At 35.2% G+C, this 72,089-nt stretch overlaps 4 protein-coding genes across 4 annotated transcripts; 2 read left to right on the forward strand and 2 right to left on the reverse strand.

The window, feature by feature from the left end:
• Positions 1 to 5,369: 5,369 nt before the first annotated feature.
• LOC112779089 (uncharacterized) lies at positions 5,370 to 8,132 on the forward strand. Its single transcript, XM_025823347.1, has 4 exons — positions 5,370 to 6,666; positions 7,088 to 7,192; positions 7,299 to 7,605; positions 7,982 to 8,132. The coding sequence occupies exons 1-4, from the start codon at positions 5,370 to 5,372 to the stop codon at positions 8,130 to 8,132; spliced, it is 1,860 nt and encodes a 619-aa protein (XP_025679132.1).
• Positions 8,133 to 17,685: 9,553 nt separating this feature from the next.
• Positions 17,686 to 21,187, forward strand: LOC112770895 (uncharacterized). Its single transcript, XM_025815372.2, has 9 exons — positions 17,686 to 18,296; positions 18,383 to 18,631; positions 18,737 to 18,849; positions 19,347 to 19,431; positions 19,542 to 19,715; positions 19,817 to 19,954; positions 20,045 to 20,169; positions 20,561 to 20,636; positions 20,732 to 21,187. The coding sequence occupies exons 1-9, from the start codon at positions 18,132 to 18,134 to the stop codon at positions 20,858 to 20,860; spliced, it is 1,254 nt and encodes a 417-aa protein (XP_025671157.1). The 5' UTR covers positions 17,686 to 18,131; the 3' UTR covers positions 20,861 to 21,187.
• A 967-nt stretch (positions 21,188 to 22,154) lies between these two features.
• Positions 22,155 to 27,297, reverse strand: LOC112790782 (protein FAR1-RELATED SEQUENCE 5-like). Its single transcript, XM_072229982.1, has 4 exons — positions 26,863 to 27,297; positions 25,463 to 25,625; positions 22,786 to 24,998; positions 22,155 to 22,488 (listed from the first exon to the last, which is right to left on the reverse strand). The coding sequence occupies exons 3-4, from the start codon at positions 24,709 to 24,711 to the stop codon at positions 22,408 to 22,410; spliced, it is 2,007 nt and encodes a 668-aa protein (XP_072086083.1). The 5' UTR covers positions 24,712 to 24,998; positions 25,463 to 25,625; positions 26,863 to 27,297; the 3' UTR covers positions 22,155 to 22,407.
• Positions 27,298 to 48,371: 21,074 nt separating this feature from the next.
• On the reverse strand, positions 48,372 to 51,938 carry LOC112790783 (UDP-glucose 4-epimerase GEPI48). The gene is made up of 9 exons (XM_025833339.3): positions 51,564 to 51,938; positions 50,802 to 50,851; positions 50,527 to 50,662; positions 50,259 to 50,360; positions 49,824 to 50,051; positions 49,592 to 49,670; positions 49,331 to 49,413; positions 48,890 to 48,981; positions 48,372 to 48,804 (listed from the first exon to the last, which is right to left on the reverse strand). The coding sequence occupies exons 1-9, from the start codon at positions 51,747 to 51,749 to the stop codon at positions 48,711 to 48,713; spliced, it is 1,050 nt and encodes a 349-aa protein (XP_025689124.1). The 5' UTR covers positions 51,750 to 51,938; the 3' UTR covers positions 48,372 to 48,710.
• Positions 51,939 to 72,089: the final 20,151 nt, after the last annotated feature.

Consider the following 72,089-nt stretch of genomic DNA (forward strand, 5'->3'; position numbering starts at 1 on the left):
TTTAATTGTATTTGAAAATTAGTATTTGAATTTCATTATAAAAACAAAAATTTTCGTAGAATTTATATATTTTAAGAGACTAAGAAACTTTTTAACATTAATTTTAAAAAGACTAAATTAACGAAATTATTAATTTATAATGTATGATTGTATTAGAAATTATAAATTTTATATATAAAAAAGACTCAAATAATCTTATACTAAACTTTTAAAAGATTAAATTAACCTTGTTAGGATTAATCTCAAATGACTAATTAAAATACGCTTTTATAATGAAACTTGTTTAATATATACTAAGAATTATAAATTTAAATTTTTAAAAAGACTAAAATACTCATATGATTAATGTTTAAGAGATAAAACAATCTTTGAAGGTTAATTCGAAAAAAATATTAAAATATCATCATAAGATTAATCTATACTATTTGATTGTATTAGAATTTAAAAATTTAAATATAATTTAAAAAAACTAAAATATTTTTGTAATTTATATTTAGAGTACTAAAATACCCTTTAATATAAAAAAGATTAAATTATTCCTACAGAATTAATTAAAATTGTTTGATTATATTTGAAATGAAAAATAATTAACCGTTAAAAGACTAAAATAATTTTATTAGAATTTATCTTAAATTTAGTTATATTATGTAATTTAATTTTTAAAAAGAATAAAATATCTCTATAATTAATTTGCATACTCATATTTCTTAGTTGAATTATTAAAAAAATATTAGACTATAATAAGAGTTTCTTTAAAAAAATAATAAAAATTGTTGAGACTCAATAGCACATACAAGAAAAAATCATCATTGATTTGAGCACATAAAAGTTTAAGTGCAAAGCTGTAATGTTGTGCACATCACCAAAAGTTTGGGTTCGTATGATAAATTTATAAAAAGCTCAAAAACCTATATTTTTTAGAGAACCCCAACATTATCTCCAATTCTATTATTTACCTTGGTCCTTTAAGCACCCAATATACTTTCACCATCTTAGAAAGCTATCAAAACGTACAATCAAAAGGCATAAATGCATAATGGATACCTTAAAAAGGTATAAGACAAGAGAAAGGAAAATCAAGAGACCAGGTACATTTTTCTTATTACAGCTCTTCTAAGAGTACTACTAACTTTAGTATCGAAGTGCTCTATAGGTCACTCCTAACTTGATGTTGATACGTCCAACTTTAAAACCTCTAAATCTCATATAATATGAATAGACAGAATAATAGAAAATTTTATTTTAAGATAATTTAATAATTTTAGAGTGCAAATAATTTAAATAAATAAATTTTCTGTGTTTTTTTAAATAATAGTTACAAGATAACATAATATAATTAACAAGAAAATATATGATATATTCACATCACAATGTCATTATTAAGTCATTAAGTCCCTAAAAACAATTTTTATATAATATAATATGATTCTTTATTTTAAATATCTCATGTATGGATTTTTTTTTTCTTGTAGCGTCTATTCTAAAGAAAAGTTAGTGTAACTCAATTGTAAATGTCCAATCTCCATCTATATTTTATTTAACTACTGAGCGATGGAAAATCTAAAACGCTCTCCTAGGGTTCCTCCACAAGTGGAGGACCTCATGCAAAGAAGCACTAAAAAAGTCAAAACCCGTAGTGAAGTTGATCTAAATCAACCCGTAAAAAGCATGGATATGAGGGTTGAAAATACTTCTGAGATCTCACCTAATCTTAAGACATCTTACAAGGACTCCTTATTGACCCCAACTGGTCCCATGGTGGAAGACATGGATGAGGCTCTTGATGATGTTGATGAAGATGCATCGGACCCAGAAGACTGGTGGTACAAGTATGAAAAGGAGGTGCCGAAAGGAGATAAGCCCTTTGATCCATGTCTGGTGATCCATGCTTCTAAAGAAGAATTTGATGAATGGTGTAAAATTTGGCACGCGGCGCTGATCGTTAAAGTCATGGAAAAGAGAGTCCATCTTGGATTTTTGGAACAATGTCTCAATAGAGATTGGGTCAGAAAAGGTAAGATCAATGTTATTGATATGGATCGTGATTATTTTCTTGTTCATTTTTCAGAGAAGGAAGACTATTCACATGCACTTACTGGAGGACCATGGATGATCGCGGGCCACTACTTTATTGTCCAAAGATGGAGACCTTTCTTCCTTTCAACCGAAAACGTAGTCAAGAAAATCGCAGCATGGATCCGTATTCCTAACCTACCTATTGAATTATATAATCATCGTTTTCTATCAAGAGTTGGTTTTGCCATATGCACCATGTTAAAGATTGATCGTACAACGTCTATTCACACTCGCGGAAAATTTGTTAGAATATGCGTGAAAATCGATCTATCAAAAAAGCTGGTGCCTAGAATCTCTGTCCTGGGAACTACTCTCAGCATTGAGTATGAAGATTTATACCTCATCTGTTTCTCTTGTGAAAAATATGGTCATAGGGCAGAACATTGCCTTGAATCCCCTGTTAGCAATGACAACAATCACCATGAAAGTAACACCGCAGAAGAGATGAGAGGAATAGGAGTTAACACCATCGCTGAGATGAAAGGTACTGAAACAACTCAGGTTTTCGGTGTCGATCATGAACCAAGCAACAATCAAGGAGTAGTTTCGGAATCAAATCTTTCCAAAAAAATTAATCAAGACCCGTCAAAATTTGGGCCGTGGATGTTGGTAAGAAGGCAAGTAAGGAGAAAACATGAAAATAGTGCGGCGGGAATTAAGGGATCATACTTAAATAAGGAAGCTCACACTATTATGGAAAGGAAGAATACTAATAAAGGCCAACCTATCGAGAATGGCTCCAGATTTGATGCTTTAAATAAGGAAGATTTTGAAGGCACTAATGTAGAGCATAATAACGTGATGCATGAAGAGCCTTCCCATGGTGAAGACATGCTTATTGGGCTAAAAGAAAAAGGTATTCAAAAAGCCCACAAGAATCAAATTATGGTGAACGATATTAAAAAAAAAATCCTTAGGCTAGGAGCAGGAAAAAAATCACAAGCTAACAAAAAAGGGCCTTCTTCAAAAAATGGGCCTAACCCTTCAAATAAGATTGTCAAAAATAAAAATAAGGTAGGAGATCCATCAACTAGTTTGAATGATAAGGCAAAAGAGCTTGCTTTGGTGTCACGCTCTGATTTTAAAAATAACGAAAAAAAGGCCATGGAGAGAGAGATGTTGGAAGATATGAGGAGAATCCAAAAGGAGCAAAGCGAGGCGTTCGAAACTTCAAGGATGGCAAAAAACTTTCTGGAAACCTTTGTGGTTAGAAACAATTTTCTCAATCAAAATCCCTTTTCTCGGCAAGATGAGGAGATGTCAGAGATGGTGGAAGGGGGCCAGAGAAGTAAGATGCTGCTAGATAAGCCACCAGATATCTACATAGGTGAATCCAGCATGCACCATATGGAAGGAGTTCGGGTTAATCCGGAAAGGGCCAATGCTACCGAAAGGGTTAATACCCAAGAGTAAGTTGAGTCTCTATTGACTTCTTTTTTTTCTTATACTTATTTATAATGAATTTAATTGTCTGAAATTGTAGAGGTGTGGGCTGTAAATCCTTTCCTACTCTTATTAGAGATATTAAAAAAGAGTATGAAGCAAATTTTATTGTTCTTTTAGAGACCCATGTTAGTGGTAACAGAGGACATAAATTAGGAAAAAAATTGGGTTTGACGGGTGTTTTGTTGAAGAGGCTAGAGGCTTTTCGGGTGGTATATGGTGCCTATGGAATACTGAAACCTGTAAGGTTGATATTCTACACCACCATATGCAATTTATACACATGAAGATAACTGGGAGAGACATTGCGCCTTGGGCCTTTACTGCTGTGTATGGTAGTCCGAATAAAAATCTTCGCAAGGAGCTCTGGAATTATTTATGCGCTCTAAGTACATGTAATAATATGCCTTGGTGTTTGTTAGGGGACTTCAATGCTATACTCCATGATTTTGAGAGGAAAGGGGGTTCCACTGATAATAATCGAAGAGCATGCCCTGACTTCCAAAACTGCCTTTCTGAATGTGGCCTGATGGATCTCAGGTATTCTGGGTGGCCTTTTACTTGGAAAAGAGGAAGTCTAGTAGAGAGGTTAGATCGGGGTTTGAGTAATCTTGATTGGCAGATTCTGTTTCCAGAGGCCAGAATTAAGCATCTCCCCATGTTTAAATCTGACCACTGTCCCCTCTTCCTCCAGCTTGCTCCTACTACTCCTCCTAATAGAAGGAAGAGGCCATTTAGATTCTTGGCAACGTGGCTAACACATCCTGACTTTGAGAATATGGTGCGTACAAATTGGAAGATTCAAAACTCTTGGGCTGATGGAGTTAATGATTTTCAGGAGACCCTCAAGACTTGGAATCATGATGTTTTCGGAAATATCCAGAGAAGGAAAAGTAAGATTCTTAGGTGGCTTCAAGGCATAACTTCGAACCTCAATTCTAACAGCATCAGTTTTCTTGAAGAACTTCAAGAGAGACTCTGGAAAGAATATCAGAATATTCTCAATCAAGAAGAGATGCTTTGGTACCAAAAAGCAAGATGCAAATGGATTGACATGGGAGATAGAAACACTAAATATTTTCTTGGATCAACTATGGCTCGAAGAAGAAGAAACAAAATTGTATCCTTACAAAATGATGAGGGTGTTTGGATTTCTGATTTATCCATTCTTGAAAATATGGCTACATCTTTCTATTCTTGCCTTTTTTTTATAACTTATCAGATTATCCTTTTATTCTTAAGAATGGTTTTCCTACCTTGTCTAATGATGATATGCAGCGTATTGGTAGCTTTGTGACGCTTCAAGAGATTAAAAATGTTGTCTTTAGCATGAGCGGCCTCAAAGCCCCCGGGAAAGATGGTATTCAAGCAATATTCTACCCAAGTAAATGGGACATAGTGGGACCAGATCTATGCAGGCTAGTTGAAAATATATTCAGGAACCTCAGGACATTGGCGAGCTCAATGAAACTTTGATAACGCTAATCCCCAAGGTTGAGTTGATCACGAACCTCAAGCAGATGAGACCCATCAGTCTATGCAATGTGTCGTATAAAATTATTACCAAAATCCTGACAAATAGGCTACAACAGGTTATAGAAAAATTGGTAAAGGCTACTCAGTCCAGCTTTGTCCCTGGAAGACACACCTCAGACAATATCATCATCACCCAGGAGGTTATCCACTCCATGAGAGGCAAAAAAGGCATGAAATGATGGATGGCTATCAAAATTGATCTGGAAAAAGCATATGACAGAATTAAATGGAGTTTCATCAGGGACACTCTTTCGAACATTGGTCTACCTCCACTCTTTATTAACTTGGTCTACAATTGTATCACAACTGCAAAAATGAGGATTCTATGGAATGGGGAGGTCTTAGAAGAGTTCACCCCCTCTAAAGGGATTCGGGAAGGTGATCCTCTGTCCCCCTATATTTTTGTGCTCTGTATAGAAAGATTATCCCAACTTATTAGCGCAGCCTGTGATCATCAATTTTGGAAACCTATCAAGCTAAACAAAGACGGACCGGCCTTATCTCATCTATGTTTTGCTGATGACTTGATTCTATTCGCGGAGGCCGATGTGCAACAAGCAAAAATTATTAATAAAGTGCTGGAAGAATTTTGTAAAAGCTCTGGTAAAAAAGTTAACAACGAAAAGACACGGATTTTCTTCTCTAATAATGTGGGTCATACTATAAGAGAGGAGATTAGCAACTCTTTAAATTTTTCTAGGACAGATGATTTGGGTAAATATCTTGGGGTTCCTATTTTACATTCCAAAGTTTCCAAGGATACTTACAAGAATGTCATTAACAAGATGAATTCTCGACTCAACAACTGGAAAGCCTCAGCCCTGTCTCTGGCAGGAAGAACAACTTTGGTGAAATCTATTCTTTCTTCTCTTCCTAGTTATACTATACAAACTGCTATTTTACCCACAAATACTTGTAATTTGATTGATCGTAAATGCATAAATTTTCTTTGGGGAGACACAGAGCAGACCAAGAAAGTTCATATCCTTAGTTGGGATAAGATCAACAAACCAAAGGTCTCGGGAGGCCTAGGTTTGAGACATGCTAAGGATGTTAATCACTCCTTTATGATGAAATTAGGATGGGGTCTTATTGCTAATAAAGACTCTCTTTGGGCCAGAGTGCTAAGATCCAAGTACAAGTGCCGTAGTGATATCCTACCAAGAGTCAATAGGAAGAGTAGCATGTCAAATCTGTGGAAAGAGATTGTATCCGCTTGGCATGACATCGAAAGAAACTCTATTTGGCGTATCGGAGATGGATCTCAAATTAAATTTTGGGAGCACAATTGGGTGCCTAATTTGGGGAGCTTGCAACAACACACCACTCAGGTAATTTCTCTTGGTGATTTAGAATCATCTCTAATGAACTTTCTGAATGTTTCAGGGGATTGGGATGAAGATAAGTTAAAGGAATGGCTTCCGGAGTCAACGGTTAAAAGGATCATGGCCATGGCACCTCCATCTCCATGGAAAAAAGCAGATTGCATTGCTTGGGCAAACACTTATGACGGGTGTTTTAGCCTGAAATCGGCATACAAGTCAATCACTGAGGTTCAGTCTCCTCTAGATCGAGTTTTCAAACTTATCTGGAATCGGAAAGGTCCAGAACGTATATGCACCTTTCTTTGGCTGGTTGCTCATCAAGCAATCCTAACAAATGCAGAGAGAGCAAGAAGACATTTAACTAACACAGATGTTTGTCCAAGATGCACCAATGCCAAAGAAACAACCTTACATGTATTAAAAGATTGTCCCTTTGCCAAGGATGTTTGGTATCGGCTTCAAAGACAAAGAGGAATTTATGATTTCTTCAACCTGAATACTAGGGATTGGATTTGCAGCAACATCTCAGAGAAGGATGAGTGGTCTTGCTTGTTTAGAGTAGCCATCTCAGCTCTTTGGTTCTCCCGCAATAAATTATTTTCGAAAGAAAACTTACTCAGCCAGCCGCTGTCTCCCTGTCAATAAAAGTTAGAAGTGAAGAGATCATAAATCTTGAGACTCAATTGTCTCACCACAAGAAACATCAGGTGAGATCAGAGCGTCTAATTCGGTGGAACCCCCTCCGAAACATTACCTCAAACTAAACGTTGATGGGTCTTTGTATGCTCACAATAGCAATGCAGCTTGTGAAGGTGTGTTTAGAGACCACCTAGGGAGATTTGTGATGGATTTCTCTTACAATATTGAAAATTGCTCCATAATTCATGCTGAGCCATGAGTTATGGGCTGTTATTAAAGGACTTCAAATTGCAAATACAAATGGGTTTCAAAAAATTGTAGTGGAGTCAGACTCTTGGTCAGCAATCAACTTCATAAAAGAAGGTTGTTCTTCTGCCCACCCGTGCAACACGCTCATTGATGATATTAGGATTCTTGCCCGACGTCTTCAAAGTGTGATATGGAATCATACTCTTCGTGAAGGAAATATGGTAGCAGATTTACTTGCTAAAAAAGGACAAAAACTTCCTGTTGGTTTACATATATTTGATGTTCCCCTTCCTGATTTGAGTTATGTTTTATTTTTGGATTGTTCTGGTGTTCCAAGGTTGAGATTTAGTTTGTTTTTCTTGTTTTGGGGCTTTGCCCTCCCTTACCACAAAAAAAAAAAATTGTAAATGTCTATCATTTTAAATATTTTTTAGGACTTCTTTTCCTACCATAAACAATTTGAAGTATTTCAACATCTTGTAGGAGTTAGAAATTAATATTCAGTTATTTAATTTTTTCTTCTCATAAACATATTTAATACTACAATAAAGTAATAATTGTAGCACAAACTATAAGGCTGTTAATTTAGACCGTTATACGAAACTAAAAAACCAATATACTATAGGAAGATGTTCAGGTATGGCAGTTTAGGGAGCGGAACGTGATGTTCTTTCAATTTGAACCACTCAGATATATTATAAATGAATGTGAAGGGTTAAGATTGTGGAAAATTGTTTTGAGTATACACTAAAAATTGGACTGCTCAGTGGGTATGCAACGGATGGAACAGTTGAGAAGTGCACAGACACCGATAATGTCACTTGTGTCTCGTTGCAACTAAAAGACTGGGATGTGAAGGTGTAGCTGTTAGCGTAGCCATTTTGTTGGTTAGCCGAGCTGAGTTATAATTGGGCCAAGTGTGTGTGATGCAGGTCAGCTTTCATAGATGGGCCAAAATATGTTTGAGAAATTTGGGCTGCCGAAAATCTGGCAATGATAATAAAAATTAAAATTTATGGTAATATATTATCAAAAAAAATTATGGTAATGAGTTCATTGCAGATAATAGTGTTGCATTTAAAATTTCATGATAAATAAATTGAAAAAAAATATTGAAGAAGTTAAAAAAATAATAATAAAATTTTATAAAAAAAATAGTAAATTATTTTTTACTGTAAAAGAAAGTTAGGAGGGGCAAACACAAATTTGATATTAACGTGGATTTGAAATTACCTGATAAAAAATTTGTTTTATCATTTATGTACTGTTTGTTGCAAAAAAAAAATAGAAGTTAAAAAAAACATACATACATATGCATTAATGTATGTATAAATCTATCTAGCTATGTAGATTGTTTAGACTATGTCACAAGACACGTGAATTTATTTATCTATTTATCTTTTGTCCTGGCTGGAAGTTTTCATAAATTTGTAAAAAATATGAGTGAATTGTCGAAATTTCTGGTGGTATTATAGATTAGTTATTTCAATTTAATGAACGAATAAATTTTTTTTTATGTATTTTATATCAAGTTAACAGTTACCTTTAAGTATAATATTAGCAGTGATGGGAACTAAAAACATGCGCATGTGATACATATAAATTTCCGTATTAAAAATGAACATTATTAGAGTATAAATAAGTAATAATTTATTTAATATTTTAAAATTTATATTACTTATTAAAGTTATGATGTAATGGATGTACTCTGTATCTTACTAAAAAAAATGACGATGAATATATTTTTTTGTTTAAAAAATTTGACCTAATAACACTAAAATTTACTCTCATTAAATAAAAAAAATAATGTTAAAATTATTTTTTAATTTTTATCATGAATCAAGAAATTAAAGTTTGTACATATTAAATAATAAAAAAGTACTCACAATAAAAAGATATAAATTTAGTCTTTTATTACGTTTACAAGAGTGTAAATAATTTCAATTAAGAATGGTGACAATTTTTTCCATTTATTTATAAGGTAGTATTCATCATTTTTTAGTATAACAATTAAAAGACATAAAAAAATTTAGCAATTAATGTTACGTAAGAAAAAGAGTTGTTTGTATTAAGATTTTTATATTTGCTTCATTTGAGAAAATAAATAAATTAACAAGTAGTTATAAATTTTTATTTTAACTGTTACATATAATAAAAACGTAATAATTTTAGTATTGTACTTACATTAATAAAAAAAATTTATTGTGTACATTAAAAAAATTAAATAACTTATTCTTTATTGTTTTTTAATTTTTTATTTAATAATAATTTATTCTTTATTATTTTTTATATTTTATGTCAAATTCAAAAGTTAAAAGAGCATAAAAATTACTTTCGTAAAATATTAGAAAAAATTAACAACAAATAATTGCTATTCTATTTTGAAATTAAATGGACCTTTAAAAAAACTTTAAATATTTTATTATTTGGGGACATAAAAATTGAAATATGAGATATCAATAAAAGTTTAGAATTAGTATAAATAGTGTTGAGAGTAGAGGAGGTGCTCAACAATATAAATTTTTTTATGGGTCAATTGTAGTTGTTAAAAGTTGCTAAAATAGTAGTGTTCATATAATATTTTTATTTTTTTAATCAATTTGGGTTGGTCGAGTGGTCAACTCACTCGTCCGTTCGGACTCTTAAATGGAGGTCAGATCCGCAAAAGATTAGTCCTTAACCTGTCGGGTTGGGGGATACCGTTTGGATAAACCAAAAAAATATATAATATTTTTTTTGTGACATATAATGTTATTCTTTTAAAAACATATAATATATTTGATATTATTTTTTTTATGATCATTGACAAATTTTGATAATTTGATTAACAAAAAATTTGAATAATTTATATCTTATTTTTTTTCTTAAATCAATAAAATGACTTAACAAGCAAGTGTGAAAAATAACAAGTATTTATATCATAATTATATATATAAATTTCTAAATCAAACAAAAAAGGATTCTTTTAGTAAATCTTCAGGAGGCCTGCTACACATACAAGCCTTTTTGGTTTACAAACTATACAAGTTGGCCGAAGTTTAAGAAAAAAACACGCGTACCGCTTCTTTAAAATCGAGCGTCCAACACACGCGCTGTAATGACCCTTCCACAACACGTTCTGCCGCACTCTTCCTCTTCTTCCTCAATAAGAACACAACCGTCAAGATTCAAGCGACATTCGAAACAAACTACGATTCTGAAGAAACGTTCCAACTCCTCGCAAAGAGTAGAAGAAATTAAGAAGAAAAGATACAAATCTCCATAAAAAATCACCAGAAAAAATGAAAAAACATTATTCAAGGTACTGTTTTACTGTTCATTTAGGTTTTTTTTCTAGATTGTCTCTGCCATGTGCCTCATCATTAACGAGCAAAATATTAAAAGATTTCAAGAAGAAATATACTGTCTCTCCCTGTTTTGGTTGTATTTCTTAAATTCTTTGGGTGTATTTTTGTAATCCTTTGGGTGTAATTCTGTAACCGTTTGGGTGTATTTCTGTAATTCTTTCTGTAACCATTTGGGTATATTTTTGTAACCGTTTGGGTCTATTTATGTAACCGTTTGGGTGTATTTCTATAATTATTTGGATGTATTTTTGTAATCGAAAAAAAGAAGCAAGAATATATAGAGAGAGAAACGCACGTAAATGACGAAAAAGAAACCAATGATAAATGCAGGTAAAACAACGAATGAAAAGGCAAATAGAGAACGCACGTAGGAGACCGAACAAATTTGGCAAAAAACTCGAAAAAGGAAACAAAATCATTTGAAAAATGGAAGTTATATATTCGCAAGTTAATTGATTTGGATTGATTTAAAAGTATGTTAAAGAGGCACGTAACATAAGCAGCGCGTTTATGGGTTTCGTTCTTTTAGGCTTGTAAAGCTTGTACGCGCAAAATACTAGTATGTAGAGATTAATCCAATCTTCAATAACTAAAAAATTAACACAATGGATAGTTATGGATGAAAGTGATAAACAAAATGAGAGTTGTGATAATGGTATGGAGGTAATTAATTGCGATTGGGATAAACTAGGTCGTGCATCATGAAAACCTTGAGACAAATGAGGAAGATAGATCGTGTCAGGAGAAAATCATTTCAGTTATTGTGATCTGTAAATAAGAGAAGTTTAGAAGAAGTAAAAGATTTCATTCTAAACACTTCACTAGCACATAGATACTATGGAAATTCCTAATTATACTGATGTAACAAAAATCAGTGGAGTGCAAGTGCATGTGATTATACAGAGTCCAATTTGTCGCAAGAGTTTTCAACACAGTTCAATGCGACACAAACGCTCAATAATTTCCGTGTCGATCCAACTCTTTTTCATAGGAGTCGTATGTGCTTCTCGAACTGAGATCTTGATAGAAGATTGATTCCATACCCTGTCAAGATGACTAAAAATCAAGTGAGAGATTTATATTTGAAATTTTAGTTACACATAAAGTTCATTTAAAGACAAACTACTAATGCAATTGATCTAAACTCTGTAAAAAAAATTTGAAAAAGGATGCACTTGAAAGTATTAAAAAAAGTATATATATATATAAAAGATAAAATTTGACTTTTAGAATGCTTTTTCATTTTATCATGGACGTTGATAAAAATTTTTCATTCTCAAAATATATATTTAATGTTAGGTATTTATGTCTGTGTTTAAAAAATTTTGACGTCAATTTTGTCAGTATTAAGACTGGGAGATATTTTTCTTAAAGAGGAGATTTAATTACTAATTATTTGTTTCATATTCTGTACTAGTTTTTTTTTTGTGTTATAAATTGATACCCTTATGTTATATTGTGAATAGGTTTAACCTAAAAAAAATTAATTTTTTTGTTGAATTGCACGAACTTGAAAGGGATGTGTCGCAATGAATAGCAATGAATAGTGAGGTTGCTGTGATGTATGTGTTTTGTGTATGAGAAATGCTTAGTTGCTGCAATAAAGAATACAGGTATGCTCCACATACAAGCATTTTTTGCTTACAAGTTTTATAAGTTGACACAAGTTCAACAAAATACACGCGCATAACACTTTTACATTTAACAGTAAATACACATACACGCACATTACTCAACCACTTTCTGTCTTTCATAGATTTTTTATTTTTTATTTTTTTGTGTCCTTGATAATGTATTTCATTAAATTAAAATATCAACTAATTAGAAATTAAGACATTACATAAGATAAATTATATGCTATTTTAAAAAAAATTACAAATAATTTACCATATTTATTCTTTTAGTTTTAGAAAGACATAAAGTTAGACCTAACTAGACATATGTGTAATCTATTTATTTTAAGTTATTATGTTACTTTAAAATCATAAAAAAGCTTAACTTTCTTCTATTTAGAATATATTAAAAACAATTGATAATTTCAATACATTTGCATAACTAATAAAATTATATGAATAATAATTAGAGCAATTAATTAGTTACTTTGTTCTTTTTAAGTTTGATATTTATTTTCGAAAATATTTTCATTAAGAGATTTGAACTAATAAAATAAATTTTGTTTGAACTAATATAACAAAGCCAAGCAAATGAAATTGATACTATTATTTTATCAATTTATAAAATGATGAGAAAATTGGCTATTTTGACTTATCTTTGATATTTGCTTTTGTATGATAAGTTAATTTGATTAACTATATACTTATGACAAATGATATTCAATACGAAGCAAAAAATGATAAATAATACTAGCGTAGTAGTGTTGGAGCATATTAGATTGATACTGCTCTCTAAATTTTAACTTTTTGTTAAATTTTCACACTGTGACGTTCGAACTGAAAATGAAGTAATTATTTCTCATTTTTTTACGAGTTCAACACACAACCTTAAACGAAATCAACACCCTATATTGAGTCCGACAGTAAGTGCAATTAATACTTAACCAAAGACGGACCAAAATGGTGGAATGACGGAGCACATTGTCACGGCATTGGACACATTCCAACGCTACCGTATCGGCATTCGGACTTATTCAACCTCTTGAACTAAGACCAAGTCAGCCTAACCCTCAATACTTAGCAAGAAAGTTAAGAACACAAGAGAACACAAGAGAAAGAAAATTTTGGTGGAAAGAACACTTTATTACTCAAGTGTTGGTTACAAATGATTCACACACCTTACACTAACTCTCTCCTCCTATTTATAGCCATCCATCTCCTCAATGGATAGTTAAGATTAAATCTAATCAACGGTCCAGATTAATCATTCAGAACATTCTTTATAATATCTATCCTACCACTACTTTCTAAATACTTCTAGATTGTTCCATACAACTTTTCATACTTTTATATCAATTCACACTTTTCTAAAATATTATATGATCTTCTAGAGTCTTCTAGAATCTTCTAGGGTATTTCAGGAACTTCTAGGACATTCTAGAACATTCTAGAACCATATAGAGTATTCTCAAATACTTCAAAAAATTATACAAACACTGTTAAATCTAACCTTATAAAATTTTTCGTGACAACATGCCCTGCAAATATTTTAAAAAATAATTAGCAAATATAGAGATGTATATAATTAAACATTTGTCTTGTTGTTAGAATATGTTTTTATTTTTTATAAATAAATAAATTAATCAACAACTAATTATAATTAACTTCACTAGACTAGCAAATTAGTTAATAATAATGTTGAAACTTAATTTCATAATTAAATGTAATTTTAATTATTAGTAATAGTTTTTAAATATTATTTAAGACTAAGAACATTTTATTTATATATTAATATTCTTTATTAAAAAATCTTTTCTATAGTAATTATTTTGGTTAAAAATTTTATATTACTGTAAATATTATCAGAAATAACCGTGACAATTAAGTAATAGATAATAATAAATAATTATTTAATAATATACATGTATAAATAATATTTAGTCTTCTTAAAAATAAAGAGAAAATAATTATAAATTATTCTTTTATTATAGTTTAAATTAATATATTTTTTACGAACTAATTAATTTACCTACGTAGTATGTATATATGTATGTATTGATGTATATTTCTTATTTTTTAATATATATAGTTTTAATTTCAAACTGTAAATTTATTTCTACCTCAATTTTATGTTTATATATTTTTGTTTTTACCATTAAATTTTTTTGTATTGATCGCTTTGCTTAACCCGTTTTTTTTCAGTTGAATGCATAAAGCCAGATTTTAAACCGAAGAATGAGAGAGGGTTGTTCTCTCCACTACTGTTACGTTTCAATCAAATCTGGTCTCATTTTTGTGGGGACCTGCATCCTGCAAGAAGCACAGTTTAAGATGCCTCGATTTACTGCACCGTTGTCATATTTAGAGGGGACAAGTTTGAAGTGATGGTGAATGTGATAGTTGTCAGAGAGAATAAGAGTGTATTATCACAATATAAACACCAGCAGGGGAAGAAAGTTTCCCGCGACAAGTGAAGAAGCAACCCGCCACAATAAGGAATCATTGCTTGAAAAGCCCATTTAAAAATTCATTTCAAGTTAATGGGCCTTATTAGTAGAGGTTCCAGATAAAATTGTAGAGTAAAAATTTTTGTTCAGCAACCAAGTTGGGTTGGTCTAGTGGTTAGCTCACTAGTCCGCTTAAGCAAGTGTCGGGGGTTGAAGAACCATACTTTTTTCAGATTTTTAAATAGGGTGAATTTTATGGTGTCTATAACTTAATGTCTAAGTTTTGCCTAATTTACTTTTTATAGCAACTTTTGAATATTTAATAATTATTTAATTTTATACTTTTAAAATTAAATATTAATTTTTAACCCTTTTTAATAAGTTAGGCAAACACTTTTAGACACTATAGCAATCACCTTTAAATAGAATCAAACATACAGCTATAATTTAAATGTATTCACCTATAATTTTTAAATCTTTATCGATCTGTCTAATTCTTAATTTTAAAATTATGAACTATTATAAAGTTGTTAGTCTATACAATCCATGATTTAAAATTAAGAGATACATAATCAAGAACAGTTGCATGTGTTAAGTTGTGGCTCCTACTAATAATTTGAAAAAATATAAAATATATTTGTATAAATATATATATATATATATATATGTGTTTCTACTAAAAAATTGTATTTTCTCTGACATTTAAAAAATACATATTAATTTTCTGTCAAAATATTTTTTTTACGTATATTTTTAAAGTTTTGGAATTAAATTTTAATTTACTGTTATTATTATTATTATTTTATTATTTGAAATTAATTTAAGGTATTTTTTTATTAAGCAGTCCACAACATATATAATGGGATATGAGAAATTTGGTGCATAAATTTTTTTTATAATGTCATTTATCGTACATAATTTATAAAAAAATATGTTTTACTTATATTATTGATTAGAAGATAATTTATTTATTTTTTGATTAGTTGTATTTATTATTATTATTATTATATATTTAATTTATAAAAAATTAATTAATAACTATATTATTACTTATCAATATGTTTATCTTCACTGGTTAAAATTTTTAAATCTATCACTGTATATTTATAATAAGAGATATCAAGAATAATAATGAGATCCCTTAAATTGTATTTTTTATATTTATACTTTTTAAACAAGTATTTCTTTGATATTATTGTTAGTCGTATTCATTAAGTTTTGATTTTTTTTTTATTTATTTTTTATTTATTTTCCTTGTTCATAGTATACATATTTTTATTTAGTGTTATTTTTTATCTTCAGCAATTTATATTGGCATTTTTTAAATAGAATTTGTAGTACCAATTGTTCATATTAACCTTTTAATCATTTTTTATACGTTGGTTTTTTAAATGGAATTTGTAGTAATATATATATGGGCTTTTTTTAATCAGTTTTTATAGAATATTATTTTTTATTTCAGTTTGTAAAATTTTTAGTATGCATTCTTAATTTAGTTTGTATTTTATTTATTGTTATTAATTTTTATGACAATAATTATTTATTTGATTTAAAAGAGCTAATTAAATACAAAAAGAGTACTCACGAAAAATTCTGAAAAATTGTTATGACCGAGAGAGTACTAAATTTTAACATCTAAATTTAAATTTTTTCTAAAAGAAATTGTAGGTAAATAGTACTATTATAACATGATTTTAAATGACATAAATTTTATGTCTTTATTTATTCATTTTTATCTAAATATAAATTTAAATAATATAATCTAAACATTATTTATTTTATTGTAATTTATTTTGATACATGATTATTAAATTAAATCACACTGGGAACAATTTTTTTTTTAAATTTGTAAAATCAATTTGGTCGGAACTCATATTTGTAAACTTTAATCTCAATACACACCAAAATTCCTCTAAACGATGTTTAGGTTGCATTATGAAACAGAGAGACCAAGCACCAAATTAGGACATCTGATGGATTGTTCAGAGTCTATTTTAGAAGTAACGATGCCACGTGTTACTATCATCTTTGCTCACCGTACAATTGGTATGAACAGTATATCGTCGTACAAGACTACAGACGAAAATACTCTCTTAGTGAAAACCAAAAGTCGATTGGTAGCAGGAGATAGGCATACTAAACCTCATTCCATCATAGAGCAGCCACAGCATTTCATTTTTCCTTTTTGTATTGCATTACTTGTGTACAACAAACTCCGAATCCCTAACACTGCATGTGCCCCTGCCCCCACAGTCCGTAGCTGGATTGTGTGGGTTGTCATGGAAGGCTTTGATCCTTTCTTTAATGAATCTCAAGACATTCCAAGCATTTACGGGTAAGGACAGTCTTTGAAATTTTATTTTCAAGGGTTCTTTACTACACTGAAACCCATGACTCTGGTCTATTTACATGTTCCGTTACGGGTTTATTTCACAGGTTGGATGATGTCTTCAAACTACCTAGCCTTCAGGAGGTTTCTGTTGAAGAAGGCAACAATGCCATCCCACCGGAGCCGAGGATAAAGTCGGTTGATCCTGAGGTACCAAATATATTGCAGTTCCTCCAAATTGGTTATCCTATTGAACTCCCGATATATATTTTCAAATTAACTTGTGGAATCGCTTATAATGCTCGGTTCTAAAACTGTTTTTTAATATCAGATAATAGCAGCACAAGAATCAGACACGACAATGATGACCACGAAGGAGGCCGAAGATAGAAGAAAGGTCGCTGCTCTCATGAATGCCATTCTGAACTTGTCTCAGGTACCCTTGTACTCATTAGTGTTTGATAGTGGTTCATTGTAGTTGGAAAAAAGGTTGATGGAACACCACATACCGCCATACAATCTAACCCCATGAAGTGTGGCTTGCGTTAACATTGGGTCACACAGACATGTAAAAGGGTTTTGTGTTGAGTTTATTTCATGTTAAATACTTGGTTCTAGGCCCTTCTAGATTTTATTAACAAAAAGTTTTTAAGACCTGGTTTCGGCCACATCTCCCTGCTCGAGGTAAAAATTGCTATATTTTTCGAAAGGTCATACTAACATACTGATCACTTTTGTTACTATGCAGAGCATCGATCTGAAGCTGGATGGGCTAGATGGTCGCATTGCAATGGTGGAGTCAAAAGCGACAAACTCAGAGGGCGTGCTTCTCAACATATTGGATATGGTCCAACGACAGCACCAGAAAAACGATACGATAGTGATGGTCCCTAATACAGAAGTTGTTACGAACTCTTCCATCATCCCCAACCCAATGGGGGTGAAGGCCCACAGAATGTACACCACCATGTTGAGTGCAGATTGGTCAGCGGATGGTGCCATGTTAGAGCAATTGATGTCTCCTGCTGTGACATCAGCGTTGAGAAAGGGCAAGGCCAAGGCCACCCAGCTACAACCTGTGCAGGATTATAGCCTGCTAGATATTGTTGCTCCAGATTCTCCAGGGGATGAAGGAGACATTGCTCGAATCGAACAACATGGATGCACTCCAACACAGCCAAACATTGACTGCAACAAACACTTATTCCCATTGGTCAATGGGTTCAGGAAAGACGTTATCGGGAGGACAAGTGGGACAAAAAAGGGTTGCAGATTTCTCTGGAGACTTCCAGGTATGGGTAATAATAAAATACCAAGCTTAGTTATGTTACTCACTCATCAACGGTTCCTAAAATGCCATTGTGAAAATATTGAATAGGGGTTAACCACGCAGATTGCTGGGCTCCATAACTCAACCACACTTACCACAAACAGCGCGAAGTTGCCCAAGCTTGATGGTGTGGAGATAACACCCATGGAAAGGCAGCCGATGTTGAACTTGACACGTATGTTGCCAAATTGTCCAAAGCCGTCGGCACCTAGACGCCCTGTCGTCCGGCAGATAGCGGGAGGACGCAACCGTCGTTCATCTGGCATCGTCGACTCCATACTACCTTCTGTCCCGCAGGTATGCAAATTGTTTGCAAAAGCTCCTTAACTGTGGCTAATTTGGCATGTATAACTGATGTAGTTTGTTTTGTATGCACTGACGCAACTAGTTCACAATTTACAGAGCTTCAAGATGTACTTCAGGCCAACTTTGGGCATGGGGTTGTCAACGGAAGAGACCAAACTTGCTGCATACATCTTCTCCCGGAAGGAAGAAGATCCTGCAGTGCACCTTGGGTAAGAAATTTTTTGATTGGCATTGGCCACATCGTGTTCAGAAACCATAAGAATGTTTTAATCCCAACTATCCTAATAGTGTCAACAGAGCATAAGAATATTTCTTTGGTGCTATCAAGCTAACATTAAGACAAACACACCGAATAGTGATAATATCATGTAAAATCTGGTAACAAAGTCAAAAGAATATGTCATTAAATTTTTAAAATAAGTTATTATTTTGACCCCAAAGAAAGCATCAGAAATACTGACTATGCTTATTTTTTGTGATTCAACTTGAAACTTTCTAATTCGTTGGTGTGTGATATGAAGTGCAGAGTTGAATTAAAATTCAAACACACTCTTGACACAAATAACCGTCCCTTTTTACAACATTCATTCCTGTTATAAATTAGTCAAGCATGGTTGTTGTACTCCTTTCCAATTCCAACTGTTTAGCATTGTAGGAAAGAGTACATAAGTCGATCAATTGAGTGTAATAATTTATGCTGCTGCAGGGAGGTGCTATACGAGTTGGCTGGTTTTGAGGTGGTACGTGGGATCTTCATCTCTCTGGCTCCTCCATACACACCACACCCAGACGTGAGTAGCTGTAACATGGCACCATTAGTTGTTACCTTTATTTATTTATATCTGCATACTGGTCATTCAAACCGCAACTAGCATGAAAAGCCTTGATGTTGCTTTCGCAGGTTATTAACACCACTGCTATGATTGCATCTTTAACATCTGCCAAAAGCATGGCTCCTGTGACTTGGTACTTTCCATCCGACTTTGCGCGAGATGTACTTTGTGATGCGCCTATATCGAAACTAAAGAAAAGTTACGAGGGACGGTGGATGCAAGAGACAAATGCACTTGAGCATGTAAAGTTTCCAAAAACTATTGTTATTGTCAACCATGGCTAAATGCTAATTATGTCCTTACAAATTCTTAAGTCACTAGCACCTTCACCCTTGTGGTGCAGGTATTTGTGCCGATCTTGGAGGCAGCGGATTCATGGTACATAATGCTGCTAAACATCAAGGAAGCAAAAAAGTATGTGTTGGATGTGTCTAGGACCCCGGAGAGCATTGTCAGAAGAGAGGCAAATATGAACAAGATAGTGAGTATTCTACATTCTAACTATTGGTTAGCATTTGGCTTTAGTTGAAAACCATGCACAAAAACAATAAAGACTGGTATTTTTTTACAGTGCGTTGTCCTCGGAAAGATGTTCGTCCACAATAGGAACATTATGAATTTCCTGCATGCCTCTCCAGACCCAAGCAATTGGGGTGATTATCTCTACCCAGAAGGACTTCCTAACAACCTGGACAGGTTTCTTTTTAATTTAGCCATTTATGTCGTCATGTTAGGATGTCCGGTATTAAAAAAGAAATAAATGCTGAAGTGGAACTGACCAGTTTTATGATGTGAAATAATTAACTGAATCTAAGCACATATATGAAGAACTAAATTTCAAAGTGCTATTTACCTGTAAACCTGTTGTCATCGCTTTCTGATTTCAATTTAATTGACTATAAGGTTTTTGCATCTGTCTCTATTTTAACTGCAAAATGACTTATCTTTATAATTGAGGGGTTTCTTTTTATGCACCATCCTGTGTTGCCATGCTATAATGTATGGGTCTTTCAAAAATGCCTGTAAGTTAACATAGATCTTTAACCCTTGTCGCATGTTGTTAAGTCATTTTGTATGCTTGTGGCAGTCCGGAATCTGGAATCTGGTGCTTATCCTGGTTGCAGCACAAGGGAGGCTTCTCTCCAAATATCTTCAACCACATGGTAACTAAAACTTAGTGATTATCTTGCTTTTATTGGTGAAACCTTCAATATGATTTAAGTACGTGAGAGACAACTTCTTTTATCTACCTTTTCAGGAAAATTCTGACCATGTGCGCATGAAGACAGCATTGCATATTGTTCAGTCGGAAACTAACCAGCTTTGCGGTTATGTTAGCACCAAGGCTGACATGGTTTGGTGCGGAATCACAAGCACCAATGACTAGCAAGATGACACTATCTATTTCCTATATTAGATATATATGTTTCTTATATGTAGTGGTGTAGTAAACTGAATCATACTATGAAGTATTTTTTGAGGGTGGGTTATCCCTTTTGAGACTTAGGTCTTGATGTCAAATCCACCGTATGTAATTAAAAGTAAGGTGGAGTACTACTAGGTATGCATGTGCTTAAGTTGTATATGGATATATTCCTAGACTTGTGCCGTTAGATGGAAATATTCTTTTTGATTGTAACTAAAATAGGGCCACACATGCCTAGACAGGGTGGCCTAATTTTAGTTGTCAGTATTATTGGGTTCTTGACATTCACATGACGGTGTTAAACTGTGATACCTTTTTTATATTATGAAGGCACACTTTTGTGATATATAATGTTGTATGTCAACTACATATTCTAAATTGCATGTCAATTGCATATGAAGGTACAAATACATGAATTTTTGTTTTTAAACATATTTCATATTAAAATAAATATTCTAAATTTAAGCATAAATATAAATTATTTATTCATAATAAATGAAATTTATATAAAAATATGGAATAACTTGTCATATATCTTTTAAAGTACATGCTGAATAATATAATTAAAAAAGTTTATGTATCCATTGTTGTACTCAATTTTCATTAAAACAAATAAAAAGAAACAAAATCACAAAGTTACCTTCTCTTCTTTGGTTTTTGCCTTGGATACATTCTCCACAAACTCAATAAAAAAGACAATCGTAAATAAAGTAAAAAGTAAAACCACAACCATATTCTACTTTCCTATGTGCCTTTTACCGAATTTCAATTAATTTAAAGTTTTAACTCATTCTTCCCAGAAGAGAAAGAAAAGATAAGAAAAAAGAAAAAAGAAAAAAAAAAGAGTACATGAAGTTTAAGAGTGACTCATGTATTGTTTCCCTACAGATATGGACATAAGGAGAAAATGCAAAGCAGATTGAATTTTTTATAAAAGGAGCCCAGCGGTGCTTGCATAAAAGTGAGTTTTATAATCTGAGTATTTGAGTTTCAATCCTTAATTTTCATTGAGTGTTTCAATCTTTATTTTCACTTTGTGAGGGTTAAAGTCTCTAAAGTTTGGAATTTTCTCAATTTTGGGTGCTTTCGTGCTTAACGAAACATGATTATGACGAAGGACTGTGTATCTGATATCATGGTACATATTTGGCTTCTATAGTTTCAATGGGAATTAGTAGTAGTGCAAGTGTGAAACACAGAAACAGGATAAGACAATCGCACAAACCATGGACAATAAAAGGAAGAACACACTGCATAAAGTAAATGTTCATAGTTTTTAAGTAGAAACTTCGACAAAAGTATGTCACAAACCAGAACATCACACAGAATCATAACAAAATGAAATAAGTCCTACGAAAGCTTCGACATGAACTAAGCTATACATCACCATTTGAATCATCATAACACCACCACAAATTCCAATCTGGCCAGCATAGACTTGCAAAAAAAAAAATCAGAACGAAATTTTAATACATCCTTAGCAACACACCACATGAGAAAGGAACCATTTAAACTTGGCAGCTACTCATAGTATTTTGACCGTCACGAGTCTTCCTCAACCTCTGACCATTCTTCCTATTCCCAGAACCCTGCAAATCCATTTTTTATTATGTACACAAATAAGACCCCTACATATCCATCTTTCATTATATACACAAATAAAATCCTATGTATATACACCAAAGTTCCTACTAGCTAAATTTGCATTTTGTAAACCACCGATGTAAATATTGTTTCATCGGAGTCAAGACCACTAATAAAAGATGCTCCCGTTTATGAGTAAAAGAAAAATGGCCACTCCATAAAGGAATGCACAATTTCAATCATAGAATATGACAATATTTTAAACATGAATACAAACAACAAACTAAACGAATATGACTCACCGTGGCTGTTGTCTGTGATAACATCTCTTGATTGGTATCCTGTGTAGCAACAGTCTCGGTGGGTAACCCATTCGGACACCTGGTGCGTCGGTGCCCTAACTCGCCACATGTGCTGCATTTCCGTCTCTTTATTCCCCTGGAACCAAGTGGCTCGTGTCCACGACCAGTGCCCTTTGTGCGCACACCAACCGGATCACGCACCACATCTTGCTCCAAATTATCGGTTCCCGCAACAGCCGATCGTCCTACCCCATTCTTCAATTCCAACACAACTGTGTCCCCAACTACCTTCTCCAAATACACTTTAAAATCCTCGTCTCTCATAGATGCAACTGCAGCAAACCTCTTACAATGATGCAGGAACACCCCTACTCGACTCTTATAAAGTGCTATTGCATCACCGCCCTCGTCCACAATGCTTGGCTCCATGACGTGAACCTTGGCGGTCTTCGACCACCGCTGAAGAACAAGACTCTTTGGAAGAGAGGCAACATCTAATCGCACCAACACTGCTAGTATGTGAACACAGGGTAGACCGAATGACTCCATCCTCAAACAAGTACAGTAAAAGGAATCGGTGCGGTGATCGTGTTCCACATTCCACTTCAACTCTGGCCTACGATACTTTTGTGTTACGTAAACAGATTTTTCCTCCATCTGCTTGCACTCCAAAATTGTCGTACGAACGCATCTCTTCAAAGACTCACGGTAACGAAAATATATTTCCCTCGTGTAATTAACTGCACCAGATTTTTCCAACTCTGGGAACTGAGTCTGAAGAACAGGGGTTCCATACAATGATCGAAAATCAAGCTCCTCCTCGTTATCTCTTAGGAAATCCACACAGCGCTGGAAGTTTGTTACAAACTCCAAGATCCCATACCGACTCTCCACAAACCGCCTTAACTTTGCATGCAATGACTCACAACGGGATGTTGTCCTTAGGCCGGCAAAAAAACACCCACGAATGTACGCGGTGGCCCATGATAACTTCTTCGTGTACAAATCCTTAACCCACTCGACTTCTCTGACCCCGCACTCTTCCACCATCGCCTCCCATTGCTTCTCGAACTCTTCAACTTCTATGTCAGCCAACATACAACTTCTCAAAAGCATTGTGAACCGCGGCTTGCACACATTCACGGTTGCATTCCTCAGTAGGTGCCATGCACACAACCGATGATGAGCTTCAGGAAATACTTCTTGAATGGCTAAGCGCATGGATCGATCCCCATCAGTTATTACCGCCTTAGGAGCTTTACCACCCATGCATTCCAAAAACTTTCTCAACACCCAAACATACGACGCTTGAGATTCACACGAGACCATGGCTGTGGCAAACACGCATGTCTGGTTGTGATGGTTGACCCCAGAAAACACAACAACTGGTAGATTGTACTTGTTTCGACCATATGTTGCATCAAAGGCAAGAACATCACCAAAGATCTTGTAATCATCCTGGCTACGCCCGTCGCTCCAAAAAAGGTCACACATATGTTGGTCTGGCCCAACTTCAAACCTCCAGAACATCTTCTCATCCCCCCTTGCACATCTCTCAAAAAACCTTAGAGCCGCATTCACATCACCATTCCTTAAGGCACGTTGCCTCCTAACCTCATTGTACATATCTCTCTTTGTGAAAGGAACAAAGTTAAATCCGCCTGCCTGCGCAGCAATTAACTCATATATTTTTGGAATAGAAATTCCAACTTGCCTCAAGCTGTCCATATGGGCTAGATCAACATCAGAAATCTTCCGGTACGAAGGCAGGTATGGCACAAACTTTGCAGGTAGAAGATCATGGTTATGGTCATCTACGAAGCGTGAAACATACCAAATTCCGCTATCACCTTTCGGCTTTATCCTCATCTCTGCCAAACACCCACATCGCGTGACAACCTTGTGCTCTCGCTTTCGATCCTGCATCTCTAGCCATTTTTTGTCTCTGAAACCTTCTCTGTTGCATAAATATGTGTATCGAACTATTCCCCCTTTTTATTTTTCAGTTTCTTTCCCTGCCTCATGGCAAAACCCTTCGCCCGGCTATATTGTTCATAGAAACGGGACGCCTCATCAGGGTTGTTGAATTCCATTTTCAATATCTCTGCGGCACTGTACATGACTGGTTCAGAGATGCCATTATCTTCTTCATCGCGATCCTCCAACGGTTCTCCCTCCTCTTCCGCTTCCATTCCAATATCTAGCGAGCTTTCCTGCAAAATGCAAGCACACTGTGAAATCCCTTACTCTATTTCAACCACACAATAAACTGAACTAAATACTAATTTAAAATTTTTGCAATAATTCTATCACTCCAATTCGATTATTTCTATCATATACAATGAAGAGAAAAGGATTATTTCCAGTCGCACAAAAAAAATAATTTTTTCCCACACGCTCCTTATTAATTTATTACTAGTTACCAATCCTAATGATTGCATTTACATATATTAATAAAAAAATGTGGTACAATATTTTCAATATTATATATTTATGTTTAACGATTGTTCTTTGAATGTCATCGAATAATTATTCATCTATTGTATTTTAATGGTAATAAAAGAAAAATTCTACACACAAATGGTGGTTCCATTATATGGTGTTTCATAGGCAATTTATAACACAGAGATGGGCTACTAATGAGTACATGCAAATTAACACAAAAAATTATTCATACCAATGTGTCGCAATGCCATTCACCACTTTCACTAAGGCCATCTACTGGCTCAACACCTCCAGTCTCGAATTCCGGCACTGTTCCGCTACATGACCCCATCTTGAATATCACTATCCCACGACCATCCACCAAGTTGTCTCACTAGGAACGGCATTCAACAATACTAAACAAATCAAGTCAAAAGAGTGAAAATCACAAGAAAATTGGAGACTAAACCCAAATTACTAAATTCAAAGAGTAAAAATATTTTTTTTTTACTTAAGTAGGTTCACACTTTTAACTAATATCTTGGAGACTCACTTGCATAGAATAATGCATTTGAATCATGCAGATTTATTTCATTTATACATTAATTTATTTTTATCGTCAATGTTGATCACACAAATAACTAACACTCTTGTAATATATTCCAGCTCATAATTCTGAAATTACAATAGTTTTTTATTTTACACACCAGACACCACCAAACAGTACATATGAATTTAGCTTGCAACAGGAATTTTCATACTTATTCATAATTTATTTTAAATAATGATATTATATGCTAAAAAGTAGAAGACAAGAGGAATAAGATATAAGTTTTCATTCAGCTGTGAACTGATATTGACTTGGTTAACGAACTAAAATCACCAATTTTTTAGAATTCTAAATCATATATCCAAAGAAGAATCTTAAATTATAGTTACAAGAGATAATTTACATGAATTCATGTAAACAAAACTGGACATGAGTGATTATGATATTCCTAAAACATATATCAACTGTAATTTAGTGGCATATGACTATTTCTAATTCCTCGTACAAAATCCATAAAAAGAAAAATGAAAAAAAAATCATTACAGCTTCAAACTAAAGTACTCAACATCTATGTACGCAAACTTATCCACTTAATTGAACAATAGCAATATAGAGTTTTGGAATATTTATTTTCATGAGTATAAACAAACTTGCTATAACTTTCCAAAGAGACAATTTTCCAAAGAGACAATAACGAGGAAATGAGAGAAAGGGAAGTAGGGGCATATATAGAATTGTAATTGGAATGTCACTATACCGCATTCTACAATAATCAACTTGTGCTCTTCTCACTTTTATTTGTTTGTATCTTTTATATACAACTTAAGTATAAAAATATTAGTCTTTTTATTTGCTTCTCTATACAAGCAAATGTATAATAAGGAATGGCCGAATATGACATTCATGCTGGACCACTTATATTGTGATGCTTACTACTAAGTACTCAGTACTCATAAACATATATATATTTATACCAATAGTATTAGTAGCAAAAGCAAGCTTGCTACAGGCTAGGCTATGGAGTCAAAGTCACTCCAATTCATGGGATACAACCTACACTCTAATAACAAACAACGATAATTATTAATACTAAATTTTCTCACCTCTTGTGGAAGCAACAACAACATACTGGCTTATTTCGACACTCACCTGGCACTTCTTTTTCCACCGATGACACACACCTCCGTCGTGTTGCGGCAACCGGCAACTCCACCCCCAACTCTTTCTCAGATGCTTTTTTCACAACACTGACACCACTTTTCTTGCCTACTGCCCTGCTTGATTACAATTCTTTTACCACCAACAATAACTCCGGGCTGACGCACACCTCCGTCGTGTTGAGGCAACGGCCCACGCCACCACTGCCAGGTCCTTCTCAGAGTCTTTCTCACACCACTGACAACAGTTTTCCTGCTTCCTCTTCTGCCTAATACAACCCTTGGACCTCTAACAATAACTCTGGGCCACAACTAAATGGCTCAGGCCCACGCTCTCCATCATTCCTTGCAGAAACGACTTCAACAAAATAGAAATTCACTAATAGTCTAGAGCTGGTTATTCTCGTCAATTGATAAAGAGACATAGGGTTATTTTTGCCATTTCATCCTTTACTACATGACAAAACTCAACAGCCTACCTTTTCGTACACTGAATACCGTGTTCCGATACTTTTGTCCGGAACACCGGATAATTTTCCTATACTATATAGTACAAAATGTGATCTATTGGTAATCTCAAAGGTATATTCTATAATTAAACACACCGTCACGGATGTATATAACTCTTTTGCTGCTCTTTCCTATTTTGATTGAATTAACAGTAAAGTATTATTTTTATTTATTAAAAAACAAAACTAACATCATAAAAAATATATTTTGATTAATAAAATTATTCAAACACTAAAAAAATATTTAAAATTATTAAATTATTTTTTCTAATCTTAATTTCATTCTCGAATTCATTCTATTTATAAGTATAACATGCGCACTTAAGGAAGAGCAAACAGAGAGATATGTAACAATGTGATTATTCTATATAACTTTGACTAGTCACCAAAAAAAGTTATAAGTCACCAAAAATAATTCTATATAATATTAACTACACTACTCATATAGATGCATGCTTATATACACACTAAAGTATCTATGCATCACTGACTAATCTTAAGTAAGTCACCTAGTATAGCTAACCTAACCACCACCACTAATCACTAATATCAACCTAATTTACAGGATCTTGAAACAATAAGTAGTTATTTTTTTCACATTAATCCTTGCCTGATCAATCTCACTTCCAATCCTCACCCCCCGTTGATCCTATTTTATCATCACAAATTCTTCCTCTTTCACCGTTCATCATTTGTTTCACCACTATTGTTACTACGATTGTCAAATAAGTAAATAAATGCATGTTTAAGTCTGGTCCACCTAAATCTACGGATTATGCTAACCTATTTAACCCAAAATTTAAACACGCTTGATTTTAGTGGCAAAAACCTGTCTATTTAATTAGGTACACAAATTGGCCTGACTAGTTTATCCTGTTTTGATTCTCCTAATCGTTACTTTTGGCCTCCGTCAATCTCTTTACCACCACTTTCTCCTTCACCCTCGCTTTCAACACCTGAGCCTCTCCTTCCTTACCTTATTGCTGCCATATACCCTCATTACCATCGATAATGTCACGATCACTCTCACAATAATAGTATAACAATGGAACTTTTTACCTCACCTATAGTTACCACTGCAACAACAAGTCAACAACAACAATAACAAAAAAAGGTGTACAAAAATTATGGGAGATAGAGGAAGCCGCGCGCAGTGTGTGATGATGGTAGAGGATAGTGACGAACCTACAAAATTTATGTTAAAGGGACAAAAATAATATACATTACCATCAAAAGATATATTAATCCAAATTTAATAAAATAAAAGTGTACATTAATTATTCGAATACAAAAAAAAAAAAAAACAAAAATTACATTAGTCGCTAACCTTTTTTTTTTAAATTTTGAAGGTACTTCTCTTCTTGTTTTCATATTTTGAAAATAGTGAATAATTGTTTCATTATCAACTTGATTGAATGTCTCTCTATATATGTAACCAAACAATTATTACTATTTTAAAATATTTTTTATTATTATTTTTAAAAATAAAAAATATATATTCTAAATAAATTCATCAATTGACTTTAGAAATTTATATGCAACATAATTATATATAATAAAATAGAACGAAGGATAAACAAATAAATAATAAGGATCACTAAATTGAAAATAAAATAAAATATATAAATTCATGAACAGAATAAAAAATTAGATTAATACTTAAACTATAATTACTTGAATTAAAATTTTCAAAAAGTATCAAAAAGAGAAACAATGAAATTGATAGAGTTATAGAGACGTATATAAAAAAAATATAAAATTTAAAATTGATCTTTTGATAGAAAGAAGATAACTACTAGACAAAAAATAGAAAAAGAATATTGAAAATATAAAATTGAAAAAAAGTTTAAGAAAATAAAGGAGTGGTGATGACTGAAATTTGAAAATGAAAAAAGATTAAATTTGATTAGGTTAACTAATAGTCAAATAATAGAAAAATAAAATAAATTTAAAATTTTAAATAATTGAACTTAATTTATTTATAGTGAAATTATTTATAATTTAAAATATATATATATATATATATATATATATATATATATATATATATATATATATATATTAAAAAATTAAAATGAGAGTGGGGCAAGTGCCCCCTTTGTCCTGTGTAGGTCCGTTGTTGGTAGAGGAAGTAGCAATATTGACAGAGCACAAACCTAGCAATAGTGATAGGGTAAAGGAAGTAAGAACATAATAACATAGGTAAAGACAGTAGATGAAGTATAAATGACATCTAGTGATGAAAATGAGCCAATCAGAGCTTAGCGTTAACTTAGACGAGCTTAACCAATCTTGTGAATATATATGCCCAAGTCTAGGTCTATTATTTTCTATAGGCTTTTTCTCATATTCAAGTTCGACTTGTTTAAAAGCTCAATATGCCTACAAACTTATTTGAAAATCTTATTTTACAAATTATAACTCAAAACAATAAATTTAAAAAAAATTTAAATTGATATTAGATGAATTTTAAAATTTATAATTCATTTATATATTAATCATTAATCTCATATTATAACTATATTTATAATACATATATACATAAACCTTTATCTCAACAAAAGATTAAAAAAGCCTACAATATTCATTAGTATTAAGTATTCATTTTTATTTTGTTTTGTTTTGGTCTTAATACGAGTAAATAGTTAAAAATTCAAAATAAAAATAATTTATTTTTACAAAAATAATATTTTAATAAATCAACTCAACAAAATTTATAGATTATTTTTAAAATCTATAACCTAACCTTTTTCATTAATGGGTTTTACAAAAAACTCAAACTCAACTTGTTTAATAAAATGAACTAAGGTGCACTGAATCTAAAATGAGTCGAGTCACGAATTTTCATTGGATAACATGAACCACTTTTATTCGCTAATGCCAGCAACGAAGAGGAAAAGAAATGAGACAAAGGGTGCAAGTGAAAAGAAATTGAGTTAGGGTGAAATGGGATGAGATGACAGTGGTTACATGTGGAGTGGAGAGAGGTAAAATTGCAGTGATTGTAGGTGGGGTGTAGTAGGGTGAGTTGGGATGGAGTAAAGGTTGGGAATTTTTTCTTTTGGGAAGCGCTTTGGAATTAGAGATGTGATAGAAAATTTTGAGAATAAGGAGATTGATAAAGTGTGAAATTAATCACTATTAAATTTGTAACTTCTATCATATATAAGTCATATTATCTTAATTTAAGAATAGTTAATTATAGTGAATAAAAATGGACTCAATAGTTTAAATAGAATAATTTTATTAATTAATAAAATTCTATAAATAGATAAAATAGGTCTGTCAAATTTAATTGGAGATCAAATTGGTACTATTAGCAAATATTATGATGATTTTATGATTTATGCTAGCAGTGTTGGTGTGAAGGATCCTAAAATTTTAATTATTTATTTTATTAATGGATTAAAAATTTATATTCATAGTAAACTTTTTTGAAAAAAAATTATAATTCTCTTCTAAATGTTTGGCTAAGTAGAATGATTTGTGAAATCAATTTTAAAGAAGAGGAGCATTTAAATCCAAAATTTCAACCTCATTAAAAAAAAATGTATCCATATATCATTCTAGATTCAACAACAAAATTAAGGCATCCAGAGCAACCAAATCAAGTGAAATTTCATAATATAATCTAACAAAAAATTGTAGATCCAGGCTCAGATTCAAGATTCACAGATCAACAATGGAACTCCAAAGAATCCGATTAAAGATCAATTAGATATCCAGAATCTAAACTAGAAGAGAAAATACAAAAATTGTAACGCATGAATTAAATTCCAGCAATAGGGGAGGATGCAAATCTTAACTAGGCAAGGGCGGCAATCGTGCAAAGGCCACCACCAAAGCAACCGCATCTAAACTCACATACGGTGGTATTGGGCGACGTTGCAACTGAGAAGACCTCGGCAAAAGCAAACACACCAGATGTCAAAGTGGAGATTGCAGTAGCGACAAGCATCGTGACGTCTGCTTCGTCTCCTACTGACTCAATTTGTGAATTTGTTATACAGCAGGACAATGGTAGCGGCAGAACACCTTAGAACAACAATGGCATAAGAAACACGGCCAATAATGGCGCTGAGGACAACGTCGTCGCGAAGGGAAAGGCGGAAGATGGAGCCGAGATGGTGAAAGACAAAGCACTAATGATGGAAGGCAGAGATCTCCAAATTTGTGGGATCCACGGCGTCCTTCCAATCGTGGTTAATCCACCACCACTCATGGTGGCGGTGCTTCTTGGGATCGTGATAGGAGTTCGGCAGCAATGCAAGATCCGACGCATGGGAAGGAACCATCGCCGGCAACATCTCCTTTGCTTTCTCGATGCGGTTGTGAGCTTTCAAATGGTGGCAAGGGTAGTTGAGAGACTGGCAACAAGGATGCAGATCTTTTTGTGAAAGAACATGAATGAGAACATAATTGTCATAACCGAATTAGTGATCGAACCGATCAAACTATTGGATCACTGAATCAATGGTTTAATTAGTAGATTACTGGTTGAACCAGTTGATTTTATGTCACATAAATAAAAATATAAAATACTCAATAAAATCTATGTAAACATGGAAAAACAATAACACTCTAAGTAGACTAAATAATTGCATTCAAATTTCAAACTTAAGAACTATGAATAGATCTTGAACCATATGTATAATATTATGAACAATCAGAAACACACATTTACTTGAATATCCAACTATAGCCACAATCATGAAAAAATAGAATCAAAATGATGAGACAACAAATTGAAACAATTAAAAAATATTGTAATTAGTAATAGCCTGATAACAAACAAATGAACAAATTAAGCTTTCAAACCCTAAAATCATTTATTCTCTAATCTCAAATGATTCTAATTATGATGATTTCTTTCTAACATAATAATCGGAAGTATGCATCAAGCTCCAATTGAATAAAGAAGGGGAACTGACTTGGAAAATAGGGAAAGTCGAAGCCATCTACTTCATGCTCCTCCTTTTTTCTACTTGCTTGGCCTTCTTCTTGTTCCATCCTAAGTCGGTTCTGGATCTGGTTGTAGTGAAGGTGCGGGAGCTGGCGAATGCAATGAAGGCGCAAGGACGACGTGATGTGAACGGAGGTGACAAACATGGAAGTGACAATATTGAAGCTGAAGGCACAGGAGCTGGTGGATGCAGACGGGTCACCAACGAGACGGCGACCATGCAATGAGAGGGAGAATGTTGAGGCACTCTGTTCTCTCCTTTGCTCGTTTCATACTTCAGAGTGAAAAAGTGACAAAGTGAGAGAGTGGGTTGGGGAGGGGATCCTTCAGTTTTGAAGGGTGGTTATAAAAAAATGGAACCAGTCTGGATTTTTTAAACCTGTCGGTTTTTATCAAAATCGGTCGGGTCAAACTGATTTTTAGTAGTTCTTCTCCTTATCTGGTCCTATGCTCTATCCGGACCAGTCTCTTAGCCGGTTTACTAATTTTTTATCCGACCAACCGAGTTAGTCTAGTTTTTACAACTATGAATGAGAAATAGGGTAAGGTGTTGTTTTTTCCTCATGGGTTGGGCCTTTTGGTATGGAATTTACAATCGACAACTTACCTGTAAGTGCACCGGATTGTACCAAGTAATACCTCAGGTGAGTAAGGGTCGATTCCACGAGGATTGATGGACCAAGCAATAATAATTGAATGATTTACCTAGTCAAACAAGCACAAATGAGTGTTTTGGATTCAAATGCATTAAACAGTACTCAGAGAAATTAAAAAAGCAAACAGTAAACGGGTTATGAAGACTATATAAAAAATAGTTAAGGTTTCAGAGATATTTATTCCTCCGGATTAACAATTCTTACCAACTACTTTAATCATGCAAGATTTAATTCATGGCAAGATTTAATTGATTAAACCCTAAGTTCTTAGCAATTTAATCTCCTCTAACCTAATTAACCACCAATTCCTTGGTCACTTAATTTAGATTAAAGGTTTAAGTCCAATTCTATCTTATTAGCCACACAAACCCTAAATACCCGAAGATAAGGTGATTATATGTCACATATCACGTTAAGTCCAATTAATTAAGGAATTATGATGAGTTACTTTCAAGGCACTAGATTCGATGGTCCCAGAATGTTTGGACCATTAAATGATCCCATAACAAAACATGTTTTTTAAGTTTTTTTTAACAACTGCTAAATAGTTCTTTTCTAATTTTAATTACAAATTAACCCCATATATTTTATTTAATTATAAAAACTATTTTCTATTTTATAAATTATTATTTTATCATTCATCTATTATGTTTATTAACAATCAAAATAAAAAATAATAACATAATTAGATCTTTCATTGATCATAATAAACTTTTTGGCCATTCCAATCGATTAAAAGTTTATAATTTGATACGTGACGTTCGTCTAGGACTGTGAAATCGTGTTTATTTGAAAATCAATCGATTGGATTATCAAAATAATCGATTGAATTTCAGGTTTTCCATAACTCAATCGATTGGCTATAGGTTATCACAAAACAATCGATTGAAAATTGTAAGGCAGCATGATTTTCACAAAAATCAATCGATTGGTCATATTATCCAATCGATTGAACGATGACTAAAATGTTGATTTTTTAAAATTCAATCGATTTCTTATACTACCCAATCGATTGAATGCTCCAAAGCAACTTGAGGTCTCACAATTCAATCGATTGGTTGTGTTACCCAATCGATTGAAGTCATCAAAGCAATATGGATTTGCCCCTGTTTTAACTGCTTTTTATGTCTGCTCAAATGTTTTGATGACTTCAATCGATTGGGTAACACAACCAATTGATTGAATTATGAGACCTCAGGTTGTTTTGAAGCATTCAATCGATTGGGTAGTATAAGCAATCGATTGAATTTTAAAAAACCCACATTTTAGTCATCGTTCAATCAATTAGGTAATATTATCAATCGATTGATTTTTGCAAAAACCATGCTGCCTTGCAATTTTCAATCGATTATTTTATGATAACCTGTAGTCTAATTGATTAAGTTATGAGAAACCTGAAAGTCAATCGATTGTTTTGATAATCCAATCCATTGATTTTCAAAGAAACACGATTTCACAGTCCTGGACGAACGTCACGGATCAAATATAAACTTTTAATTGATTTGAATGGCCAAAAAGTTTATTACGATCAATGGAAGATCTAATTCGTTACTATTTTTAATTTTAATTGTTAATAAACATAATAGATGAATGATAAAATAATAATTTATAAAATAAAAAATAGTTTTTATAAATAAATAAAATATACGGGGTTAATTTCTAATTAAAATTAGAAAAGAACTATTTAATAGTTATTAAAAAAATTTAAAAAATATGTTTTGTTATGGAACCATTTAATGGTCCAAATGTTCTGGGACTATCGAATCATCCTTAGCCTACTTTCAAGCTGTTATTTAAGTGAGTTAACTTTTTCAAGATTCAACAAGAATTCAAGTAAAAAAAAAAGAGTTATTTTCCAATATACTCTAATTCCTAGGATGAAGAACGAAAGTAATCCTTGCATTTAAATCAATACATTAATCAAAATAGAATGACAATAGTATTAATCCATCAAAATAAACAGAACTCCTAACCTTAACAGAGGAGGTTTAGTTGCTCATGACTTAGAAAAAAGCTAGGGTTTTAAAAGTGTGTAAAGTGTGAAATGCGGAAGAGAGAGAGGAGAAGAGCCCAAAGGGCTGAATCTTTTCTCCTTTTATATCTAACCTAATTGATTTAAAAATAAAATAATAAAATCTAAACCCTAAAAGTTTGTGTTTTGTTTTAATAATAATGAAAAGAAAAGAAAATAAAATAAATAATAACTAAAACTAAGCTAATGAATCCCTTCCGTGTAATCCAAATATGCGCTACTGGCACTAAACATCAGGCTCGACGTTTAGCGCCATTGAGGCAGAGAAGAATTGTGTGGTTTCTGACTTCCTGGTGCTAAACGTCAGACTCGGTGTTTAGCACCACTAGCGTGTGGTCTTGACATATTTTACGAAGCACCTCGCGCTAAACGCCAACTCAACAGAAGGCTTGCACAACACAAGGTGCCTGTCGCTAAACGCCAGGTAGCGGCGTTTGGCGCTAACTCATTAGAGTCAAATTTTTTCATTTTTCTACTGCACAAACTCTATCAAATTAGTCTGAATTTTTTTTGAAATAAATAAAATCACAATGTGCCTCAAAGTAGCATCCAAATAGACTTCAAACACTAAAATCTCAACAAAACTCAATAAATTTATATCTAAAATAATAAAAAATATAAAAGAGATACTCACGCATCACCTTCACTGTGTATCTCAATCCAATTTCAATCTCGGTATTATGGGTCAACTCTTGGGGCAACCCCTAAAAAAATTATTTTGGACATATGTTAGGTCTATTTTTTTAACAATAGAATTTTGGTAGTATATCTTTTTTTTATTAGTAGAATATAAATAAGATAAAAAAAACAACTTTTAAAATTGGTGTTTTTTTATTAATTGTAATTAGAATCTATAAATTTTTTCACAACATTGAGACAAGATTGTCGTTAAGGAGAAAGTAATGTAATGAGTAAAAGTGGGCCCAATAGCCCAAGTAAGATAGTTTTATTAGTTAATAGAATTTTATAAATAAATAAAATAGAAATGTAATTGGAAGTAAAAAATTAGTGATAATATCTTCTCTTCTTTAAAATTCCTTCAATGAAATTATTTCTCTTTTTTTATTCTTTTCAAATTCTCTTTTATTCTAAAATTTTTGTTACATTAACCTCTTATTTTATCACTTTATTAATATTCTCATTTTAAAAAATTTTAATTTAAGAAGAATAATTTAAAAGTTTTGGATACTTTTTTAATGTCTTAGTAGTTTTTTATTCACCATAATTTATTTTGTACGAATACAATTTTAATTTTGTTGTTTTAGGAGTAAATTTGTAAGTATTTTAAATATTTGTGAATAAAAATCATAGTTAAATGGTGAATTAATATCTTTTTTGATAGATAAGTCCTCTTTAATTTTAGAATTCTACTAAAAAGATTATGAAAAATTTAAACAATATTAACAATGGGCTGTAGATTTAGCCTATATACATATAAAAAATAAAAAATACTCCACAAATTATCTAAATAAAAATTCACTCAATTATTTCAAAAAAATAACCATCTCAAACCCTAATTTATCAAAGCATTTCACCTCGATACCCTTTTCTCTCTCAACCGGGCTGCCCCGACCTTCATCAATAATCATTTCAACCTTCACCGTCACTGCTTGGCTTGCCACACTCCGCCATCGGCGTCGCCCACCCATAGTGAAAATAACCATCCACTTAAGGATAAAAATAATCATCCACATACCTAATAAATTGATCATCCAACATAATTTAATTATATATTACTAAATCTAATCCAATCAAAATAATCATCCACATAACAATTAAAATAACCATCCGCATACCTACTAAAATGACCATCCTAAAACAGCAACGCCGTCAGAGTGTTCTTGCCGAACCAGCATTAGACGAAGAAACTTGGCCGCAAGGTTAGTGAGAGCTCGACGACGGATGGGGTGCGTGGCGTAGCAGCACCGGGGCCGACGAGTTCAGCAGCGACGAGTTTGACCATATAGAAAGAGAGAGACGGCAGTGGTTGAAAACGAACCCGAGGTTGGCGCACAACAGACGGGCGACGGGGAAGACTTGCCGTCCGCGATGATGGCTGCCGATAGAGTGGCGCGAAAACAACGGCAATAGGGCTGGGCTGAGCACCGAAGAGCGAGGCGCGTCAGGATGACCGACAGAGGTGGAGGCGGTGTCGACGGGAGGCTGCGTTGGTAAAGCTAGCGGGGAGTGCAGCAGTGCGAGGTGAGGACCAGAAAAGATAATGGCGAGTTTTTTAAACGTGTATTAAAGTTTATGGTGAGTTATTTAGACGTAGTGTGAATGAATTTAAATGTTAATCCTAATTTTTTAAATTTTAAAATTTAAAATTAATTAATTAATAATATGATTTTTAATTTTAATTTTACTTTTTTTTAATTTATTGTTCACATTATGCATTAGCATTATTTTTCCATGCTTTTTCTATTGTTCACTGACGAGAGGACTTTTGCTAGTAAAGAATTTCATAAGAATAATCACATTGTAAGTATAGTTTCTAAACCAATAGAGAATCCTTTCGTACAAAAACTTGTTTGTCACTAAAGCAAACCCAATAAAATTTATAACCGAAGTATTCAAACATCGGGTCGTCTCTCAAGGAATTGCAGGAAGGTGTATTTATTATTGGTTATGGAAACATGTATATTTTTGGGTTTTTGAAATAGGGAACAAGGAAATAAATTAACAATAAAGTAAATTCATTATCATGAAAACCATTGCAAAGTATAAGAACTGGAAATCCCATCCTAGTTATCCTTATCAGGTGTGACGAAAATTGTTTATTGCTCCCACTTAGTTAACCCTTAGTAAATAAAGGAAAGTCAAGTGGATTAATCAATTTGATTCCTCAAGTCCTAGTCAACTCCTATGGAAAGACTAGCTTTAGAGGGATCCAAATTAATAAGCAAATTCCAATTTTCAATCAACAGCTGAGTTTGATAACTCAAGTATCACCAATTACTCAACCAAAGCAAAGGGAGAAAAATCCAAATTATTTATATCCTAAAGAGAATAAAGCAATCATAAATCTGAAATACCTCAATATGTATTAAATAAGAAAATCAAATTCAACATAGGGATTCATAAACCATATTGAGAAAATAAACAACTAAAGTAATAGAATAAATAAAAGTAGAAGAGAACATAAATTAAGGAACATTGAACCTGGAATGAAGAAGAAGTAAACCTAACCTAAGAGAAATCCTAAATCCTAAAACCTAAGAGAGAGGAGAGAGTCTCCCCCTCTAAAAAAACTACATCTAAAACCTCTAAAATTGTGAATATCAAAGTTCTCCCCATGAATGGATGCATTTCCCCACTCTATAATCTCTAATCTGTGTTTTCTGAGCTTGGATTTGGGCCGAAAAAGGGTCCAGAAATCACTAGGGGCGAATTCTGCAACATTCTGCACATGGCATCCGTCACGCGTGCACGTGGGTCACGCGTGTGCGTGGGTCACGCGTGCGCGTCATTTGGAAGTTTTCCTTGTCACACGTATATGTCAGTCACGCGTACGCGTCACTTGGGTTCTGCGCTAGGCATGCGTTCGCGTCGTCCACGCGTGCGCGTCGCTTGGGTTCTGCGCGAGTCACGCGTCCGTGTCGTCCATGCATGCGCGTTGCTGCCATTTCTGTCAAAACTTCATTTTCACGCGTTCCTTCTACTTTTGCATGTTTCCCTCCTGTTCTCTAAGCCATTCCTGCCCTATAAAGCCTGAAAATATTCAACACACGGATCACAGCATCGAATTGTAATAAAGGACACATAAAATTAATAATTTTATGGTCTAGGAAACATATTTTCACATATATTAAGGAATAAGGGAGGAATTGTAAAACCATGCAATTTATATGAATAAGTGAGCAAAGACTTGATAGAAACCACTCAATTGAGCATAATATAAATCATAAAATAGTGGTTTATCAACCTCCCCACACTTAAACATTAGCATGTCCTCATGCTAAGCTCAAGAGAACTAAAAGAGTGAAGGTAGAATGGTGGAATCTATGCAATCTATCTAAATGCAAGCTACCTAAATGAATCATGTAATTCTAATTACTATCCACCTATATACTCATAGAGCTTACATGTGGTCAAATTAAGTCAAATTTTTCAAGGCATCATATATGAACAACAAAGGTTGAACCATATTAAAATATATATTCACAATTGAGTTGAGCTAATCAAAAGAATTCATAAACTCGCAAGACAAGCAATGATTAAACATGGATATATGGAATTGAGCTATTGAACCCTCACTGGATTTGTGTTTACACTCTAATCACTCAATGTTTAGGGTTAATCACTCTACTCTTCTCTAGTCATGCTTTCTAAAACTTTGTTCTTTATCTAACCAATCAACAAATATTTAATGTATACATGCAAACATCATGAGGTCTTTTCAAGGTTGTAATGGGGCTAGGGTAAAGGTGAGGGTATATATATATAAGGCTAAGTGAGCTATAAATTGAATCCTTGATTAGTCTAAGATCTCACCTAACATAGACATATTTTGTACAATTTTAAAATTATGCCTAGCTACCCAAATTTTCCACTTTTGTATCATATACTCATGTACCAACTTATTTTAGAATTTATTACATGTGCATTGATCTTTTACTAGATTTAATGTTGGGGTAATTTTGTCCCCTTATTTATTTACTCTCTTTTTTTTTAAATCTGTAATAAATAAACTCGACATATCAATGCACATGGTATTTTAATTATTTTGGCCTTACATGAGCACGCACCCAAATTTCAAATAATTTATCAATTCAATACCTTCCTATCAACCCAAGTTTCCACGGTTTTCCACACTTAATTGATACACAATCTCTATCTTAAGCTAACCAAAGATTCAATTTGGGATATTTAATTTGTTTTTCTGCTTAAGGCTAGTGATGTGGTTATAGAACAGAAGGGGATTAAAAGGCTCAAAGTGGCTAACAAGGGTGACATAAAAGGGTAAGCTTATTTGGGATAAGTGAGTAAAAATTCAAATGATGGTCTCAATCATATGCAAGCATGTAAATACACTAAACAATGGACATATAGAATGAAACAAAGTAAAGATTGCAAGTATAGAGAAGAAAGGAGAAACACATAGGAATGAAAACTATGGTTAAATAATATAACCATGCAATTAAGCTCAAAAACTCACGGGTTGTGTGTTTTTTTGCCTCAAAAACCATATATCAGTTATTTATATTATGCAAGTAGAAATCAAGAGTTTCCATTCAACTCAATGTGAATCTTTGAATGGCTCTTATAAAAATAAGTATTTTCCTTAAAAAATGTTGTCAATTTACCAACATTTATTGCTATATATATATATATATAGCTCAAAATGCAAAATGTAATAAAGTAATCAGAAATACAGCAAAAGAAAATGTGCAAGTACTGAAAGTCAAATAAGATAAAATAAAATAGAGTAGGATAAAGGGTCTGAAGGTAGTTCACCAAAATAAAGTTCGCCAGAGATGGCGACCTCCCCACACTTAAATAATAGCATCGTCCCCGATGCTCAATCAGGCTGGGTGTGAAGAGTCGTCATCTCCGGAGGGGTGTGCTGGTGCTGTCTGTATGGGCTCTGGCAGTGAAAATGTCTGAGGCTCTGCCTGTATAGGTGCCTGTGGGTCTGCTCGATGTGTCTGTTGAGGCTCTTCATACTGGGGCGCTTCCTGCTCGGGTCCTGCCTGCTCAGCCTCTGCTTGTGCATACACTTCCTGGTCATCCGCCTCCTCCTCAGATGGCTCGGTTGGTGTGTCAGGCTCAGAGGGGATGTCAATGTCGCCTGACCGGATCATCAACTTCAAATGCTCATAGTGTCGCTTGCTGCGACGCTTAGACACCTCATATCACCGCTGGTTACGGTGCTCCATCTGGTCCAGGCGCTCAAATAGGCGGTGCACAAGGTGGTAGATGGGCTGGGAAGCAGGGGAAGGTGCCGTGGATGTGGGTGGTGTAGCAGGGGCTGAAGGGACAGCAGAAGATGTGGCTGCATCAGCTGTGGAAGTAAGAAAGGGCGGTCTGTAGCCCAGAGCCTGGAACTTCCTACCATGTGGGATGATCTTCTTGCAGTCGGCGGCGGGTGGTTTCTCATCCGCCAGCTCCCAGGGTACCTCAACTCTACGGCCCAACTGAGTAATCAGGTAGGGGAAGGGCAGAGTGCCTCGGACATGAACCCTGGACATGTAGCATCGATAAATCAGGGAAGGTACATGTCCTTGCCCTCCATCACGCACCAGATAAGAGTAATCATGGCAGCTGGCACCTCAGTCTCGTGAGTGCTCGGTATCACATAATTGCTCAGGATTTGTTGCCATAGCCGAGCCTCATCATTCAGATAATTAATTTTTATGCCTTTAGGGGTTGTTGATGACTTACTCATAACCCATGGGACAGCAGGATCAATAGCTATAGTGCTTTTCACTGCTTCCCAATCAAAACGCATAAACCTCATATCCTCCTAAGCCTGCTGGTAACCATCTGGTCTATCTGATTTAGGCTGAAAGTTGAGGATATCTTCAATTGCCTCTTCAGTGACTAAAATTTGCTTGCCTCTGATCTGTACTGTATCCAGGGTCATTTTAAAATAGTTGCAATAGAATTTTCGGACCCAGGATGCATTGACCTCAGTCAAGTTCATCTCCAGAAAGAACCATCCTCTCTGTTTGATTTGTTCTATGGTGTACTACTGTAATTCAGCTGGAATTCGGAGGGTCTTTTCTAGATATAAGTTTCTTGAAGTTGCAAAGACCGGATACTTCAGTTCACAGTATCTGTTTACAAACTTGACTGGGTCGGTTGCAGGCAATAGTTGATCGGCCTTTTCCTGTGGAGTAAAGGTCTTCTCCCGCCAGGAATTATCATGTAGTATATCCAAAATAGTGGCAGATGATTCTCCTCATTTTCTTTTGCCTGTGCTTGTTTTAGCTTTTTCTTTCCCTTTAGGGTCAGACATCCTGAAAAGCAGAGGTTCCAGGATATAGTTTATTAAACTAAAGCAGGAAAATAGGAAGGCAAAAAGTGGGTCAGCAATGAAAGCATGGATAGGGAAAAGAGGAAAGAAACTCAAAGCATGAAGTGAGTCAAATAGATGTAGAGTTTTGGACTGTATGCAAGCTAAAAGTCAAGGAATTTAAATAAGAATCAGAATCCAAAAACTATGATATGCAGAATGCTTGTTTGTCAGGAAACAACAATTAACATGTCTCGAAATTGGTTGAAACTAGTTAGTTAAAAGCCAAGAGAGAGGTTAGAAAGTTAATGAAGTTAAGAGATAGAAAGTGAAGTTAAAGTTAGTGGCATGGTATTGTAGTTCCTAGTTAACAAAAATTTGCACAAACTTGAAGAACAAGCAACTCACATTCAAGCAGATAATTTAGATTATTGATGATAAATCATATAAATAAAAGAAGAGAAAAATGAATAAAATCATCAATAAAGCGATTTAACTAAGAAGGGAACCAGAAGGAGTAGGAACGCTAGCCCATTCGTCCATGAATTGGCTTGGTTGAAACCAATTAGTGCAGAATTCAAAAAGTACCAAAGCCAATTTATGAATTCGAGTTGAGTGAAACAATTTGCGAAAAAAATCGGGCAGCAATCCGGCAGTAAAAGTAACGATCCTAGCACAAGTAAATAGTAGAATTAAAAAGTCAAAATCATATGTAGTGCAGTAGTTGGCAATTATCAAGAAGAACAAAGGAAGGCTCATGATGCAAGTAACATGAAGCAGAACAAAGTAACTAGTTAATTCCTAAATGCAACCAATATCCTTGGTATGAGTAGGGGAAGTCTGAAGTACAAAAGTGTCAAGTGCAACTAAATTTTCCAAAAAGAAATTTTGGCAGCATGCCGGCTAAAAATTGAACGTTCCCAGGTAATAAATAGCAGCAAAAATTCAGTTTATATGACATTAAAGTAGTGCATAAAAGAGTAGCAAATAGCAAGTCACATGAATTCAGAAAAAACAAATTCAATCTGCAGCCAGAAATGCAATTTAGGTGGAAAAATGTCAAAATAGCATTAAACAGTAAGGAACAGTATATTAGCAGCATCAACAGCACAGTAAATTCAAAATTGCAAAACAGATAAAGCAAGTAACAAGAACAGCGCAATTATCAGACCTAAATCCACTAACCACATCCTAGCTACCTAACCTCCTAAAATCCACTACGAATATGCATATCTAACTAACCTACATTGAACATAAATGAAAAAAAAGGCAAACTAACTAACTTGAACAGGGACGGAATCGGAGTGCAGTGGAACCTGGTGTGCGCAGTGAAAGGAATTGAACAAAGAGAGAAGGTGGTGGTGTGGTGGCTCTGGTGGGCGGCACGGCGGCGCTGGGATGCGGCACGGCAGCGCTGGGAGTCCTAGTGTGGTGGGGGGAAGCGGGGGTGAAAGAGGGAGAAGGGGAAGGAGAAGGAAAGAAGAAAGGGAGGGTTGAGGGGGGATGGTGGCGTCAGGGTGGTGGTGGTCGGCGTTCGGGGTGCGACGGCGGGGTCGGGTTGGTGACGGGGCAGGGAGCAGTGGGGAGAGGAGTGAGAGAAGAGGAAGAGAAGGGAGAAAGAGGGTTGGGTGAATGGCGGCAGGGTTGGGGGTCTGTGACGGTGGTGGTGCGGCGGGCTGGGCCGGCGGTGGTGGCTGGTGGCAGTTTGAGAGTGGAGAGAGAAGAGAGGGATGGAGGTGGAACGTTGGGGAGGGGGAAAAGTGACATGAAGGGGGGGTTAGGGTTTCCGCGTCAGGGGTTAGGGAATTCAAATCCACGCGGACGCGTGGGTTACGCGAGAGCGTGGGTGAGGCGAAAGTGTAACGACGCGAAAGTGTCATTGACGCGAGCACGTGGGTAGGGGTGGGTAGCAATGACGCGTTCGCATGAGGCACGCAGTCGTGTCAACCAGAATCGTGCTAAACGCATGAAACCAGCGTCGTTCTGGCGCAACTTTCTGTTTCAATAGGGGGCAAAAAAATTTTCAGGTGACGCGTACGCGTCGCCCACACCCACGCGTGGTGGGTGTAAGTGAAAATGACGCGTACCCATTATTGAGGCGAACTTGTGGCCCAATTTATGCCTAACACATACCAGCCGCACGATTCCAGCCCAACTTTCTGGGCGTTGGATGGTGACGCCGATTTGGAATCGACGCCCACACGTGGCCCATGCCTACGCGTGGTGAGGCACGTTTTTTTTAAGAATATGCAGAATGCAAAATGCAGATGCGGATGTGGATGTTATGAATGATACTAGGAAAAATAAAATAAAACTAAAAATAAACAAAACAAAATAAAATTAAAATTGAAAGGGAACGATCATACCATGGTGGGTTGTCTCCCACTTAGTACTTTTAGTTAAAGTCTTTAAGTTGGACATTTGATGAGCTCCTTGTTATGGTGGCTTGTGCTTGAACTCATCCAGGAATCTCCACCAACGTTTGCAATTCCAATAGCCTCCGGGGTCCCAAACTAGGCAAGTAAAGCCTTCGAGCAAGTTGAAGCAGGTGTTTAAGTTCCAGGAGGATTCATTATCAGAATGAATCCCAGGATCCTAAACCTTGCTTTTGTACCTGTCTCTGCCTTGATCTATATCTTTCCAGCCGGGCAGTACGAAATTTAAACTCTCACTTAGATGACCAAACATCTTCCGAGACCCATTTAATTGAGCTCTATGCCAATCCTGGCACCTCAATTTGAAGCGTGGAACCATATCGAATCTTGCATACCAACTCCTATTACTAACCATTTCTCTTTTGCTCTTAAACCCACAAAGAGCTCCAAGTTGGCCATCGGTTTCAAACAAACCATATTCAAGTGGAAAGATGAAGATAAAGGCTAAGGATTTTACCCATTTGAAGGTTGTATTGGGTGGTAATGACCTTGGGACAGGTGTTTCCAGTGGTTTTGAAGGCTCCACTTTCTTGTACTCCTCTGTGAATTCTTTCAATTCCTGATAAACCTCTTCAACTGCAACCACGTCTTGATCAAAGTCTTCGATTTCTTCCTCATCACTCAAGTCATAAGTTGGAGGTTGAGAAAAGTCTACCTCCACATCGGCTTCATATTCACTTGGGGAGGATTCTCCAAGCTCAAAGAGTTCAATTGTGGATGCAAGTTCATCACTAGAAGAGTTTGATTCATGATCATCACTACCAAGGGAATTAGCTTCTTGATCTATTTCGTCTAATTCTTCATAAGATACATGCCTTGGGGGTTGTGCACTATCCTCTTTGGTATCAGTTGTAATTTTCTTGGCAGAATTCTCTGCAATTCTTGATTCCCATGGAGGTTCAGCGTCTCCTAAGTCTTCAACCAATTCTTCTTCTTCGATAAATTCGGCTTCCTCTACTTGTTCCAGTACAAATTCATGCTCATTACTGTCTATCGTGGCTTCCAGTGTCTCCTTCATGCTACGTTTTTCATTAGACTCCCCACATGAAGCCATGAGGGTTCCTTGAACGTCCGAAGGTTGGGATGCTAATCGATTTATTGCTTGCTCCAATTGGTGAAGAGTTTCATGAAATTTGTTCACTGTTTCCTTGAGACGATCCTTTGATTCTTGTTCCATTGGATATAGGTATGGTGCATATGAAAGTGGTGGTTCTTGGGAGTAGTTAGGTTGGAATTGGGGTAGATACGGGTTAAGGTCATAAGGAGGTGAATGGTTGTAGTTGGCTTGTGAGTATGGTGGTTCAGAGTTATGTTGGGGAGGTAATTCATAAGCCTATGGTGGGGCTTGTTGGTAACTACAAGGGGGTCCACCATATCTATCATCTTGGTACACACCTCGAAATGGCTCTTGACTATAGTAATTGGATGGAGGTAGTTTGTCACGAAGGGGTCCACCATAACTATTGTCTTGGTATGCATCGTAGAATGGTCATTGTCCATGGTACTTTGGAAAGTGTTGTTGCTGAAAGGGTTGATCATATCCTCGGGGCTCCTTCCATCTTTGATTGTTTCGACCTTGATGCATGTTCCTATTATAGCTTCCATTCCTTGCAACAACATTGGAACCAAACTTAAAGCCAGAGGGGTGAGAATTCATAGTAGCTAATAAAAATTAAAAACAAAAACAAATAAATAAGTAAAAAGCAAATATTTACAATAATCAATAATAAGGCACACGTTTGTAATTCCCCGACAACGGCGCCATTTTGACAAGAGGACTTTTGCTAGTAAAGAATTTCTAAGAATAATCACATTGTAAGTATAGTTTCTTAACCAACAGAGAATCCTTTCGTACAAAAACTTGTTTATCACTAAAGCAAACCCAATAAAATTTATAACGGAAGTATTCAAATCTTGGGTCGTCTCTCAAAGAATTGCAGGGAGGTGTATTTATTATTGGTTATGAAAACAGGTATATTTTTGGGTTTTTGAAATAGGGAACAAGGAAATAAATTAACAATAAAGTAAATTAATTATCATGAAAACCATTGCAAGGTATAAGAACTGGAAATCCCATCCTAGTTATCCTTATCAGGTGTGACGAAAATTGTTTATTGCTCCCACTTAGTTAACCCTTACTAAGTGCATGTTTGGGCGCAATTATTTTGGTAAAAAAGATCTTTTTTCAATGAAAAAAGATCTTTTTTTATTTTTTAACGTGTTTGGCAAATTTCTAGTAGTAAAAGTAAAAGCACTAGTAAAATAAAAAAAAGATCTTTTTTGAGAAGCTGTAATTTACATCTTTTTTTAAAAGATCTTTTTTATTTTAAAAAAAGATGTTTTTCATGTAATAAATAAACAAAAAAGTACTTTTATATTGTTATACCCAAATATAATTGATAGATAAAAAGATCTTTTTACATGAGATATCCAAACATAAAATTACTTTTACTTCTCTATAAGATCTTTTAAAAAAGATAACTCGAAAAAAGATCTTTTCTTAAAAGCTCACCCAAATAAGCCCTAAATAAAGGAAAGTCAAGTGGACTAATCGATTTGATTCCTCAAGTCCTAGTCAACTCCTATGGAAAGACTAGCTTTAGAGGGATCCAAATCAATCAGCAAATTCCAATTTTCAATCAACAGCTGAGTTTGATAACTCAAGTGTCACCAATTACTCAACCAAAGCAAAGAGAGAAAAATCCAAATTATTTATATCCTAAAGAGAAGAAAGCAATCATAAATCTGAAATACCTCAATGTGTATTAAATAAGAAAATCAAATTCAATATAGGGATTCATAAACCATATTGAGAAAATAAACAACTAAAGTAATAGAATAAATAAAAGTAGAAGAGAACATAAATTAAGGAACATTGAATCTGGAATGAAGAAGAAGTAAACCTAACTTAAGAGAAATCCTAAATCCTAAAACCTAAAAGAGATGAGAGAGTCTCCCCCTCTAAAAAAACTACATCTAAAACCTCTAAAATTGTGAATATCAAAGTTCTCCCCATGAATGGATGCATTCCCCCACTCTATAACCTCTAATCTGTGTTTTCTGGGCTTGGATTTGGGCCGAAAAAAGGTCCAGAAATCACTAGGGGCGAATTCTGCAACTTTCTGCATGTGGCGTCCGTCACGCGTGCGCGTGGGTCACGCGTACGCGTCAGTAACGCGTACGCGTCACTTGTGCTTTGCGCTAGGCATGCATTCGCGTCGTCCACGCGTGCGCGTCGCTTGGGTTCTGCGCGAGTCACGCGTCCGCATCGTCCATGCGTGCATGTCGCTGTCATTTCCGTCAAAACTTCATTTTCGCGCGTTCCTTCCACTTTTGCATGTTTCCTTCCTGTTCTCTAAGCCATTCCTGCCCTATAAAGCCTGAAAATACTCAACATACGGATCACGGCATCGAATAGTAATAAAAGACACATAAAATTAATAATTTTATGGTCTAGGAAACATATTTTCACATATATTAAGGAATAAGAGAGAAATTGTAAAACCATACAATTTATATGAATAAGTGAACAAAGACTTAATAAAAACCACTCAATTGAACATAATATAAATCATGTCATTCACATTGTTCATTAGCTTGTTTCCCATACTTTCTCTTAATTTTATTTGCATGACCGCAAATGTAACTATGGAATGAATTACCACTCAATCATATGCGACTGTCGGCGGGTAAATGGATTTTAGATTTACTGAAATTCAACATTTTTGCAATGATAATGCTCAATTATTAGTAATTGATTCCATTATATTTATCTTGACTGAATTTAAAATGGAGAGTACCGAATTGTGAGATTGTCTTCTTCGCGCACCGACGGCTTAAAGGAAATCAGAGAGAAACATAAAGGGAAGGTGATTCGAAACATACGATGCTCTCAGAATAACTTTAGAATGAAATAATGAGGTAAGATTAAATTATAGCTTGTTAGTCACACTTTAAAATGTGTGGTTTAGATTTACAAAAAGATTAAAAAAAAGGATTCAATCACGCTGAAGGACATGAAAGAATCCTCAATCAATAAATGCCTGTAAGCCAGAACCTATAGAAACTTTAAATTATTGTGAAATAAACCACTACTTATTTACTACGCAACTAGAAATTATAGTTATGAATGTACTTTCCACCTTTATAATGGCTATGGGAAAAAGGAAAAAAAATTATTATGAAAAAAAAAGAAGCTGAATTAGGCAGGGTCCTATGGTGTCACAGGGTTCGCAATAGGATCAATTCTTAGAGTCTGCAGATCCGTATCCATAAGGATTTTTGCTAGCCCAATTCCATTGATCACGGCACATCTCGTCAATGCCATATTTTGCCCTGCACGGGAAATATATTTGTTAGAGAAGTAATATATTTTTTTAAAAAATGCTACTCAGAGAGAGGCTTAAAATAAAATACTTACTTCCAATTGAGTTCTTTTGATGCTTTATCTGTTGATGCATAAACGATTTCAGCATCACCAGGTCTCCGATCAGCCATTTTAAGTGGAATTTTCTGAACAGTAGACAACAATTATTTTAGTCATGCAAGTCAAGGTCTCAAGGATTCGCCATATAATCCAAACAAATTTATTTCAGCAATGCATCAAAGGATATTGGATATTATGCATGACAAGGCAATCAATGAAGCTACCAAGTTGCAGCGTTATTCACAGGTTTTTCATTTCCTGCATCTTATGAATGTGCTTGTTTTTGAGATCCCAAACAACGAAGGGAGAAAATGATTAAATAAATGAGCATGCACCGCTCAGTGGCACCGAATTCAAGTTGGAAATTTCACAAGAGAAAAAGAGTAACAAGTTAACAACATATCACAGAGGAGAAACAGAACAATAGCCTGTTACCTTTCCAGAGGCATTTTCAAAAGCTTTGACCATCTCCAAAACTGACGTCCCCTTTCCAGTTCCCAAGTTATAAACTTCACAACCTGTGAATGCACGGTAAAAAATTTAACCACAATCCACCATATCATTTCATAAAATGAAAATATAATAAATAATAAAACTGGATTCTAGTGAAGATCAGTTCCCAACCATTGCTACTGGCAGAGTTTAACAAAGCCAATACACTTAATATAGAACCAAATGATGAAACAAGAAAAGTACCTATTTTAGGATCCTCTAGTTTATTCAATGCAGCTATGTGGCCATCTGCTAAATCAACAACATGAATGTAATCGCGAACCTGAGAAAAAGATACGATCAATGTATAAGATCCTAGGAAGAAATCAAAGGGCAGGAATGGAAATGCATGCCTAACAGACCTCATGCAATGAGCTCTGCTCGCAATTTTCAAGGGAGAAGATTAGTAAAACAAGCCAAAGATAGTGAGACATACTCCAGTGCCATCGCTTGTTTTATAGTCAGTTCCAAAAATTGTCAGTGCAGGGCGTCTGCCGACAGCTACTTGCTGAACAAATGGCATGAGATTGTTTGGAATTCCACGAGGATCCTCACCAATATTTCCACTAGGATGTGCACCCACTGGGTTGAAGTATCTCAACAATATTATTTTCCATCCATGATCTGATTGGTAGAGATCACGGCAAATTTCTTCGATCATAAGCTGAAAGACAACTCTTATCAGATATCATTGCTCAATTCCAAGCCAACACTACTATCAGTACTGTACCGCAAATTTACAAACATGTTTTGTACAAGCCTAGCATAAAAGTTAAATTTAAATCAAAATCAATTTTTTCCCCAAGCTTCCCATATTTCCGGTATCACTACTAACAAATGCCTTAACACTTTCTGAGCCAGTTAGCTATACCTTGGTTCGTCCATATGGATTTGCTGCTGACAAAGGGAACTCTTCTGTACATGGGACCTGCTTTGGCCAACCATATACAGTGGCTGAAGATGAGAACACAAGCTGGAACCATTCAAGAAGGAAAAAATCAGTATATAATCACTTTGCCCTGCTCATCTTAAACTAAATTAATGGCTTGATACTTTCTCATTAACAGGACTAAACAAGGTGGCTATAATTCATGTCCCTTCACAGAGTTGAAGCCAATAATTAAAGACCAAAAGCTTACCTTCTTGCATCCATGGGCAGCCATGACTTCAAGTAGCACAATTGTCCCAATCAAGTTGTTATTAAAGTAGTACAGTGGTTTCTCCACACTTTCACCTACTGCTTTCAGTCCAGCAAAATGTATCACAGCATCAAACCTGGAGAAATAGATATCAATACCAGAAACAGTTAAAAGTGTAGGATAAGTGATCAAGTAAATCAATAAGAGAACATGAAGCACAGAATGAAGGAGTAAATAAAATTCTTATACTGGAGAAAATTAAAAAATGTCCTTACTTTGTGGAAGCAAAAATTTTCTCAAGTCTTTCTCTGTCCCGGAGGTCTAACTGCAGTGAGAAAAATAATTGAAATTTATTTTTATCATAATCATAACGAACTAGATACGAAATTGCCCATATAAACCACCCACGCACACCAGATAACTGAACTTTATTTATGTGTAATATCTCAGAACCAGTGTCTACAACTTCAGAGGGATAAAAAAAAAAAACAGTAAAGATAGCTCAACAAAGAAAAAGTTCATGACTGGAACAAAAAATTGGATAGTGGGGGGGGGGGGGGGGGATAAAATCAAAATTGGATAGTGTTTGTAAATAAAATTGGACGTGATAGAAAGCAACAGAGTATGACGGGATCCAATAACGGAATAAACAAGCCGCTCTGCGTAATCAAATCACATCAGAAAAGTACATCATGAAATTCAATTGTAAAACAGACTTGGGACCAAGTTATTCCAAAATACACACATAATTTCGAAAATTCGAAGCTGTCACCGTCCTTCTATTTACTAAGGCACGGAATAAAGCACCAAAAAAACTTTTTCACTTTTAATTTCCCAGTCGGACCCACCACAATTTTCAAGGTGAAATATGCTCGGCATCTAACATAAAACCAAAATAAACAAATCCAAAACCAAAAAAAAATAATAAATAAAAAACACCCCAAAACCAGAATTATCGTCCCCTGGGAAACACAATGCAACAAGAAATCAAAAGTCAGAGCAACCAATCAGAGAGAAAGAGTGGCGGCGGCGAAAACCTTATGGCATGAGAGGTTGGAGGCGAATTGTCCAGCTAGTCCCTTGACCCTCTCGACGGCGATTTCGGAAGAATTGTCGTAGTTGTCGACGATGACGGCCTTGAAACCGCCATTGAGGAGCTGGAGAACGGTGTGGCTGCCGATGTAGCCCGCTCCACCGGTGACGAGGATGGTTTTGGCGGCCATTATGGCGAGATGAGAGAAAAGAGAGGAGAAGAAGCGAAAGCGTAAGCTTTAATGGTAGTAATGAAATCGTAACAGAAAGCAGAAAGGGAAGGGAGAGTTATATAGGGTGCCACTGCCAACACCCCGAAAGTTTGTTACGCGCCCTGGACGTTTTCTCGGCAAAGGGCCAAAGGCCTAATTTTTGTGACACGTTCGTTAATGATAAACTTTTTTTTTTCTTTTACTAACTTTAGATTTTAGAATATTAAAGAATCATTATTTTATATTTGAAAAAATATATAGAATAATGAAGAAGATTATTTTTATATTTGGAAAAAATCTAAAATTTTAAAATATTTTTTCAATATTAAATAAAACAAAATTTTAAAATTTTTATTTTAAATTTTTTTAAAAATTAAAAATTAATTTTAACATAAGATCAGTATAAATTAATTTTATATGTGTATTCATTTATGTAATATTACATCATAAAAAATAATTAATTTTTGTATTAATTATATAAATAATCTTCTAAAAAAATGTTGTAACTAAATATCTGTATAGACAATGTATTAAAATTAAATTCTTTTAAATATAAAAGTTTTTGTCTACTTTAATATAAAAAAAATTAATAAATAAATTAAATGTATAATCATTTTTTTTTATTTTATGTCAATATAAAATTTTATTGATTTCTTTTATTTAAAATTTTTAATAAATTTTTTTCAAAAATAATATTTATATACTAAATCAGTTATTAAAATTAATTATTAATTAAAGTTAGTTATTAATATAAATATATATTAAAATATAAAATATATATTTAAAATAAATTAAATAAATATATATTTATACAGAAATATATAATGATTTATTTTAGTTATTAATTTTGATGTATGCGGAAGATTTTTTTTTTCACGAAGTATATAAAATAGAGATCTCTAATTAAGAAACTAAAACACATTTTATACCGGCAAATTGAATATTCGCTTTTAAATTCTATTTTATTTGTTTTGGGATTAAATTAAAGTTTGCTTTATTTCGAGAAGCTTAATGTTTTCATTGAATATTTATAGTGGGAAACTACAGATCATCCACGTGGATTTCCAGTGCGTATGGTTCTGAAGAATTCTTTGGCATTTTCTTATTCTTTCCACGGTAGTCACATAATTTCCAATGATTTCTATATAATTTTTTTAAGGGACAATTTACTGGTTCAATGATTGGCTGATTAAAAAAAAAAGTTTATGACAGTTACACTTACTGGAGAGTGTCTTGGAGTTTTGTGTTTGTTGGTTGGGTGGTTACGGCTAAAAAAGTTTATTCAGCTTGTGAGCTGTTTCTCTTGTCTCTATTAAATAATTATTATCATAGTTTTAGTATATTACGATATTTTTTAGTACTATATTGGTAATGGTAATAAAAATATTAGCTAAAAATTAATTGTTAAATTAATAATTATATATATATATATTAATAATTCATATATTTTATTTGATTAAATAATTAGATATTAAAATAATTAAATATATTGTAATAAAATAATTAATCAAATCTAAAATAAATTAATAATCAAATTTATTTACAAATATTTATATATGATAAATAGTTAGTGACAAATTTTTTATATAGATAATTATACGTAACATTATTAGTATGTTAAATCATTTTAATTTTAAATTTAAAAATCTTGTTTAACTCTTATGTCTGACTATATATATATATATATATATATATATATATATATATAAATAAGCGAGTGTGAAATAAAGTTTATCAATTATATGTTTGCTAAAGTAAAGTTGTTAGACATCTAAACTTTTTTTTGTTCGGATCAATTTGAATCGAAACACATTTTCTTAACAATAATTTTTTTATTTAGTTAAGAGATTAAACAAATATTAATTTTAATTAATTATATATTATTATATACTAATGCGCATTTTTTACTCCGTTGAGTAGATAATGTATACCCTGCATCATTATGCATACTTTATGTGAAATAATTAAAAAATATTTTATATATATATATATATATATACTAAAAGTTAACTATAAAATTAGTTACAAATGGTGTATGTGTCATCATTTTATATACTTTTAATATATATTTTATACGGGCATGTTACACATACAAGCAAAAACGAATTACAAATTTTACAAGTTGGCCCAGCCCATAAACAATACACGCGCATGAAGAGGGATTGAATGGAGCGTAACATTCACGCGCTCCAATTCAAACGGTTACGTACGGTTCAAGTAATGGCAGACTCTTCCACTTCTTCCACTTCTCAAAGCAATTCGAAGAAAACGCAACCCTTCCATTTTCGATAAAAATTCGAAAATCAAAATATACAACTCGTCTCTAACCTTCGAAACCTCCATCAACACACCATCAAACTCTCCATAAAGAATCTCCAGAGAAAACAAAGCAACAATACTCAAGGTACGTTACATTACGATTCCTGTATATTTTCCAGATTACGAACTAGGTTTTACTTTTCTTCTACGTTGTTGTTCTAGGGTTTATTGTTATTCTTGCTTCTTTATTACACTGTTCTTCTACGTTGTTGTTCTAGGTTTTACTCTTATTCTTGTTGTTCTAGATCTTCTGGTAACTGATTTTTGGGGGTATATTCCGTAGATTGGGGGATGTATATTGCTTGACCTTGTAATGTTGCTTGACCTTGTATATTGAAGCATGTTTGAGTGATACCTGACTGATATATATGGATGTATCTGAATCATATCTATGGGTGTATCTCACTGTTATCAATGGGTGTATCTGACCCATATATATAGGTGTATCTGACTCATATATATGGGTGTATCTTACTGTTATTAATGGGTGTATCTGACTCATATATATGGGTGTATCTTACTGATATCTTTGGGTGTATTTTTCATTTCAGAGAAAATGGCAGCAAGAAACCAAACAAAAGACCTTAAGTGTGCCACACATCTCCTAAGTGATAAATTCAGAAACATGACTGAGGAAAAGAAGGCAATTGTGAGGGATCTCGAATTCGGTGGGTTGATGCACATCCCACCACTAAGGGTGCATCACCAACTATTAAGGGAGCTGGCAAACAACTTCAAACTTGGGGAGAACAGACTGGAAACAGGATATGGTTTTTTCAAAATAACACAAGAAAGATAGGTCATGCGCTTGGCATCAATGCAACAGGTAACTAGCTAAAAATTATAGGTGTATATTAAGTTGATGCTTGGGTGTATTTAAGTTGATGCTTGGGTGTAATTGAACCGACTTTGATACTTTGTTGTTTTCCTTTCTGTAGGAGATCTATTTCCTCATAAAGTCGAGTATAAGAAACTTTCTGAGGATGACAAAATAATATTTAGAAGATTCCAGGGTAAGACCCTCAAAAGTCTTACCGATGAGATGATGGATATCGGTGTTGGTAACGAAGAGGAACGCCTAATGTTCAAGAGGATTTTCATCCTCTATATACAGATGGCGTTCCTTTTTCCAACGACGATAAACAAAATCTCGCATGTGCACCTGGCCCCAATTTTTGAGATGGACGGCATCACGGAGCGAAACTGGGCGGGGCATGTTTTGACCTTCATCGTCAAGGGCATCACAGACTACAAGGAAAAAAAGAATAAGACAATTGATGGCTGCCTCTTTGCCCTGATGATAATTTACTTTCATCTTTCAAAAAACAAAGGCAAGAAGAGGGCTGAAAGACCACCAAAACCCTGGATTGCGAACTGGAGTAAGGAGCAGTTGGTGGAAAGAATGAGTGCAGAAACAGAGAAAATTTTGGTAAGTAAACATAATATGTTGGGTGTATTTTATTTACCTGAATGCTGCTAACTAAAATATCTAATGTTTCAGGAGATTGTAAAGATGGCGGAGACAAGAGAAAAATGAAAAAAATAGAAAAAAAAGAAAAAAACAAGAAATCAAAAAAACAAAAAAAAAAGAAAGGCGAGTTCAACATCGTCTTCGGAGACAGAAACAACTATTGACAGTGACAGTTCTACCTCTGAGTTTGAGACTCAAGAAGACTCAGAGGATTCACCAAGGAAACACCCCAGCAAAAAGGGGAAAAAGTAAGTACCATACTTGGGTGTAATTTCTTTTTGGAGTTGGGTGTATTTGGTGGAACTATTTGGGTGTATTTTGTTGATCAAGTTGGGTCTATGTAGTTTATTAAGTTGGGTGTGTTTCTTTCGCTGCGTTGGGTGTATATTGTCCATTCAATTGAGTGTATCTTGTGCATTCATTTGGGTGTATTTTATATCTTTAGTATGTTCTAAATAATGATTGTTTGCCTTCCAGATTGGACTCCAGAAAAAGAAAGAAGAGTCAAGAGGAGTCAGATTCTGATTCAGAATCTGAATCTGAATCAAGTGATGAGTAATGTTCTGAAATTATTACTCCTTTCTTTTGGCTTGATTATAAAGATTTGGTGTATTAACTGAAGTGTCTCTTATTAACTTATAGAAGCGAAGAATCAATACCGGTGGAGAAGGAAAAGAAAAAGAAAAAGACAAAAACAACACCAAAAAAGTAAGCACTTCTTTGGATAAATATTCTGTGATAAAATTAATTTTTTATTTCTGATTCATACTTTTTTTTCCACCCAGAACACAATCAAAAAAGAAAAAAGTTGTTGTAGAGGATTCATCTCCTGAAGAAGATCAATACTTTGATAGGTACAGTACCTCGTAAGCTATATTACCGTCTATCATCGTAATTATTTTTGTTAACATCTTCTTTTATGAATGTAGTGAGAGATATGAAATATCAAGTGAAGAACTAGATGAATTGCTAAGGGAAAACGTTGATAAATCTGCTGCAGAGGGGTATGTCTTGCTGGGGTGTCTATTTCAGATTTTGGTGTGTTTTCTTTGCTAATAATTGTTTCTTCTTTCACAGGGAGAATGAAGCTGACCTGCGATCGACAGAAGGTTGCTATGTCTCCTCTGAAACGTAAGAAGCTTTATTTAATAAATCTTGTTATCATGATTTGGGTGTATTTTGTGGAACCATTTGGGTGTATTTTGTTGATCAAGTTGGGTGTATGTTGTTTATTAAGTTGGGATATTTCGTTTGTTGTGTTGGGTGTATATTGTACATTCAGTTGGTTGTATCTTGTGCATTCATTTGGGTGTATTTTATACCTGTCTCTTATTTTGTCTAAATAACATGAAATCTGTGTAGAATACCGGCTGTGAACTTGGGAAGTGATGATCCTTCCTCTCAAGGACGCACAGAACAGAGTAGTGTAAACCAGCCGTCAGAGAGCATGTAATTTCTCTTTCAAATAACCGTTACTTTTGTTCTTCTATTACCTTCTACTTCTAATTATGTATATATTTTTTTAGAAAAAAAAGCCCTTTATTATTTTATTCAAGAAAAAAAAAGGCAGGAAAAAAAGCAAAAACTGCAAGTATGTAAGTTCTCAAAAAACAAAGCCTGTCTTCTTTTTGAATTGTTCGGGTGTATTTTAGGTTGAGTCCGGTTCAACAGTCAGCCAGTGAGCTGGCTGATTCGAATATGATGGTTGTGAGGGAACAGACACCGTCGGATGCGCTTGTAATGTGAGTTTTTCAAGAATATTTCAACCTTATAACCTTATTATTTTCAAAGGCGTTGTTAACCTTTCATTTTTCTTCTTGTTTAGAGTCTCGATTCAAGTTTTTGTGCCGGCGTCCCAAACAACCACTGTGCCGGAACTTCAAGAAACACTTGAGTCAGATTTTGAACCAACCCCTCTGCTACAGATTGAAGGAACTATAGAAACGTAAGAAATAGAATTGGGTGAATATTTGTTTAGAGTTTGGGTGTATATTTGGTTACAGTTCGGGTGTATATTTGGTAACAGTTTGGGTGTATATTGTTCCTGAGTAGTTTTTTTTACGCCATGATTAATTTTGTGTAACTGTGCAGCACTCCTGAACCCCCCAACAACTTCAAGAAACCACACCCACACTTCCCCCAACTCCATCTAAAATGTAAGTTCATCAGACTAAAATCAATCTTTGCTTATGATCTGTATATTCTTACTCTTATAATACGTTATACATGATGACGTAGTCATCCAGCCGCAGAAGATGTTGCTGCCCTGATGATGATGGCACGGACAGCATCCTATGTTCCTAAAACAGATCCAGTGCCATCACTCAGTCTTGGCTTGACTGATTCAAGCCAAGAGGGAGCATCAACGCAGGAGACAGAAAGGGAAAAATCTCCAGAAACTGCAAATTTGCTAGAACAATTAGATGATTTGGTACAAAAAATAGCAACCAATGCGGTGAAAGGAGAGAGTAAAAGTCCACAAATTCAAAGAGAGAATGGGGGAGAAAGTTCTGGGAGGTTTGAAACTCCTGTGGGAATAAATCAGAATACGGATGATATGAAACAGAAGTGCTACATCTGGGGACGCGAGTGACGACATACGCAGATGGCAGAACTAACGAGTATGAGCACATGTGCACTTTGATGGCCCAAGATAAATACATTTTGACAAAAATGCACATTGCATCACTCCAGCCAGCAACTTATATAGAAGCTGAGGTAATATTAGAATAACACTAATGTTTTTACACCAAAGTTTACTGCAATGTTTATTAATATAAATTGATTTCGGCATATATTTCTAGATTGTATCTACCATGTGCCTCATCCTCAACCAGACAAATAATAAAAGGTTTCAAGAACAAGTATACTGTCTCCCTCCGATATTGTGGTAAGTGTTACTTCTATGCATTTTGGGTGTATTTTCTCTATTCATTTGGGTGTATTTTTTAAGTTCACTTGGGTGTAAATTGTGTATTCATTTGGGTGTATTTATAGTATTCACTTGGGTGTATTTTCAGTATTATATTTGTTGTCTCACAATTGTTGCAGAACATGGCCATTTCGAAGCACCCAAATGGGGAATTCATATCACCTAAAACCAATAAAGAATTCAGGGTGGAAGACTACCCAAGTTTTATTCCCTTCATATATGCAAAAAAATTAACTTCGCATCCATATGTAAGTTTTCATTTGTAAAATTTTTTAGTACCGTTCTTTACTTATATACCAAATAAAATAACACACTGTTGAAATATGACAATCCTTCAGATTTTTGCACCTGTTTGCCACGCGGACCATTGGTGGTTATGGGTGATTGATACAAGAAAGCGGAGATTTCATATACTTGACCCGCTACACAAGAAAGCTCCAAGCGAGGAGAGAAAGCAGCTTAATAAATTCACTGTAAGTTGCCTATGTGTTCTCCTTTGGGTGTATTTTGTGGAACCATTTGGGTGTATTTTGTTGATCAAGTTGGGTGTATGTTGTTTATTCAGTTGGTTGTATCTTGTGCATTCATTTGGGTGTATTTTATATCTTTAGTATGTTCTAAATAATAATTCTTTGCATTCATTTAGGTGTATTTCATTCGGGTGTATTACTGATTTGTTTTGGTATTTAAGGGATATGTAATTTCAAGAATAAGAGCATATGTTGGCGGGGAACCTCTGAAGAAAGGCGAGAAGGAGAAGGAAATTAAAGCATCATACGTCAAAATATCAGGCCAAAAATTAACGTATAAATTTGTGACTCTGAACATTAAACTTTCCTAAATGAGATTTGTAATTTATTTTCTTCATTTTCAGATATGACTGCACTATCTACGTTATGAAGTGGCTTGAGTTAATTGAGCCAGAAAACATTAAAAAGGGAAAGTATGAATGGGATAATTGGAAACAGGTAACTGTCTTTAGAACTATATAACTCTGTATTACTTTACTGAATTAATATTGCTGTTTAAACAGAATATACTTTTTAATTGTAGGACGAGGTGGACCACTATAGAGTGGAGTATGCTTCACGGATACTATTCAGTGAAATGAGTAAAGAGAGAGATGAAGCAATTAGAGCGAGTAATGCAATAAGACTGTCGAAGCATCCTCCGTATTATTGAGTCCGTTTTGTCAGATAAATTCTACTGATATAGAAAATGAGTAATCCAACTGCTAGCTAGTTTGTAAATTGAACAAATGCTGTAAAAAATTGCCATTTATAAACAACTTCTATTCAATGAAATTTTTTTCCATAATTAAACTATATGTGCTGTTAAACTGTCTGTGCTGTATTCAAAAGCTGTATTACAGGTGGTTAAATATGAAGGAAAACATCAAGGCAGATCTAAAGACAGATTATAAATTTTACACCCAACGGGGAGTTTAATATACACCCAAGATTGTTTAAAACATACACCCAAACTGTATGTGCTGTTAAACTGTCTGTGCTGTATTCAAAATGTATGAATTACAGGTACCAAAATATGAAGAAAAACATCAAATCAAATATACACCCATAACCTGCGATTTTTTAAATCCAAATAAAGTTGAATATATACCCTGAAATCTATCCCCCCATGATGCTTTGAGACTAAAACCCTGAACCCTAAACACTTAAAATGTAAAATGTGAATTCACAAAAATACACCCAAGAGAAACAGTGCTTTTACACCCATATTCTGTAAAACTATACACCCAAAGAGTTATCCACTGCTGCTAGTACCGTAAACTGATAATTCATAACATGTCCTTGATATTGGATGTTATTTGAATGCACCACTGATGCAGCATCAAACAGGTTTATCTGAATATAACACTCACATATTAGCTAAACTATTAACGAGAAAAATAAACTCAATCACCACAAATTTAAAGAACATTACTTTTACCTCGCTTAAAACTTTCGTTTTCTTCTTCTTTGTGGCATTTGCAATCTGTTTGTCCAACTTTGAACCTAGCCTATTTTTTGGACGTCCTCTTGTTCGGATCCTTGGCGGGCTTTGAAGCTCATTAACGGATTCCAAGTTGGCGTCTTCGTGGGATAAAGAAGATGTCCCTTTCCTTTTGGCTTTTAATGATTCCATTTCAGCCATGACATTATCGTACGCACGGTGCAGAAATGCAGTCAGCTCCTCCGATTCGGATGCAAATTCGCAAATATTTTGCGAACGAAAAACCAATTGGTCTAACCTCTTGCTTCTTGGCTCCATCAGTGGCTCGTCGTGGCTGCTCTTGATGTGTGTGTGTCGCCTCTTTACCTTCTTGCTCCATCGTTCCAGTATATATCTAGGTGACACTTGGCTTACTTGTTCAAAGCTTAACACACTTAGTGCGTGACGACACAGTATCCCTCTCGACTCGAATAATAAGCATTGGCATTTTACCTCGACTGCAACTGAGTCGTAAGTAACCACAAACTTGTTAAATATTGAGCTGGAAACTTGTTCTCCGACTTCGTATACTGAATAGCCTAGAGCAGAATTCGTTAATCTGGTGATGCAATTCGCCTTTCCTCTGAATTGCGCTTGGACTTCCCTAAACTTTTGATGAGTGTACACATCTTGAAACTGAGCTTCAATGGAGGATTTGGTTGCACATGATATGACCGTATGAAAATCTGCAGCATCTGATTCTCTCTCTACTTGCTCCCTGCTTCCGAGGCAATTATCATATTGTTTGACGAACTGAATAAGCGAGCTGTTCCGGGTGATAAACTTGTTAAAAAATAAATGCATGCTCTCGCTCCTTTGTGTGCTTCTCATCCCTGCCCAGAAGTGGTGATCTAAATAGATAGGAACCCATATATGACGGTCTTCATACAAATCTGCATAATACACCCAAACACAGAGTATAAATACACCCGAAAAAACATGCAATTTACACCTCTGCTGCAGATTTTAAACAAACATTACCTGAAAGCCACTTGTTGTCCAAAAGACCAAAATTCAGCAGAAAATCATTCCAATTACTATCGAATGAGTCTTTGCTATGAGAGTTAAAAACAATTTGGCTCATTTCTCGTTCAATATCTGCATGTCTGATGAGCGGATAATTTGTACGCTTTTTGGCATTGTTTTTAGTATGTTTTTAGTATGATCTAGTTAGTTTTTAGTATATTTTTATTAGTTTTTAGTTAAAATTCACTTTTCTGGACTTTACTATGAGTTTGTGTGTTTTTCTGTGATTTCATGTATTTTCTGGCTGAAATTGAGGGACCTGAGCAAAAATCTGATTCAGAGACTGAAAAGGACTGCAGATGCTGTTGGATTCTGACCTCCCTGCACTCGAAGTGGATTTTCTGGAGCTACAGAAGCCCAATTGGCGCGCTCTCAATGGCGTTGGAAAGTAGACATCCTGGGCTTTCCAGCAATATATGATAGTCCATACTTTGCCCAAGATTTGATGGCCCAAACCGGTGTTCAAAGTCACCCTCAGAAATCCCAGCGTTAAACGCCGGAACTGGCACCAAAATGGGAGTTAAACGCCCAAACTGGCATAAAAGCTGGCGTTTAACTCCAAGGAGAGTCTCTACACGAAAATGCTTCAATGCTCAGCCCAAGCACACACCAAGTGGGCCCGGAAGTGGATTTTTATGTCATTTACTCATCTCTGTACACCCTAGGTTACTAGTTCTCTATAAGTAGGACCTTTTACTATTGTATTGACAGAGATCGGGGTAGCTATCTTTGTTCTTATGCTATCTTAGATCATTGGGAGGCTGGCCATTCGGCCATGCCTAGACCTTGTTCTTATGTATTTTCAACGGTGGAGTTTCTACACACCATAGATTAAGGTGTGGAGCTCTGCTGTACCTCGAGTATTAATGCAATTACTATTGTTCTTCTATTCAATTCTGCTTGTTCTTGTTCTAAGATATCACTTGTTCTTCAACTTGATGAATGTGATGATCCGTGACACTCATCATCATTCTCACCTATGAACGTGTGATTGACAACCACCTCCGTTCTACCTTCGATTGGGTGAATATCTCTTGGATTCCTGATACACGATGCATGGTTGATCGCCTGACAACCGAGTGCTCGCCTGACAAACGAGCCAGCAATTCCGTGAGATCAGATTCTTCATGGTATAGGCTAGAACTGATGACGACATTCAAGAGAATCCGGAAGGTCTAACCATGTCTGTGGTATTCTGAGTAGGATTCGATGATTGAATGACTGTGACGTGCTTCAAACTCCTGAGGGCGGGGCGTTAGTGATAGACGCAAAAGAATCACTGGATTCTATTCCGGCCTGATCGAGAACCGACAGATGGATAGCCGTGCCGTGACAGGGTGCGTTGAACATTTCCACTGAGAGGATGGGAGGTAGCCACTGACAACGGTGAAACCCTTGCTTAAGCTTGCCATGGAAAGGAGTAAGAAGGATTGGATGAAGACAGTAGGAAAGCAGAGAGACGGAAGGGACAACATCTTCATATGCTTATCTGAAATTCCTACCAATGAATTACATAAGTATCTCTATCTTTATCTTTATGTTTTATTCACCCATATCCATTTGAGTTTGCCTGACTGAGATTTACAAGGTGACCATAGCTTGCTTCATACCAACAATCTCTGTGGGATCGACCCTTACTTGCGTAAGGTTTATTACTTGGACGACCCAGTACACTTGCTGGTTAGTTGTGCGAAGTTGTGTTTATGCCATGGTATTGAACACCAAGTTTTTGGATTCATCACCGGGGATTATTTGTGTTGTGAAAAGTATTGATCACAATTTTGCGCTATCAAGTTTTTGGCGACGTTGCCGGGGATTGTTGAGTTTGGACAACTGACGGTTCATCTTGTTGCTTAGATTAGGTATTTTTTTTTTCGGAATTCTTGAAGATGAATTCTAGTGTTTCATGATGATCTGTTGAAGTCTGGCTGGCTGTGAAGCCATGTCTAATTTCATTGGACCGAGGTTTCAACTTATCATCACAAAAGCTGGTTGATTTCTATCAATCTTGCTTTTGGAGCAGTGATCTGCTAAGGCTTGGCTGGCCTTTGGCCATGTCTAGTGTTTTGGACCGAAGCTTTCTTTGAAAGCTTGGCTGGCTGTGAAGCCATGTCTAATTCCTGGACCGGAGTCTTAGACTAAACATTGCATGATTCCTGAAATTCTCATTAAGAATTTTGATACCTTTTTCCACTTAATTTTTGAAAAACACAAAAAAATTTACAAAATCATAAAAACCAAAAAGATTTCATGTTTATCGTTTGAGTCTAGTGTCTCATTTTAAGTTTGGTGTCAATTGCATGTTTCTGTTCTCTTTGCATTCATGCATGTGTCTTAAGGATCTTCAAGTAATTCTTGATGATCTCTTACTCTGATTTTTAAAATTCTCTTGACTTGAGTGTTTATGTGTCTCAAATAGTGTCAGTAGTATACAAACTGCTAAGTTTGGTGTCTTGCATGCATTGTTATTTGATTTTAGTTGCATTTTGATTATTAAAAATCCAAAAATATTTTTAATTTGTGTCTTTTCAAGTCAATAATACAGAGAATTGAAGATTCAGAACATATTGCAGAGGAATTATACAGAAAAAGCTGGGCGTTCAAACGCCCAGTAAGAAAGACAGACTGGCGTTTAAACGCCAGCTAGGGTACCTGGCTGGGCGTTTAACGCCCAAAAGGGTAGAGTTTTGGGCGTTAAACGCCAGAATGTGCACCATTCTGGGCCTTTAACGCCAGGATGGCACAAGAAGGAAGATTTTGTTTTTAATGCAATTTTTTTCAAGTTTTCAAAGTTTTTCAAAATCAAATCTTTTTCAAATCATATCTTTTCAATCATATGTTTTCAAAATTAATTTCTTTCTATTTTCAAAAATACTTGCTACCAATTAATGATTTGATTCAACATTTCAAGTATGTTGCCTTTTCTGTTGAGAAAGGTTTAATGTTTGAATCATATCTTTTCTTGATAGCCAAGTCATTAATTTTCAAAATCAAATCTTTTTAAAATGTTTTTCAAATCATACCTTCTCAATCACATCTTTTTAAAAGCAATCATATCTTCTTAACCACATCTTTTTCAAAATAATTTTCAATCAAATCTTTTTAATTTCTTATTTCAAAATCTTTTTCAAAAATCACTTGATTTCTTTTTCACTCTTGGTTTTCGAAAATCAGTTAGTGTTTTTTTCAAAATGTTTTCAAAATCTTTCACTTAATTTTCGAAAATTACTTCCCTTCTTCTCACATCCTTCTATTTATGGACTAACACTATTCCTTGATGCAAAATTCGAACTCCATCTTCTTTGATAAGTTCAACTTTTCTACTTCTGCCTTCCATTTTTCTTTTCCTCTGACACCTCAAGGAATCTCTATACTGTGACATAGAGGATTCCATATTTCCTTGTTTTCTTCTCTTTCATATGAGCAGGAGCAAAGACAAAAGCATTCTTGTTGAGGCTGATCCTAAACCTGAAAGGACCTTGAAGCGAAAGCTAAGAGAAGCTAAGGCACAATTCTCTGTAGAGGACCTAACAGAAATCTTCAAAGAAGAAGAACAAATGGCAGCCGAAAACAACAACAATGCCAACAATGCAAGGAAGGTGCTGGGTGACTTTACTGCACCTACTCCCGACTTTTATGGGAGAAGCATCTCTATCCCTGCCATTGGAGCAAACAACTTTGAGCTTAAGCCTCAATTAGTTTCTCTAATGCAATAGAATTGCAAGTTCCATGGACTTCCATTGGAAGATCCTCATCAGTTTTTAGCTGAATTCTTGCAAATCTGTGACACTGTCAAGACTAATGGGGTTGACCCTGAGGTCTACAGACTTATGCTATTCCCTTTTGCTGTAAGAGACAGAGCTAGAACATGGTTGGACTCTCAACCTAAAGAAAGCCTGGACTCTTGGGAAAAGCTAGTCAATGCCTTCTTGGCAAAGTTCTTTCCACCTCAAAAATTGAGTAAGCTTAGAGTGGAAGTCCAAACCTTCAGACAGAAGGAAGGAGAATCCCTCTATGAAGCTTGGAAAATATACAAACAATTAATCAGAAAGTGTCCATCTGATATGCTTTCTGAATGGAGCATCATAGGTATTTTCTATGATGGTCTGTCTGAACTATCCAAAATGTCTTTGGATAGCTCTGCTGGAGGATCTCTTCATCTGAAGAAGACGCCTACAGAAGCTCAAGAGCTGATTGAAATGGTTGCAAATAACCAATTCATGTACACTTCTGAAAGGAATCCTGTGAACAATGGGACTAGTCAGAAGAAAGGAGTTCTTGAGATTGACACTCTGAATGCCATATTGGCTCAGAACAAAATATTGACTCAACAAGTCAATATGATTTCTCCAAGTCTGTCTGGAATGCAAAATGCACCAAGCAGTACTAAGGAAGCTTCATCTGAGGAAGAAGCTTATGATCCTGAGAACCCTTCAATGGAAGAGGTGAATTACATGGGAGAACCCTATGGAAACACCTATAATCCTTCATGGAGAAATCATCCAAATTTTTCATGGAAGGATCAACAGAGACCTCAACAAGGTTTCAACAATAATAATGGTGGAAGAAATAGGTTTAGCAATAGAAAACCTTTTCCATCATCTTCTCAGCAACAGACAGAGAGTTCTAAGCAGAATAACTCTGACTTAGCAACCATGGTCTCTGATCTAATCAAAACCACTCAAAGTTTCATGACTGAAATAAGGTCCTCCATTAGAAACTTGGAGGCACAAGTGGGTCATCTGAGCAAGAAAATTACTGAACTCCCTCCTAGTACTCTCCCAAGCAATACAGAAGAAAATCCAAAAGGAGAGTGCAAAGCCATCAACATGGCCGAATTTGGAGAGGAAAGAGAGGCAGTGAACGCCACTGAGGAAGGCCTCAATGGACGTCCACTGGCCTCCAATGAGTTCCCCAATGAGGAACCATGGGAATCTGAGGCTCAAAATGAGACCATAGAGATTCCATTGGACTTACTTCTGCCATTCATGAGCTCTGATGAGTATTCTTCCTCTGAAGAGGATGAGTATGTCACTGAAGAGCAAGTTGCTAAATACCTTGGAGCAATCATGAAGCTAAATGACAAGTTATTTGGAAATGAGACTTGGGAGGATGAACCTCCTTTGCTCACCAAAGAACTGGATGACTTGTCTAGGCAGAAACTGCCTCAAAAGAGACAGGATCCTGGAAAGTTTTCAATACCTTGTACCATAGGCACCATGACCTTCAAGAAGGCCTTGTGTGACTTAGGGTCAAGTGTAAACCTCATGCCTCTCTCTGTAATGGAGAAGCTAGGGATCTTTGAGGTGCAAGCTGCAAAAATCTCACTAGAGATGGCAGACAACTCAAGAAAACAAGCCTATGGACTTGTAGAGGATGTTCTGGTAAAAGTTGAAAACCATTACATCCCTACTGATTTCATAGTCCTAGAGACTGGGAAGTGCATGGATGAATCCATCATCCTTGGCAGACCCTTCCTAGCCACAGCAAGGGCTGTGATTGATGTTGATAGAGGAGAGTTGATCATTCAAGTGAATGAAGAATCCTTGGTGTTTAAGGCTCAAGGATATCCCTCTGTCACCATGGAGAAGAAGCATGAAGAGCTTCTCTCAAAACAGAGCCACACAGAGCCCCCACAGTCAAACTCTAAGTTTGGTGTTGGGAGGCCACAACCAACTTCTAAGTTTGGTGTTGAACCCCCACATTCAAACTCTAAGTTTGGTGTTGGGAGGTTCCAACATTGCTCTGAGTATCTGTGAGGCTCCATGAGAGCCCTCTGTCAAGCTACTGACACTAAAGAAGCGCTTGTTGGGAGGCAACCCAATGTTTTATAATTAACTATTTTCTTTTGTTATTTTATGTTTTTTTTTTGTAGGTTGATGATCATGAGAAGTCACAAAATCAATGGAAAAAGCAAAAACTGAATGAAAAGCAGAAAGAAAAATAGCACACCCTGGAGGAGAGCGTGCTGGCGTTTAAACGCCAGTAAGGCTAGCTGTTGGGCGTTTAACGCCCAGTCTGGCACCATTCTGGGCGTTTAACGCCAGAAAGGGGCACCAGACTGGCGTTAAACGCCAGAAAAGGGTAAGAAGCTGGCGTTAAACGCCAGAAATGGGCACCAGCCCGGCGTTTAACGCCAGAATGGGCCAGAAACGCATTTTTGCATGTCATTTGGTGCAGGGATGACTTTTTCTTGACACCTCAGGATCTGTGGACCCCACAGGATCCCCACCTACCCTACCACTCTCTCTCTTCTTCACCCATTCACCAATCACCTCAACACCTCTTCCCCAAAAACCCTTCACCCATCAAATCCCATCTTTCTCTTCACCACTCACATCCATCCTTCATAAAACCCCACCTACCTCACCATTCAAATTCAAACCACTTTCCCTCCCAAACCCTCCCATACATGACCGAACCAAGCCCTCCCCCACTCCTATATAAACCCTTCTTCACTCCTTCATTTTCACACAACCTACACACCACTTCTCCCCCTTTTGGCCGAACACAAGCCATTCCCTTTTCCCTTCATTTCTTCTTCTTCTACTCTCTTCTTTCTTCTTTTGCTCGAGGACGAGCAAACCTTTTTAGTTTGGTGTGGTAAAAGCATTGCTTTTTGTTTTTCCATAACCATTTATGGCATCCAAGGCCGGAAAAACCTCTAGAAAGAGGAAAGGGAAGGCAAAAGCTTCCACCTCCGAGTCATGGGAGATGGAGAGATTCATCTCAAGGGTGCATCAAGACCATTTCTATGAAGTTGTGGCCTTGAAGAAGGTGATCCCTGAGATCCCTTTCAAACTCAAAAAGGGTCAACTTTGATCAAAGGTTGGACCAAGTCCTCATAAACATTTGTGAAGAGGGCGCTCAATGGAAGAGAAACTCAAGAGGGAAGCCGGTTCAATTGAGAAGGCATAACCTCAAACCCGAGGCTAGAGGATGGTTAGAGTTTATACAACGCTCAATCATTCCCACTAGCAACCGGTCCGAAATAGACCGGGCTATCATGATTCATAGCATCATGATTGGAGAAGAAATAGAAGTTCATGAGGTTATAGCTCAAGAACTTTATAAGGTGGCGGACAAGTCCTCTACCTTGGCAAGGTTAGCTTTTCCTCATCTCATTTGTCACCTCTGTTATTCAGTTGGAGTTGACATAGAGGGAGACATCCCCATTGATGAGGACAAGCCCATCACTAAGAAGAGGATGGAGCACACAAGAGACCCCACTCATCATGAGATCCCTGAGATTCCTCAAGGGATGCACTTTCCTCCACAAAACTATTGGGAGCAACTAAACACCTCCCTAGGAGAATTGAGTTCCAACATGGGACAACTAAGGGTGGAGCATCAAGAACACTCCATCATCCTCCATGAAATTAGAGAAGATCAAAGAATCATGAGAGAGGAGCAACAAAGACAAGGAAGAGACATTGAGGAGCTCAAGCACTCCATAGGATCTTCAAGAGGAAGAAAGAGCCGCCATCACTAAGGTGGACCCGTTCTTTAATTTCCTTGTTCTTTATTTTTCTGTTTTTCGAAAATTATGCTTATGTTTATCTATGTTTGTGTCTTGTGATCATTAGTGTCTTAGTGTCTATGCCTTAAAGTTATGAATGTCCTATGAATCCATCACCTCTCTTGAATAAAAAAATTGTTCTTAATTGAAAAAGATAAGAATTGCATGAATTTTGAATTTTATAACAGTTTAATTATTTTGATGTGGTGGCAATGCTTTTGTTTTCTGAATGTATGCTTAAACAGTGCATATATCTTTTGAATTTGTAGTTCATGAATGTTGGCTCTTGAAAGAATGATGAAAAAGGAGACATGTTACTGAGGATCTGAAAAATCATAAAAATGATTCTTGAAGCAAGAAAAAGCAATGAAAAAAAAAGAAGAAGAAAATTTCGAAAAAAAAGAGAAAAACGAAAAAAAAAGAAAAGAGAAAAAGAAAAATAGAGTTGTGATCCAAGGCAGAAAGAGTGTGCTTAAGAACCTTGGACACCTCTAATTGGGGACTCTAGCAAAGCTGAGTCACAATCTGAAAAGGTTCACCCAATTATGTGTCTGTGGCATGTATGTATCCGGTGGTAATACTGGAAGACAGAGTGCTTTGGGCCACGGCCAAGACTCAATAAGTAGCTGTGTTCAAGAATCACCATACTTAACTAGGAGAATCAATAACACTATCTGGATTCTGAGTTCCTAAAGAAGCCAATCATTCTGAATTTCAAAGGATAGAGTGAGATGCCAAAACTGTTCAGAGGCAAAAAGCTAAAAGCCCCGCTCATCTAATTAATACTGATCTTCATAGATGTTTTCGGAATTCATTGCATATTCTCTTCTTATCTTATTTAATTTTCAGTTGCTTGAGCACAAGCAACAATTTAAGTTTGGTGTTGTGATGAGCGGATAATTTGTACGCTTTTTGGCATTGTTTTTAGTATGTTTTTAGTATGATCTAGTTAGTTTTTAGTATATTTTTATTAGTTTTTAGTTAAAATTCACTTTTCTGGACTTTACTATGAGTTTGTGTGTTTTTCTGTGATTTCAGGTATTTTCTGGCTGAAATTGAGGGACCTGAGCAAAAATCTGATTCAGAGACTGAAAAGGACTGCAGATGCTATTGGATTCTGACCTCCCTTCACTCGAAGTGGATTTTCTGGAGCTACAGAAGCCCAATTGGCGCGCTCTCAACGGCGTTGGAAAGTAGACATCCTGGGCTTTCCAGCAATATATGATAGTCCATACTTTGCTCAAGATTTGATGGCCCAAACCGGCGTTCAATGTCACCCTCAGAAATCCCAGCGTTAAACGCCGGAACTGGCACCAAAATGGGAGTTAAACGCCCAAACTGGCATAAAAGCTGGCGTTTAACTCCAAGGAGAGTCTCTACACGAAAATGCTTCAATGCTCAGCCCAAGCACACACCAAGTGGGCCCGGAAGTGGATTTTTATGTCATTTACTCATCTCTGTACACCCTAGGTTACTAGTTCTCTATAAGTAGGACCTTTTACTATTGTATTGACAGAGATCGGGGTAGCTATCTTTGTTCTTATGCTATCTTAGATCATTGGGAGGCTGGCCATTCGGCCATGCCTAGACCTTGTTCTTATGTATTTTCAACGGTGGAGTTTCTACACACCATAGATTAAGGTGTGGAGCTCTGCTGTACCTCGAGTATTAATGCAATTACTATTGTTCTTCTATTCAATTCTGCTTGTTCTTGTTCTAAGATATCACTTGTTCTTCAACTTGATGAATGTGATGATCCGTGACACTCATCATCATTCTCACCTATGAACGTGTGATTGACAACCACCTCCGTTCTACCTTCGATTGGGTGAATATCTCTTGGATTCCTGATACACGATGCATGGTTGATCGCCTGACAACCGAGTGCTCGCCTGACAAACGAGCCAGCCATTCCGTGAGATCAGAGTCTTCGTGGTATAGACTAGAACTGATGGCGGCATTCAAGAGAATCCGGAAGGTCTAACCTTGTCCGTGGTATTCTGAGTAGGATTCAATGATTGAATGACTGTGACGTGCTTCAAACTCCTGAGGGCGGGGCGTTAGTGACAGACGCAAAAGAATCACTGGATTCTATTCCGGCCTGATCGAGAACCGACAGATGGATAGCCGTGCCGTGACAGGGTGCGTTGAACATTTCCACTGAGAGGATGGGAGGTAGCCACTGACAACGGTGAAACCCTTGCTTAAGCTTGCCATGGAAAGGAGTAAGAAGGATTGGATGAAGACAGTAGGAAAGCAGAGAGACGGAAGGGACAACATCTTCATATGCTTATCTGAAATTCCTACCAATGAATTACATAAGTATCTCTATCTTTATCTTTATGTTTTATTCACCCATATCCATTTGAGTTTGCCTGACTGAGATTTACAAGGTGACCATAGCTTGCTTCATACCAACAATCTCTGTGGGATCGACCCTTACTCGCGTAAGGTTTATTACTTGGACGACTCAGTACACTTGCTGGTTAGTTGTGCGAAGTTGTGTTTATGCCATGGTATTGAACACCAAGTTTTTGGATTCATCACCGGGGATTATTTGTGTTGTGAAAAGTATTGATCACAATTTCGCGCTATCAATGTCCCTTGTACCCGTTTAATTTGCTTGGAATCTTCTTCATGATGTGCCAAATACACCAACAGTGAATTGTTGTTGGCATACAGGCCTCTAAAGCCCTTTTCATTGATGCGCATTGATCGGTGAGAAACCCTTTCAGAGCGTTTCCTCCCATGCAACGAAACCAACATTGAAATAACCATTTGAATAATTCAATTTCTTCGTTTTTCATCAAAGAGCATCCGAGAAGTGTTGACTGACCGTGGTGATTCACCCCGACAAAAGAACCACAGACCAAATTATACCTGAAAACAAATTACCATAGTGCAGAATGCAAAATCATTAGGTACACCCAAACACATGCTTCGTATACACCCAAAAAATAGCCAATATACACCTCTGCTGCGGATTCATAAAAATACATTAATTTAGCATCATAAACAGGGGCAGTTTGTTACCTGTTTGTATTGTAGGTGGTGTCAAAT

Source organism: Arachis hypogaea, chromosome 3, assembly GCF_003086295.3.
Source record: "Arachis hypogaea cultivar Tifrunner chromosome 3, arahy.Tifrunner.gnm2.J5K5, whole genome shotgun sequence".
NCBI lineage: Eukaryota > Viridiplantae > Streptophyta > Magnoliopsida > Fabales > Fabaceae > Arachis > Arachis hypogaea.

Bases quoted from the DNA above. Each gene is read 5' to 3' on its own strand.
- LOC112779089 (XM_025823347.1), top strand. From the start codon at position 5,370: ATGAGGATTCTATGGAATGGGGAGGTCTTAGAAGAGTTCACCCCCTCT. The intron at 7,193-7,298 runs GTGTGTTTAGAG...CTGTTATTAAAG, and splicing joins TAGCAATGCAGCTTGTGAAG to GACTTCAAATTGCAAATACA. The intron at 7,606-7,981 runs GTTGAGATTTAG...ATGAATGTGAAG, and splicing joins GATTGTTCTGGTGTTCCAAG to GGTTAAGATTGTGGAAAATT.
- LOC112790782 (XM_072229982.1), bottom strand. From the start codon at position 24,711: ATGCAGGATCGAAAGCGAGAGCACAAGGTTGTCACGCGATGTGGGTGT. The intron at 22,489-22,785 runs GTGAGTCATATT...ATGGATTTGCAG, and splicing joins TATCACAGACAACAGCCACG to GGTTCTGGGAATAGGAAGAA.
- LOC112770895 (XM_025815372.2), top strand. From the start codon at position 18,132: ATGAAGGAGACATTGCTCGAATCGAACAACATGGATGCACTCCAACAC. The intron at 18,632-18,736 runs GTATGCAAATTG...CACAATTTACAG, and splicing joins TACTACCTTCTGTCCCGCAG to AGCTTCAAGATGTACTTCAG. The intron at 18,850-19,346 runs GTAAGAAATTTT...ATGCTGCTGCAG, and splicing joins GATCCTGCAGTGCACCTTGG to GGAGGTGCTATACGAGTTGG.
- LOC112790783 (XM_025833339.3), bottom strand. From the start codon at position 51,749: ATGGCCGCCAAAACCATCCTCGTCACCGGTGGAGCGGGCTACATCGGC. The intron at 50,052-50,258 runs GTATAGCTAACT...GTTGTCTTTCAG, and splicing joins ATCCATATGGACGAACCAAG to CTTATGATCGAAGAAATTTG. The intron at 48,805-48,889 runs GTAAGTATTTTA...TTTCCCGTGCAG, and splicing joins TCAAAAGAACTCAATTGGAA to GGCAAAATATGGCATTGACG.